This window comes from Hypanus sabinus, chromosome 14 (genome assembly GCF_030144855.1).
Source record: "Hypanus sabinus isolate sHypSab1 chromosome 14, sHypSab1.hap1, whole genome shotgun sequence".
Lineage (NCBI taxonomy): Eukaryota > Metazoa > Chordata > Chondrichthyes > Myliobatiformes > Dasyatidae > Hypanus > Hypanus sabinus.
The window spans coordinates 86,453,295-86,525,383 of record NC_082719.1 but is presented as its reverse complement, the minus strand read 5'-3'; positions in this window follow the sequence as shown (position 1 = coordinate 86,525,383).

The window sequence follows — 72,089 nt, the reverse complement described above, 5'->3', positions numbered from 1 at the left end:
TTAGTCTTGATAGATCATGGATTTGCACCTTGGAAAGTTTCCAGGGCGCAAGCCTGGGCAAAGTTTTTTTTATATGGAAGACTGGCAGTTGCCCATACTGCAAGTCTCCCCTCTCCACGTTGTCCAAGGGAAGTATATCTTCTGATATATTTTTGTGAAATTGATGTATTGGTCCTGTTTTGAACTCTGGGAGTAAGACTTAGGAACAGAATTAGGCCATTTGGCCTATTGAATCTGCTCCACCATTTCATCATGGCAGATCCAATTTCCCTCTCAGCCCCAGTCTCCTGCCTTCTCTCCGTATCCCTTCTTGCTCCAACCAATCAAAAATCTATCAACTTCTACCTTAAAAATACATGAAGACTTGGCCTCCACAGCTACCTGTGGCAAAGAATTCCACAGATTCACCACTCTCTGGCTGAAGAAATTCTCTTCATCTCCATTCTAAAAAGATGTCCTTTTATTGTGAGGCAATGTCCTCTGATCTGAGACTTTCCCATCATAGGAAATATCCTTTCCACATCCACTCTATCAAGACTTTTCACCATTTGATAGGTTTCAATAAGATCACCCTTCATTCTTCTGAATTCTAGTGAATACAGGCCCAGAGCCTTCAAACGCTCTTCATATGACAAGCCGTTCAATCTTGGAATCATCTTTGTGAACCTCCTTTGAACTCTCTCCAGTTTCAGCGTATCCTTTTTAAGATAAGGTGCCAAAACTGCTCACAATACTCCAAGCGAAGCCTCACTAGTGCTTCATAAAGTTTCAGCATTACATCTTTGCTTACACCTCCCCAAACTCGATGGTGTTATGCAGCGGACAATCAGGATACCAAAAGTAGAACAATTTTGCACACCTCTCAAAGTTCCAAGATTAAAGTAAATTATTTTTCTATGTATGTATGCTGTATGTCACTGTATGCAACCCTGATATTCATTTTCTTGCGGGCATTCTCAGTAAATACAAAGGAACACAATCGAATCAGTGAAAGACCTCAAATATCAAGATCGCCAAACAACCAATGTGCAAAAGACAACAAACTGTGCAAACATAAAAGGTGTTGTGTTTGTGATACTAGGAAGCCCAGTGACCATGATGATGAGAGACGGAAAGGTGAGGAACAAACGTGCTACTGTTTATTATACTTAGAATCAGACTTAGGTTCATTATCACCGGCATGTGTTATGAAATTTGTTAACTTACTTGTAAGTCATCTACCCAGAATGCCCACTCACATTACATTTTGTAAATAACATTCAAGGAAGATTGTCAGAAACCTGTAGGGATCAAAATATATAGGAATTCATAATATATCTCTCCCCTCTTATTTTAGAGTTTCTCCCCCTTCCTATACATGGACCAGCTGCTGAACTATGTAACATTCAATGAAGTAATCATCAAATTCAACCAATAACAATCAACATTTATTTATCTAAACTAGGGAAAGAGGGTAGACTGCCTCTATTCCCAAATATAACTCTGCAGATTATTCTGCCCTTAACATTCTTTTAATTGGTTCTAGTTTAGGGCTATAACCAACATTGTTCTATGGTTTCTGCGCCCACCCCCCAGCCTCGTGTCTTTGTTCCTTTCAACTCTGACTGGTTCAAATCAGCTGAATTAGGTGACTCAGACACTGAGTCTATTGAGATTAAAGATTGCTTCTCCAGTAAATCTGCCACTTTACACTATAAATAGCTACTTGCCTGAGAATGGTTAGCAGATCACTTGCTGAAGCTCCTTGTGTTCACATTCAATTGCTCTGATTAGATTATCGCAGAGGAAGAATCAGTTCAGAGTCCACAAATAAAAACACAAAATGCTGGAAAACTCAGCAGGCCAGACAGCATCTATGGGAGGAGGTAGTGATGATGTTTCGGGCCGAAACCCTTCATCAGGAGTGAAGTAACATGGGATGGCGGAGCGGGGATAAGAAGTGGGGGTAGGGATGAAATAGACAGCTGGAAAGTGATAGGCTGGAGGGAAATGGGCTAGGGGGGAAGGAGGAGAATTGTGGGAAATGAAAGAGAAAGAAAGGTAGGGCTGGGGGGAGATTATAGTGAAGGGAGAGAAAGAGAGAGAAAGAGAAGCAGACTAAAATAATAGATAGGGATCGGGGTAAGGGGGGGCAGGGGTATCAACGGAGGTCTGTGAGTTGGATGTTCATGCCGACAGGCAGGAGGCTACCTAGGCGGGAGATAAGGTATTGTTCCATTGACCTGCGTGTGGCCTCTTCTTGATGGTAGAGGAGGCCATGGACAGACATGTCATTGGTGTTCGGCGAAACGGTCTCCCAGGCTGCGGCAGGTCTCCCCAATGCCACATCGGGAGCACTGGATACAGTATATCACCCCGGTTGACTCACAGATGAAGTGATGCCTCACCTGAAAGGACTGTCTGGGGCCTGGGATGGTGGTGAGGGAAGAAGTGTGAGGGCAGGTGTAGCACTTCTTCAGTTTGCAGGGATGAGTGCCCAGAGGGAGGTCGGTGGGGAGGGATGGGGGGGGATGAATGGACAAGGGAGTTGCTTAGGGAGCGATCCCTGCAGAAAGCCGAGAGTGGGGAGGAGGGGAAGATGTGGCTGGTGGTGGGATCCCGTAGGAGGTGGCGGAAATTACGGAGGATTATACATTGGATCTGTAGGCTGGTAGGGTGATAGGTGAGGACCAGGGGGACTCTATCCCTGGTGGGCTGATGGGGGGATGGGGTGAGGGCAGAGGTGTATGAAATACGGGAGATGCGATGGAGGGCAGAGTTGAAAGTGGATGAAGGGGAGCCCCTTTCTTTAAAAAAGGAAGACATCTCCTTTGTCCTAGAATGAAAGGCCTCATCCTGAGAGCAGATGCGGCGGAGGCGGAGGAATTGAGAGAAAGGGATAGCATTTTTGCAGGAGACAGGGTGGGAGCAGGAATAGTCTAGGTAACTGTGGGAGTTAGTAGGTTTGTCGTAGACGTCGGTGGATAGGCTGTATCCAGAGATAGAAACAGAAAGATCTAGAAAGGGGAGGGAGGTGTTGGAAATAGACCACGTGAATTTGTGGGTGGGGTGAAAGTTGGAGGCGAAGTTAATGAAGTCGACGAGCTCAGCATGTGTGCAGGAAGCAGCGCTGATGCAGTCGTCGATATAACGCAAGAAAAGAGGAGGACAGATACTGGTGTAGGCTTGGAACATAGATTGCTCCGCATGGCCGAAGTGGGAGGAGCCAAAGGAGAGATTGTTAAGGGTGAGGACTAATTCCGCGAGGCGGAGAAGAGTTGTGGTAGAAGGTGACTGGCTGGGTCTGGGATCCAGGAAGAAACGGAGAGCTTGGAGACCTTCCTGGTAGGGGAGAGAGGTATATAGGGACTGGAAGTCCATGGTGAAAATGAGGCGGTGGGGGCCAGGGAACTTGAAATCTTTGAAGAGATGTAAAGCATTTTCTCCCCTCTCTGTATAATCTCCCCCCAGCCCTACCTTTCTTTCTCTTATTTCCCATAATTCTCCACCTTCCCCCTAGCCCATTTCCCTCCAGCCTATCACTTACCAGCTCTCTACTTTATCCCTCCCCCCATTTCTTATCCCCTCTCCACCATCCCATTTTACTTCACTCCTGATGAAGTGTTTCAGCCCGAAACGTCATCACTACTTCCTCCCATAGATGCTGCCTGGCCTGCTGAGTTTTCCAACCTTTTGTGTTTTTATTTATTTCCAGCATCTGCAGATTCACTCGTGTGCCTCAGAGTCCACAAAATTGGGGGGGGGAGGGGATTGTAAGGACAGTCTCACAAAATCAGCATCTCCATCTCCTTCAGGCACATGGCAAGAACAAAGAAAATTGTTCTTTACACTTCCACAGTCCTCGACTCATTTGATTTCAACGCTTTCTTCTATATCTTAAATCTGCCGCGAGCCAGCAGTTCCAACACGTTGCTCCGGAGTAGTCGGCCAATTCAGCCTCTACCTTTGTTTTAAGCATACAGAACAGGCCTGGCCTTCAGGCATTTGGGTTATGTCAGTCGTAACAGCCAGTTTAACAGTGAATTCTTTCATACTGCCCAGTTTTCCATTGTATACCTCTGCGTATTTCTTCAATACCTTTCATAGATCTGTTCTCCCACCAATCAAGTGCACTTTATGACAGCTGAGTTTGAGCTGATCCAACCACAAGTGGCGGAGAACCAATAGATAACTATCTGGAGCCATGTACAGTAGAAGTTACTTGCTCTGTTTGCTTATCTCCACTGTCATATGTACTTCTCCCCTCAAAGGAACAACCTCACCAGCGTAATTCAATGAGGTTAAAATTCTGGGATGAGAAGCTCCAATTTCTCCATTTAAACTGACTCTGACACCAGCAATACTGCAGAACCTGTGCCCACCTACATCCTCACAGTATCACCCAATAGCACCTTTGTGTCCTGAAACAGAGAAAACGTAAAGCTTCTTCAACCACAGAGTCGGAGCCTCTCAGTCCACCTTCAGTGTGTTCATTTTATTCACAATTCTTTTTGTTTATCCAAAAGTCATTTTCTTTTACTAAAGTGTTTTTGTTCAACAGCATCTTTTTACATTTACAGGTGCACTCAATGTCCCTTTTTGCCACAGTGTCAGCAATCTTGATCCTTATATCAGCATTCTGTTGTTGCATGCCCAGTTTTGCCACAATTGTAAGCAAACATTTTTGAATTGCTTCACTATACAATTCACATATGAAACTATATCGTAACATGTCATTCAGAGACTGCCTAAAATCACAGTATTCAGATAATTACTTCAGCACCGCCATCGACTGTGAACTTGCCTTCCTCCTGATTCCTTTTATGAAATCTAAATCTCTCAGCAACAGTCAAAGGTTTAGGTGACTGGTGGTCCTTTAAGACTTTAGCTGTGTCCTCATAAGGCTTCTTGCCAGGCTTAACAGGTTACACTCGACTACACAATAAATTAAATGCTTTTGCATCCATCGCAGTGAGAAAAATTGGAACACAAATAGCATCTGAGATTTGACTTGCCTGTGCAAAATATTAAAATCTTTCAGTACTTGAACCCTATTGCCCTGTCATTTTATCATACAGCCGAATACTTCCAAGCATTGTCACCATTTTCAAACACAATCACATTCCAGAAAAGTTTCATATATATATTTATCTCCTCCTCTCTTTAACCATCCTGTTCTCATTCTCTCCCCTCAGATTCTTCAGTCACCATGCTTCCTGTGGTGTTTTCTCGTGGCGTCTTCTTTCCACTCACCCACATTACACAGCAGTATACCACATTGTACAGAGACTGTACTTGCCAAAGGGAATAAAACAATAAATATCACATAGGGACTTGTCACTTCATCGCCTGTTGATATGTTTGTGGTACTAGGAAGCTGAGTGGCCATGAATAACACACATAAGAGACGGAGAAGTGAGGAACAAATGTGTAGCTGTTTATTTTGCTTGTAAGGCATTTACCCAGAATGGTCTTTCGCATTACGTTCAGTATGTAACACATATTGAAGCTTGACAGCAATCCATAAAGGTTAAAATATACATGAACACCTAACAAAAAATTTAAAATAATATTAATAAATAAATCAGCAGTAAATATCATGAACATGAGATGAAGAATCCTTGAAAGTGAGTTCATCAGTTGTAGGAATGGTTCACTGTTGAGGTAAGTGAAGTTGAGTGAAGTTATCCCCTTTGGTTCAAGAGCCTGAGGGTCGAGGGGTAATAGCTGTTCCTGAATTTGTTGCTGAGGCTCCTGTACCTCCTACCTGATGGCAACAGTGAGCAGCAAGCATAACCTGCATCACGGAGGTCCACGATGATGGTTGCTGCTTTCCTGCGACAGCGCATCTTGCATATGTCTCAACAGTGGGAGTGCTTTACTTGTGATGAACTGGGCTGTACCCACTACTTTTTATTGGCTTTTTCATTCAAGGGCATTGGAGTTTCCATACCAGGCTATGATGCAACCAGCCAATATTCTCCCCGCTGCATATCTTTAGAATTTGCCAAAGTTTAAGTGACATACCCAATCTTTACAAACTTCTCAGAAAGTAGAGGCACTGCCGTACGTTGTTTGTAATAGCATTTAAATGCTTGACCAGGACAGATCCTCCGATATTTTTTTTTTGAGATACAGCACAGAATAGGTCTTTCTGGCCCTTCAAGACAAGCCAGCCAGCAATCTTTCAGTTAACCTAAGCCTTTGATTCAGCCAATGACAGTGGTGTCATCACAAATTTAAATATGGCATTGGAGCTGTGCTTAGCCTCATAGTCATCAATATAAAGCAAGTAGATCAAAGGGTTAACCACACAGACAAAGTGCAGCTGTAGGAATGGAAATTGTGGAGGAGATGATGTTGCCAATCTGAACTGACAAGGGTCAGGAAGTGAGGAAATCAAAGATCTAATTGCACAAGGAGTTATTGAGGCCAAGGTCTTGAAGCCTATTGATTATTTTTGAGGGGATGATAGTTTTGAATGCCAAGCTGTAGTCAATGAGGAGCATCCCGATATGTGCACCTTCATTGTCCAAATGTCCAGGGCTGGAACATCCAACAGGAATAAAGTGGCAATCAATGCGTTCATGTGTACGTGGTGTTTTCTAAAATTTGTCATTTTAATACTCTTCTTTATAAAGTTTCTAGATCAGTTTTAGACCAAGGTATTATTAATGTTTTTGTTTTTTTGTTATTTTTTTCTCAGCTCAAATTGGTAAAAGCTGAGGTACAGTTTCATCTGTGTCTCCATCTGTATCCATTAATACATATAAACAATTTTCTTTAAAGTCCTGAAAATTCGCCCAAATTTTTGACAGAAGATGAAACACATCTCTTACCTAAAAGAGAAATGATACATAATTGTTATTATTTTTTTCTCAGCTCACACTGGTAAAACCAGAGTTACGGACATAGCCAAGTACAGTCATTTCTCAATTGCTAGAAACTTTTGGACTATTCTAGTGGTGTTTAATATTGTGGCTTTTCGTAGATTTACATACAGTAGATATTACTGTGGAACCCTTATTGTTTAATGCTATTGTATAGTGCCTTTGGGATGATACCAGTTGTAGATATAACTATCAGGACAATGTATGCATTGTTTATGTTCCAAGGTCTTTGAATTTCCTCTTATAATTCACCATATTTCTGTTATTTTCACTTTTTGATTTCTGTAAGTTATGTGTGTTTTGAATGGCTATATCTATTTGATAAATTGTCCTTGCTTGTTTATCCTGTATTATTATATCTGGAAATTTATTATGGATTGTCCTTTCTGTAATAAGTGATCGGATTCTGTAATAAAAGTTGCGGTATTCTGACTCTAAAACTGGATCAGGCTGTATTTATTGCAAGGTGTGATCTCTTTTATGAGTTTGTATTTTATAGCAAGATTTTGATGAATAATGCTTGCCACTTGATTGTACCTGTGGAAGTAATCAGATTGTGTTAAACTGCTGCAGGATCCTGTAAAGTGTTGGATTGTTTCTGTTTTTTTCTTGGCATTTTCTTCATTTATCATTTTGAATATGTTGATCTTCTATTATGTATTTTCATTTTGTTTTAGGTTAATCACTTTGTATTGTATTGCCACAAAGAACCCTTCTGCTTCAGGGAAGAAGTCTCCAACTCTGAGCCAGGCATTCAAGGCATCTAGTGTTGACATTGAGTCTGCTCATGTTGTGGGAATGTCTTCCATGGAGGGTCATGCTCTCCAGTGACTGGGGTTCAATCCCCACTGCAGAAGCTAAGGGGTTTGTACATTCTCCTTGCAACCGCATGGGTTTCCATGTAGTGCTCTATTATTATTAATTATTTTATTTTTGTATTTGCAGTTTGTTGCCTTTTGCACATTGACTGTTAGTCCATCCCTGTCATATGCAGTTTTTCATTGATTCTATTACGTTTCTTTGTATTTACTGTGGATGCCTACAAGAAAATGAATCTCAGGCTTGTATATGATGACATGCATGCACTTTGAAGCTTGTACACTCCTTGAAGCTAATTCTCACTCCTGTTGGCCACTCTACCTGTCTATTCACACTGGGTGAATGTAGATAGAATACAATTCCAACCAATTTCTAAACCTGCCTCATTCCTTTGGCATTTTAATTTATAAAATGAAACAAAATGACATTTAGGATAGTGCTGGATTCTACACGTTGAAGATCACACACTGATGCAGATCATATTTGTATAAGCACAAAATAACAACTTTCAAACATGGAAAAAACTGTTTGCTTTAGCAAGTTAGATTAATTTGCCATGCTCTTGCTGGCACTCTTGTAAGTTAAAAGCAAGCCTTCACACGCCGGTCATCCCAAGCCAAGCAAGTATCATCATCGTTCAAAACATGGTGTATCTGTGTGTATGTGTCTGTATCTGTATGTGTTTGCATTTGTGTCTGTGTATCTGTCTGCATGTATCTGTCTGAATGCACACGTGCATGCATCTGCCTGTTTTTCTGAGTGTCGATGTGCAAGTGTCTGTCTGCCTAAGTGTCTGTGTGCATGTGTCTGTTGTTTTATCTGAGTGTCTGTGTGTGTGCATCTGTCTGTGTCTGTGGGTGAATACTGCAGCCTTTTGCAGCAATAATGTGATAGTAGAATGGCGGTAGGTGTGGAAGTGCACACCTTGCTTCTTGTAGAACAAAATTTCCCTCATGACCAGTTTCTCACCATGCGAGTCTGTCAAAGAAATTAAAAATAACATTATGTTTTCAAATCAAAATTGTGGAGATATTATATGTAGCATTGTATAGATATAATATTAATACATATATATATAGAATAAAACACACGTACATCAAAACATATAACAGAGTGAAATGTGCCTTTTGTATCAATGACCAACACCATCTACAGTGTGCTGGGGGCAGCCTGCAAGTGACTTCCGGAGCTAACGTAGCATGAACATAACTTATTAATCTGTACATCTCTGGTTTGCGGGAGGAAACCAGAGCACCAGATGGAGCCCCACACAGTTGCAAGGAGAATGTACAGACTCCTTACATGCAGCATTGAGAATTGAACCCCAATCACTGCGGCTGTACAGTGTTAAGCCAGCTGATATGGCACCATGCTGTCAACACGGAAGCCTCGAATACCTGGCTCAGAATTGGTCACCTCTTCCCTGAAGCAGAAGGTTTCCTTGTGGTAGTATTAGCCATAGTCACCAAGATCATTTGTTAATTCAATTTTTCTCTGCACAAATCCTACCTGATCAGCTGTAGGATTGCAACAATTTTTCCCCCATTTGTTTTGTAAATCTATGGCTTAGACAGAGATCTATTTCCAAGTTAATGGCACGTGACCTAGAGGTGGCATTCCCATGTGCCTGCTCCCCTCTTTGTTCTCATTTGTTGAAGGATTGCTAAGTGTTGTGGAAGGTTTGGTGAATCACAGCAGTTCATTTTACAGATGGGCATTATTGCAGATAAGATGTACCAGAGGACAGAGTGAAGGACTGGGTGCTAGTCAAACTCACAACACCAGAAATGTGTGGTCACTCTTGCGGCTGCTCCCACTACACCCCCAGTTTTTATGGTTGTTAACACAAACACATTTTACTGTATGTTTCAATGTACACGTGATTCATAAACTTGAATCTTTATCTTGAACTACACATTCAATATTATCTGCTTTTTAAACACCATACCTTTAAAAACATTCAAAACAAACGTTTGTGATGAGAGCTTCAAACATGTCCACCTTTGTGAAGTTGTGTCAGATAAATTCAAATTACCAGTGCAGAACAAGGATGTCATTCATACCATCAAGTCTGCTTCTTCACAATTCCCAGTGTGTGCCTTTAGTGACCTTTATAAAATGCAGTTTGATACTTTGGCTTTAGGTAAGGACTTGGAAAATAAGAACCTAAATAACATAGAAGACCAAAGCAGTTTGGGAGAACAAATACACAGATCTCTAGATCATTTGTGGGTCCTGGTGTAAATCAGGGAACTGTTCTGATGAGCACCTTTGCTCTGACTGTCAAAAGCAGAACTTCCCGGTGGTCAAATATCTTAATTCTGATTCCCATTTAGACATGTCTGACTACTGGCTCCTTTTGTGCCAAGATGAAGCCAGCCTTGGGGTGGAAGAGCAACATCTTATATTCCATCTGGGTACCCTTCAAACTGATGGCATGAGTATTAATTTCTCCTGCGGTAAAAAAAATCCCTCCCCCTCCCCTCTTTTTCTATTCCCCACTCTAACACCTTACCTCTTCTCACTTGCCTATCATTTCCCTCTGGGTCCCTTCCTCCTACCCTTTCTCTCATGGTCCACTTCCCTCTCCTTTCAGTTTCCTTCTCCAGCCCTATAACTGTCCAACCTACCTGACTTCACCACTCTCTAGCTAGGCCAGACTCCACATGGAGTACTGTGCTCAGTTCTGGTCGACTCACTACAGGAAGGATGTGGAAACCATATAAAGGGTGCAGAGGAGATTTACAAAGATGCTGCCTGGATTGGGGAGCATGCCTTATGAGAATAGATTGAGTGAACTCGGCCTTTTCTCCCTGGAGCGACGGAGGATGAGAGATGACCTAATGGAGGTGTACAAGATGATCAGAGACTTTTTCCTCCAGGGCTGAAACGGTTGCCACAAGAGGACACAGGTTTAAGGTGCTGCAGAGTAGGTACAGAGGAGATGTCAGGGGTAAGTTTTTTTACTCAGAGAGTGGTGAGTGTGTGGAATGGGCTGCCGGCAATGGTGGTGGAGGTAGATACGATAGGGTCTTTTAAGAGACTTTTGGATAGGCACATGGAGCTTAGTAAAATAGAGGGCTACAGGTAAGCCTAGTAATTTCTAAGGTAGGGACATGTTCGGCACAACTTTGTGGGCCAAAGGGCCTGTATTGTGCTGTAGGTTTTCTATGTTTCTATTCTCCTTCACCCCCCCCCCCACCCCATCTTTCTATTCTGATATCTTCCTCCTTCCTTTCCAGGTCTGAAGTAGAGTCTCAGACCAAAACATTGACTGCTTGTTCATTTCCCTGGATGACTCCTGACCTGCTGAGTGTGCGTGCGTGATGTTAAGCATGGTTGAACTATTTCTGTCTCACCTTACCTCATCACTTGCCTATCACCTCGCTCTGGTGCTTCTCCCCCTTTGCTTTTTACCATGGTCCCCTGTCCTCGTCTATCAGATCCCTCCTCCTCCAGTCCGTCATCTTTCACCAATCAACTTCCCAGCTCTTTATCTCATCCCGCCCCCAGTGTCAACTATCACTAAAACCGTGTACGTCTTCCTCCCCTCCCCCCAACTCCTTACTCCAACTTCTTCCCCCTTCCTTTCCAATTCTGATGATGGGTCTCAGCCCAACATGGTCATTTCCCTCGCTGGATGATGCCGGACCTACTGAGCTCTACTAGCACTGAGTGTGTGCTTGTGCTAAGCGTGATTAAACTATGTTGTAGTTACACTGTTAGTAGGAATAAAGAAATATCAAACAGAAATAAATGCAGAAGTGTAAGATTACCGAAGGTCGGCTGAGTCTATTTTGTGAAAAGGATAGACTAAAAGAGGTCATTGAGATGATGAAGGATAGACTCAGAAAGAGCGTGCTGAACTCTATCTTCCCAATAGCTGGTAATGTGGCTGCCAGTGTGTCTCATACATGGAACTACCAAAGCTCATCTGTCATGCAGCCTCTTGTTTAAGCTACAATTAACAGGTTTCTCATTCTCAATTGGTTCAGCTGAATGGGCCAGCTGACAGAGTACAAATTCAGTCTTTCCATTTAATATAATAAAAATGATAAGCTTGCGTAGCCTAAAACCAAGTGGTAAAAAATATCCATTTTGGAAGTGAAAAATGCAGGTACCTTCAAGGACACGGAAATACAGAAAGGTGCCAGAACAGGTCCAGTTATGAAGGATCATACCCTGTTCATAGCCTGTTTGTTCCACTCCCATCAGGACCACCCAGACACAAAAACAGTTACTTTCCCCAAGCAGTAAGACTGATCAACACCTCCACCCACTGACCCACCCTTCCACACCTCCCACCACTACTGCTTTATCATTTCCTGTCAGAGCTACTTGATGTACAGACAATCCTATAACTAGAGTCACTTTATGCAAATACAATCAATGTGCAGTACTGTTCAAAAGTCATAGATACATATATAAAACTAGGGAATTTGCACAGTACAGTAGTAAATTTTATGCATTGCACTGTACTGACATGTGAGTGATGTTAAACCTGATTCTGACATGGGTCTCTATTGTGGACTGAGAGTGGGAAGGGGGCGGGGAGAGGGGAAGGGAGAGGGGAAGGAGCAGGAAGACCAGAGAGTCAATGTGTAAAGATGAATAAACCAATTGTTTGGAATTAAGTTACCTTGCCAGATGTCTCAGGGTTGGGTGTCTGCACTGCTTCCCTGCCACTTGTCCCACACCCCTCCTGCGGCACTCCATCCTCACCATTCCCAACCTCCTTTGCTCCCACCAGATTTACAAACACTCTGTTCCATGTTGACAAGTACAGTGCTGTGCAAGTCTTAGGCACCCCAGTTATATATAAGTGCCGAAGACCTTTGCACAGTACTGTACACAAGCTATCTTGCATATCTATTGTGATTTTTCTTACTGTCTTGTTTATCTTAGTGTTTTTTTTATATGTGCATCAGATCCGGAGCAAGAATTTTTTTGTTCTCCTCTACTGGAAATTACGTTAAACTATCTTGAATACTGAATCTTGATGCTTTCTTTGTACAATTCATACATACTAATTGACCCATCTTAACTGAGGGGTAATGAGTAATGAGTAATGAGTAATGGGTCTGATTCACTCATTGACATCATGACCATCTCCTCAGGCTCTTTGGCCTCACCAGGAATTGGAGTTGCCTGATGATTAGCATTGCTATCCATAATTTTGGTTCAAAGTTGGTGCACAGTCATCCAGTTTGCTGGCGGCAGCATTTGGAGTAGCCAATATCACGTGGATGTTTCTGTTTTATTTAGAGATGCAATGCAGTAACAGGCCCTTACTGCCTAGTAACATCCAAGTGACCAATTGCCCTACTAACCTATAGGTCTTTGAAGTGAGGGAGGAAACTCACACAGTGCAGAGAGAATGTGCAAATTCCTTATGAGCAGCAGCAAGAATGAAATTCTGATCGCTGGTGCTGTAATAATGTTACGCTAACCACTACGCTCCCATGCCGCCCCATCAATTTGTGATCAAAGGAAAAAGAAACTCCAAGAGGTGGTCCATTGTAAAGAACTTTGCCGTGGCTTTGTTTCTCTCAAATATATCAAAGCATAACAAATCAGATTCCTGGAGAGAATCCATCTTCAGTTGCATCCTATCAATTGGGCTGTCATTTCATCTACCTGTGTAATTACACTGGCCTGGCCTCATAATTAGATATATGAATATTAGCCTATTAATTTCACAGAATCCTGCCTATGCATGTCATATAGAATAAGTAATGAATCCCAGTCTAGAGCTTATAACATTTTGCATTGATGAAATACATTCTGAATTAGAGGCTGGAGTTACTCCCACTCTGACATTTCTACTTCACCAGCTAAAACCTTGAGTGGTTGGCTCTCCACAAAATCATTAGACAGGTGCAGGCCACTGTTTCAATTAATGTCAAGTGCTTCTAGCAAACTTTTTTGATAAAAAAAAATCTCATTGAGAGCAACATTATAAAACCTACCTTCTGATTCGTCCATTTGGAGTCCTCCTCTTCAGTAGAAAAGCCCCGCTTTCCTTTACCTTGGCAGAATATTCTTCCAATTACGATGGGCAATTACCTTTAGCGGTAAACATAATATGGGATCGTTTTCAGTGTCATTGAAATCTGTGGCATAAAATTCATTATCTGAGTCACTTTATTATTATACATCTGTTTTTTTCTCCCCACTGTTAGAGATGGCAGACCTATTTCATGATCTGAATGGGCTGTTCCTGGATTTTGTTACTATGTTAATCATTGTTCATCTCTTTTGCAAGTTCAAAGCTCAGGAGTTCTCAAAGAAAACTACTCCATGGTGTGTGATATGTCAAACTGCAGAAACCAGTCTCTTCTCCAGTTTATCTATATTCAGTGTTCACGTAGGAATCCAATTGCCCACTGTGAATCAGTATTTTTTGTTATCTCAGAATCACATTTAATGTCACCAGTATATGTTGAGAAATTTGTTGTATTTGTGGCAACAGTGCAATGCAATACATAATACGGTAATAGAAAAAAACACCTGTGAATTACAGTGAATATATACAAGCAGGAAGGTAGCTGTCATGGGTTCAATGTCCATTCATAAATTTGATGGCAGAGAGGAAGAAGCTGTTCCTGAATCATTGAATGGTTGCCTTCAAGCTCCTGTACCTCCTCCTTGATGGTAGCAATGAGAACAGGGCCTGTCCTCGATGCTGGGGGTCCTTAATGATGGATGCTTCCTTCTCTGAGGCAGCACTCCTTAGAGATGTCCTGAATGCCCATGATGGAGCTGACTAAGTTTACAGACTCTCTATAGCTTATTTCAATGGTGTGCAATAGCCTGATACACCCACTCCCCCATACCAGACAGAGATGCAGCCAGTTAGAATGCTCTCTACAGTATATCTGTTGAGATTTGTGGGTGTCTTTGGTGACATACCAAATCTCCTCAAGCTCCCAATGAAATATAGCTGCTGTTCTGCCTTCTTAGTAGCTGCATCAGCATGTTGGGCCCAGGATAGATCCTCAGAGATGTTGACACCCAGGAACCTGAAATTGCCAGCTTACTTAAGAATTGGTTATGCCCAATTAAGTCACAGGTTTTTGCACCAATAATAACTTCAGCCCTCAGTGACTGGTTAGACCTCACACCCGGTAATCATTTCGTTTGTTTCAGTCTATTTGTGTGGCAGAGTGGTACAGTAGTTAGTGCTGCTGACTCATGACTCCAGGATCCTGGGTTCAAATCAAGTTCAAGTTTTTTGCTATCTGACTGTACCTATATACAACAAAATGAGACAGCGTTCCTCCGGACAACAATGCACCCACAAAACATCATACACAACATATAAAACAAATATTACCTCAAATAAGGGATTAATTTGACTCAGAATTTGAAACTGTTACCCAGACTGGCAGTCCAAAGTCTAATGTTCCTGTACCTCCTTCCCGACGATAGTGAGACAGACATTGTGAGATAAATGGTAGGCATCCTCAAAGTACTTTGGGCCCTTCAACACTCCTGGTAAATGTCACACATAGGGGATCATAGGGAGACCCTGATGATCTTATCCGCAGTTTTTAAAACTATCTTCTCTAGGGTTTTGAGGTCCCATGCTTTGCAGCTTTCTTACTAGATAATTGATGCAATCAGAAGGAACACTCTAAATGGTGATCTTGTAGAAAGTTCTTAGAATGGGAACAGGAAGCCTTGCATATCACAGTCTCCTTAGAGTGTATGTGTTGCTGTTTCTTCTTGATTAATGAGATGCTGGGGCTCCAGGTCAGTTTATCTGTTATGTGCATACCAAGGAACTTTGTGCTCTTCACACTTTCCACCACAGAGCCATTGATATGCAATGGAGGGTGGTCGACCTGTGCCTTCATGAAGTCCACAATCATCTCTTTTGTCTTGTCCATGGTGAGACTCAGGTTGTTGTTCTCACACCATTTGCAATGCTTCTCAACCTCCACTATATACCAGCTCGTCATTGTTGCTGACGAGACCAACCACTGTTGTATCATCAGCAAACCTGACGTAGTTTCAGCTGAACCTGGCAGAGCAGTCTTGAGTCAGGAGCATGAACAGCAATGGGCTGAGGACACAGCTCTAGGGGGCATCAGTGCTCAGCATGACGGAGCTTGAGATGTTGCTGCCAACTCTGACTGTCTGGGCCAAGATCTGGTTACAGAGTGGCATTGAGTCCCAATGTGGATAGATTACCTACCAGCATCTGAGCGAAAATTGTGTTAAATGGTGAGCTGAAGTTGCTAAACAACATCCTAAGGTATGAGGCATTGGTGCCTTCTATGGGGCCAACCAAAGGTGTTACTGTTTTTTTTAAAAACATATTCGTTACAATCGCAATACCCTGTTGGACATTGGTAATGCTGCAAGTCTAATTCACTGTTTAATTGGCGAATAGCAAGTCAGCTGTGCAGCCTCAGTTGTAGCATAGACTAGGCCTCAAACCGTGGTGTTGCCTGTTTGCAGCCTCCCAGGAGGGAGGCGCTGGAGTCAGTGTGCACCACTGGAGTGCTCCAGTGTTTGCTTGCAGAAGACAAGATGTGTTTTGTTTGACCGCAGACAGCTGTAACATTCAAGGACTCAGGGAGCTGGACTATATATTTTTTGAGGTATGACTGTATTTTATTGCTGTCTTATGTGTGCCTTGTGCTGTTTATGACTATTGTTACTGTGTTTTATACCTTTGTTCCAGAGTAATGCTGTGTTCATAGGTACTCATGTACAAACGTTTGTATGATTGAATGACAATTAAACTTGAACTTGATCTTGTTTTCTAAGTGGGACAGGATGGAGTGGAGGATCGAGACTACAGCATTATTAGTGCACTGGTTTGAGCAGCGAGCAAACTGGAAAGATCTTATATAGTCCATTACCAGCCACTCAAAGCACTCTGTGATTGTTAAGGTCAGTGTCACCGGGCGGCAATCGTTTAGACCAGTTACTGGGCTCGCTTGGGCACCAGAATGATGGTCACTGTCTAGAAGCCCACACCAGAGACTAGACTGCTGCAGAGAGCTATTAAGATATCTATTAGCAGGACCACACAATCCCTCAGACCCAGACCAGGCGTGTTGTCCTGTTCTGCAGCTTTGCGTTGTTTTATCGTGGTTAGGATCTTCCTCACCTCAGCTGCAGCCGCACAGGGCTCCTGAACCATGTGGGGAGAGGGGACAGTCTTCAATGTCATTATTAATTGTGTCAAATCGTGCATAGAAGGAATTCAGCCCATCAGGAAGGGAGATGTCACTGTCATTGACACATGGGGTGGACTTGTAATTTGTTATGGTTTGTATGCCTTGCCACGTGTTCCTGCTGTCACAAAGGTGTTTTTGAATTTTCAGCAAGTACTCTCATTTTATCCTCCTGATGACAAGTGAGTGTATGGTTTTTACTGACCTTAGAGTCATTCTATCCCCCAATCTAAAGGCAGCATCCCAAACCCTAAGCAGTATTTGAACCTCTGCAGTCAGCCAAGGTTTTGGTTTACCCTGTCTGTTCAGTGTTTAATCACAGCAACATCTTCAATACGTTTTCCTATGTATCCAGTCACTGATCCCACATAATCAATGTTGAAATAATGATTGTAGGTAGCTGCCTTTCTGAATATGTTCCAGTCCTTGCTTTCAAAACAGTCCTCATCAAAAGGTGGCACCTTTTGGCCAGGTCCTGATCTCCTGTGAACTGGTTTGACTCCTAACCAGTATGTAGGAAAGAGCAAAATGGATGTGGTCTGAGTGTCCAAAGCTTTGAGGGGACAACCTTGTAGGCCCCATGAGTATTGGTATAGACCAGGTTTAATATATTCTCTCCTCTAGATGCGAAGTTGACATGCCAGTAAAAGTTTGGCAGGACTGCCTTTAAGTTAGCATAGTTGAAGTCACCAGCAGCAATGAATAAGCTATTCAGTGGCTTTGATATCGTATGGCTGTTGCAGCAGTTCCCCAGCACTAGCACAGGAAGGAGATGTAATCAGCATCAATCACAATGGCAGTGAAATTCAGTTACAGCATGCATAGATTTTCCAGATGCTTTGCATGATCCACCAGGTGCTCTGCTTTCTTCCCACATTCTCAAAGATACAACTTGACCACTGTAAATTTGATCTAGTGGAGGGAAGTGCCAAAATAATCAAAATGGAGTCAATGGCTGTCGGAGAGAGAAGTTGCAGGGGTATAACTAAATAAGGGAGTGGAATGAGATTAGTCGCATTTCTCTGTTAAGAGCAGACATGGTCTTAATTGGTTAAGTGCTTCCTTCCCCTCTGCACCTCAAACCATAAGGGCATCTTATCACCTTTCCTTCCAATTCCAAGCATAATTATCTGCCCCTCTACCATCTTTGCCACAAAGCAACATCATTGGTCAGACCACACGGACTATTGTGAGCAACTTTGTGCCCAAAATATCTGAGGAAGGATGTCACAATGAAGAGAAAATCTCCAGATGCTGGAAATCCAATCAACATGTACAAAATGCTGGAGGAACTCAGCAGGCCAGGCAGCATCTATGGAAAAGAATGTCCTGCCAAAGGGTTTCAGCCCAAAATGTTGACTGTACTCGTTTCCATAGATGCTGCCTGGCCTGCTGAGTTCCTTCAGCATTTTGTGCGTGTTGCTAACAATGGTTGTGCTGGCATTGGAGAGGCTCCAGAGAACGTTAACAAGAATGATCATGGGAATGAAAGGATTAACATTTGAGCAGCACTTTGTGGCTTTGGCCCTGTGTTCCGGATTACAGAAAAATGAAGGAGATCTCATTGAAACCTACTGAAGTCCTAGATTAGGAAATCCCAACCTAGCATCCATGGACCCGTCCATTAATGGTAGGAGTCCATGGCATAAAAAAATTTGGGAACATCGGGCTCAGATAGAGGGATGTGGAGGGGATGTTTCCAATAGTGGGAGAGTCTAACACTAAAGGACATAGCCTCAGATTAGAAAGATTTCCTATTAGAACAGATGAGGAAGAATTTCTTTAGCTAGTGGTGGTGAATTTGGATTTATCCCAGAAATTTATGAATGCCAAGTGATTGGGTATATTTAAAGCAGAGATTGATAGGTTCTTGATTAGTAGGGGTGTCAAAGGTTATGGAGAAAAAGGTAGGAGATTGGATTGGATACATCAGTTGTGATTGAATGGTGATAGGGTGATAGGGTGAATGGCCTAATTCTGCTCCCATGTCTCATCGTCCTCTATCAGCTTAAATGCTGGCACTTGCACAACTCCCTCCACCCTTCAAAAATGTGAGCAGAGCTATTTATGGACAGCAACAAATTGGTGGTGGTCAGATGAATGGAGGACGGATACTGCTAATATTGTAGCAGGTGTAAACACATGAAAGCTTTAACAAGTTTGCAGTGGAAGCAGATGAATCCCAAATTCAATTCAATATATTGAAGTATCAGGTGGCTCATTTTGACAGAGTGCATGAGGAGGCCTCTTATTATCTGGATGATGAAAAAATCTAAATGGGCACATGGAATAAATGGCTAAGGGATACAGATCTATAAATCATTAAAAAAATAGCAACACAAGTTGTAACAGTCATAAAGAGTGAAGAGTGCAGTGGTTCATATCTAGAGAAGTAAATATGAAAGCACTGAGATCATATAAAATTTATAAGAAACTTCAGTATGACCGCACATAGAGTACTGCATGCAGCCCAAGCCCTTTACTACAAAGGAGATATTGGAGCACTAGAACAAAAAAGGAAAAGTTTTACTTGAATTCAGGCAATGAATTCAAAGTACACTTAAAATCAAAATATACTGTACATACTATATAAACAATCTTGAGAGTCACCTCCTTACTAGCAGCCACAAAGTTGAATAGAACCCATTAAAAAAGGCCATCAAACACTCTAAGCGCAGAAAAAAAACAATTCATGCAAGCAATAAAAGTAAGCAAACAGCATTTAGAACTGAAGTTCACAAAAGTGAGTCTACAACCATGAAGCCAGTCACAGCCAATACAACAGCCCATTAGTTACAGGCCACAGCCTCAGTTGGGTGCAGAGATGAGTAAACCTCACTGACAGCGAGCTGAACACGTGCCCATCGCTCTCCTCCGGCCCTGACAAACTGACCTTTACAATCTGGACCAAAGCTTAAATCAGCCAAACAGCAGGTCGCTCCTCACTCTTGGACTTGGGCCCTGCCACTTTGATCTGCTCTTGGGCCTGGTACTGACCACCTTGATTCATCCTTTCCAATTTGGCCCAGCGCATAATCGGGCCAACATCGGTTTGTTCCTCCTTCTCTGTCCCAGGCCATGCCTCCTCAACTCTGCCTTGCCACACCTTGACTCTGCCACCTTGGATCAGCTCCAAGTCCACTCCAGCGATGGCCAAACATTGGCTTGGTTCCTGCACTCGGGCCTAGGTCCTGCCACCTCAATTCAGACTGTACATGCCACACAACAACATCCTGCACTGTCCAGATTGCAAAAATGGCCAGGTTGTACAGGTTCTTCAAAAGCTCAACTCTGAAAGAGAAGTTACAGGCTATTGATCACAGTGATCATTATTCAGAAAAAAGTGTGATTAATAAAGTAGTTAGTAGTTTTGCTCTCTGCCAGCAAGTCGTTGCTGTGCATCACCAGAACCATCTTATAAACTGAAAGTCTTTGAATGAGATATCAATGAATTGATAATCATGAAAAATTCACCTGCCTTTTAAGAAAAAAGGCAAGAAAATCTGCTGGATCTTTTAAAATTTCTGAACAAATTCATAAGAATCAGCACAAAAAAACCTCCCAACTCCTTCAGAAACAAAGGAGCATAAATATTAAAAAGTCACTAACAGATAAAATAAAGAATTCATGGGGGAAGTTCTTTACATAGGGAAAAGATTGTTGTACATATGTTCATATAAAATGGTTGAAGTCGATGTTGATGCATTTAAATGTAAGATTGATGCATACATGTGGGAAAAGGAGTTAGAGGGGTTTGGGACAGCCTTGTATTGAACAATTAGGAAAGGATGAGTCTTATGTGAAGTATCATTGCTGACAGAAGTTAGCTGGAACATGCTATGGATAATTGGTAACTCCACATGCTTGGCTTTACATTCTTCACTTCCTCCATCACCCAGTGCACCTACTCTGATGTATAAAGCTCAAGTGTTGCCATTTTTAATATGTATCATATCTGTAAGACAACAATGCAATGCAATGGATTAGGAAGACTGGGGTAAGAGGGGCTTATACTCACCCTGTAGCCCTCTCCCTCAGGGGTCAAGTCATGAACAGCAAAATTAAACCATAAATGATTTTCTTTTAATTCTCTTTATCCTACCAGTAGATTTCAATAACTTCAGAATCAGGTTTAATACTACTGGCTTATGGCATAAAATTTGTTTAGCTGCAGCAGTACATTAAAAAAGCTACAAATTACTATATATATAAATGTAACAAATATATATCACCTTAAATTAAATACAGATAAATTGCGCAAGAGAGCAAAAATGAAAAATTGAGGTACTGTACATGGGTTCATTGCCCATTCTGAAATCTGATATTGGAAGGGAAGAAGCTGTTTCTAAAGCATTGGGTGAGTCTTCTGGTTCTTGTACCTCCTCCTGGATGGTAGCAATGAGAAGAGTGTGTGTTCTGGATGATAGGGGTCCTCGGTGATGGATGCCACCTTTTTGAGGCATTGCCTTTTGAAACTCTTCTCAATGCTCAGGTGACTAGTGCCCATGACGGAGCTGGCCAGGTTTGCATCTTTCCACAGCATTTTCTGATCCTGTACAGCGGTCCATCAGTACCAGAGAGTGATGCAACCAATTAGAATGCTCTTCGCGGTACATCTGTAGAATTTTGCAAGAGCCCTTGATCACATACCGAGTCTTTCCAAACTCCTAGTGAAATATAGCCACTGCTCTGTCTTCTTTGTAAATGCATCAATATGTTGGGCCCAGGATACGGTACTGTGCAAAAGTCTTATTTATATACATATATAGTTAGAGTGCTTAAGACTTTCAAACTCTAGGAATTTTATGTATTTGACTGTATTGAATTTTATGTATTGCACTGTACTGCTGCCACAAAAAAATCATGTAATATAAGAGTGATGATAAATCTGATGATCCTAAGAATCATTCTTTCTTAATCATTCAACATAATCCCAAATCCCTCCAATCGTTTTTCCCACACCTATGCATCAGTCCTACATTTAAATGCATCAACTTCAACCATTTCATGTGGACACATGTTCAACAATTTTATCCCTCCCTTATGCATCTTTGGCTGAAATGAGAGCAGGAAAGGAAATGAGAGCAGGAAAGGGGAAATCCTCATGGGGAAAGGAGAGAAAGCACCAGAGAGACGTTCTGTAATGTTCAATAAACCAATTGTTTGCGATCAAATGACCTTACCTGGTGGTTCAGCATTGGGTGTGTCTATGATCGCATCATGCCATGCCCTGCCGAGATGATTTGATTCCCCTCTCCCTGTGCTCTTCCAACCCTGAGCCCACAATAGAGATCCATATCAGTATCTGGTCAATCATCACTCACACTTGGCTTTTCATTGCTCATATTGAATGAAATTTGTTTGTTGCAACAGCAGGATAGTACTATACATAAAATTCTACAGTGCTGTGCAAAATTCTTGGGCATCCTAGCTATATGTATGTGCCTAAGACTTTTGCACAGTATTGTGTGTTGATCTGCTTCCCTCTAGTTGCATTCCAATTGAGTCAATATCTGTGATGGAATCCAGACTGGTTTAGCAGCTATTAGGATTGAATGCATTTTCCCATTTGCTAGATTTCACCTATGGAAAAAAATATGTAATTTCTACCATCCATAGTGAGTAATGTGTAATATTTTCACTAGATATATTATTTCTGCAGATTTACTGCGTTACCATGATGAACTGGCCACTTTGGTATTTAGACTATTTAAACTGTTGTGAAACCCTCATAAATGGCATGCTCCAGGGCCCAGCCCACCCAGAGAAATGCAGATCAAATGTATATAACTGGTTTATTTATTGCCACACTCTAAAGGCAAATATTTAAAACATAAATGAGCCACAGTAATAATCAGGTATATACAATATATATAAACCTTTGCCTAAATTAATAACAGTTATTCCACAGATGTTAATACTCATTTCACATTCTCCTGTGTTAATATTTCATATGAGGGAAATTTTAAATTACACACAGGTGGCTACATCAAGTACCACATGCAAACTCCAGTGGCAAGACAGCTACTAATGAGATCGCATAGCCTTAGGCTGCATTTTCCACATTAGTCGAAGATGCAGGAATGAGAAGAGACATCAGTGATTGAGGAGATTTAAACTCATGCAGCCAAATGGCAGAAGTTCCTTTTCAGGATTATGGGATGGAGACAAGTAAAGGTTTCATGCTATATTAAAAAAAAAGAAATCTTCTGCGATATATCTGGCTACTTTAAAAAAAAATCATGATACAGTCATCGGAACGTGAGAGTGATCTTCTGAATTTTATGTTTTTCAGCATAGTCAAGCACCTTACCAGAAATATCTGAAGGAATAGATATCACATGCTTCTGAAAATTTAGCTTTTTAAAACAATACATTTGGTTGTTTGAACATTACAATGTTGATTCTTATAATGTCTAATTCAGGGGTTGCAACCTTTCATATGCTATGGAACACTACCATTAAATAAGGGGTTCCTACTCTAAATTTGTGAACATTTCTTTCTGAAAATTCATATAATTAAAACATTAATTCACCTTAATTATTTGCTGTGGTTGAACAATGCATTATATCTAATGTTTCCAAACACTTGATCTTATTGTAATTGGGATCAGTGAATCTTTTCTATTAATAGTCATCTATACACTCAATGGCCTCTTTATTGAGTCCAGGAGGAGCCTCCTAAAGGTGGCCACTGTGTGTACATCCCCTGCTGCTGTAGCCCATCCACTTCAATGTGCACTCAGATGCTTTTCCACACATCACTGTGGTAGTGCATGGTTATTTGAGTTACTCTCATCTCCGTCAGTTTGAACCAGTGTGGCCATTCTCCTTTTTCATTAAGAAGGCATTTCACCCACAGAAATGCTGTTCACTGAATGTTTATTTTTTTTCTTTTGAAAATCCCGGGAGATCAGCAGATTCTGAGATACTCAGACCACCCTGTCTGGCACCATTCCATGGTCAAAGTCACTTAGATCACATTTCTTCCCCATTCTGTTTGAGCTGAACCTCAACCGTATCCACATGCTTTTATGTACTGAGTCACTCCCACATGATTGTCTGATTAGATATGTGAATTAACAGGTAAAATGAATACCTAATAAAGTGCCACTGAGTGCACAATCCAGTGCTTCCAAACATTTGATTTTAATCGCCATTGGGATCAATGAACATTTTCTCTTAACACTGAATAATATATCAATGCTAGTTTTGATTCAGTTTTCATTTACAGTAGATAAGAAATAAGGAGTCCTGCTGTTGGTGTCTTTATAAATAAAAAACACTAAAATGAAAATATTTTAAATTTTTTACCTATCACGCCTCAGCTTCTTATTTCATCCTCCCTCACCCACTTGCACAACTTCACCTATCACCTTCTAGCTTGTCCTGTTTTCCCTCCCTCCGCCTTCTTATTGTGGTATCTTCCCCCTTCCTTTCCATTCCTGATGAACGGTTTCAGTGCAAAACATTCATTTCCATAGATGCTGCCTGACCCACTGAGTTCCTCCAGCATTTTGTGTGCTCAGGACTTCCAGCACCTGCAGAATCTCTTGAGTTTAGTTACTTAACAGTATATTTTTACAAGTTCTAACCTTGCTCCCAAAATACTTCAATAAAAAAGAATTCATGCACGAAAAGGCCAGATATGCCTTCTAACATTAACTATGTACTTCCATATAAAATTTATTTCCCCTGAAAATGTATCTTAAGCTGTTCCACAGGAATGTTTATTGCAATACAGGGAGGAATAGGCCCTTCTGGCCCAGTGAGCCACACTGCCCAGCAACCCCAGCCTAATCACATATTCACATGTTACAATGATCAATTAATCTGCCAACAGGTACTTTTGTGGTAGGAAACCTGTGGTGAACTACATATACCTGTCTGGACACACCCCTGCTGACTGCTCCTGTGGCTCCTCCCACAGACCCCGGTATAAAGGCGATCAAGGCCTGAGCCTGGCCTCTCAGTCTCCAGGATGTAGTATGGTGGTCACTCACTGCTTGTTCCTTCTTCCAGTCAATAAAAGCCGATATCTCGCCTTATGTCTCAGAGTGAGTTATTGATAGTACATCAAAACCAGAACATCAGACAGAAACCCACATCATCACAGAAAGAACATTCAAACTCCTTACAGGCAGCACTGGGAATTGAACCCATGTCGCTGCTACTGTTAAAGCACTGCACTACCATGCCATACTGCTACTGTTGTGAATGCTTTCAGACACAAATGACTTCTGAGAGACAGAAGTACGAACAAGCTGCTGGGGAAATTCAGCAGGCCGCATTGGGAGGAAGTAAATGTCAATATTAGTGTTGAGAGCCTGCATCAGAATTGCCAGTAGAGATGGAAGATAACAAAGATTCAGATACATTTATCCATCCCATGTACATCAAAATAAGTAGTGAAATGTATTGTGTTATCAACCAGTATAACTCAAGAATGTGCTGGGGACAGTCCACAAGTGTCACCACACATTCCAGCACAAACATAGCGTTTGCTTAAAGTTCAGTAATAACAAGTAAACAAAACAACAACAGTAAAATGTCAAGACATGTAAAGGAGGCCTGACCAAGTGCAAAGTGATGGAGACTGTCCTGCAGTGAAAGATCCTTTTAATAATAAACTGCAGAGTAATTAGCCATGATATGCCACAAAACTTGAGTGGATGGATAACTAAAACAAGGTAGTCAATGGATAGGGGCAGCTGGCTAGTTCAAATGAGTGAACAATGATTTTGGATGAGAGGTGAGTTTAAATAGGCTGCAGGTGATGATTGGAAATGAGTGGCAGGTGACTCCTGTTAGCTGGGTGAAGACTGGGACATTTCTACCTGTGCAGACCTGACAAAATAAGCCCCTTTTCCTCCTTCTCGACACTCACTTACACACACACACAGACAGGCCTCCGGCTCCAAGACAGGCCACTTCTGGAGTCCTTAGCCAGGGTCTCGGAGCCTGGGCTCAGTTGCAAAACATCATGCCTCTGTCTTCCAGACACACCAACCCGGAGTCTTGACTATCGGGCCTCAACGTTTGGATTCCCCAGCATCAGTCTTTGACCTTTGTGCCTCAGACTTGCTGACTTTGGTCTTTAACCTTTGGGCTACAACTTCCGGTATTGATCCTAAGAATCGCCAATCACAGGACATGGAACTCTGGGACTTGAACTGCAGACTTCCAAGGATTTTCATCCCTGGAATTCACTAACCTGTGAGTCACCGACCCTTATGTCACTTGCCAGAATACACCCCCAATCCCTGAATTGGTATAAAGAGGAGGAGGAGAAGAGCAGCCAGTAGATAAGTTGTCAGATTCTAGAACTTGCAATCCTGCTTGACACTCCCTCAGCCTCAGTCTCCACCTTCATCTCACCTACCCAACTCCTTTGTCAGACATCATTCAACGTTCCTTGGTCTAGCTTTCAGCTGTCAGCCCCTGAATCACTGCTCTTCCTCCTTGCTTTATACCAGCTATCTTCTTGGTCCTGGGTGTCACCCCACCCCAGCGTATTGATCCTTTTTAGCCCTTTAAGTTTCTACTGCAGTTTGTTTGTTTTCTTGCAACAGATTCCTGCAGTCTCTTGTGTCTACACTTTGATTCCTGCCTCCAAGGTGATATTAGGGAAGACTATTAAACATCCTTATCAAAGCAGCAGAGAAGGGAAGCAGAGGAGTAGAAAAGGAGAGCCGTTAAGGGATGGAGTACCAGAGAAAGATGGAAACTTAGAGAATAGTTGTTAATCAAGACATGATGAACTGGCGTCAGACAAGAGTCCAAACATCTCTGCTGTGATCCTGTGGATGTCCAACAGAGATCACACAGATGGTCAAATCTACCAGTGACAGAGGCATGGATGGTGAATTCGGCAGTAGGCGAGCCAAGTCAGGTCAACAGAGAATTAGAAGATTGTATTTTACTCAAAGACTGGTGAAACTATGGAATACAAAAAAAAAGGCCTCCATTGTAGGCTCCAATTCCTATTGGCGTTTTTCCACTTCTAACTCACAACAATATTAAAGTCACTGCAACAACTCTATTTTTTGCTGAATCAAAGGTGGTTGAAAACATTATCTTGTGCCATTCTAGCAAGCCAAATTATCATCCACAGGACTGTACAAAACTGACTTAGCAGTCATAGAAAATGCATTATGACAAAGTGTTTCCCTCCATCAATATACATTCAGGTTTATCTTCTCTAGGAGTATATTTGATTTAATTCCATATTGTGCCTTTTGAAATAATTCCAAATGGAACTGCCTAAAGGGAGTAATAGATACAGCTCTGTAGAGGGTACAGCTCCTATAAGGAGCACTGAAACAGGAAACCAGCATCTGTCATCAAGGACCCCCACCCTCGACGCCCTGCTCTCTTCTCGTTCCAGTCATCGAGAAGGAGGTGCATCAACCTTGGGTCCCACACCACCAGGTTCAGGAGAACCTATTACCCTTCAACAATTAGGTTCCTGAACCAGAGTGGATAACAATCTATGGACTCACTTTCAAGCTCCCTACAACTCGTGTTCTCAGTATTATTTATTTGCTCATTATATATTTTTTGTATTTTCACATTGGTTGTTTGTCAGTCTTTGTGTGTAGTTTTTTCCCCACTGATTCTATTATATGTCTTTACTCTACCATGCATGCATGCATGAAAATAACTGTCTGGGCAGTATATGGTGACATAAATGTTCTTTAAGAATAAATTAACTTTGAACTTTTTGTTACTTCATTTCCATTTCATCAACTACTTAGCTACCCTATTCTTAAAATATTTATTGTGGAATTTGCTTCAATCACTGCAGCCTTACCACCTCTGTGTAAAAATGATCCTTCTGTTCCATATCTTAAATCTCTTCTATTTAATCCTCATTCCAAGTTTCAAGTTCAATTCTTATTCAACCATAGATGAATACTCATGAATACAGCCAAACAATACAGCGTTCCTCTGGAGCCAAGGTGCAAAACATTGTACCAACCGTCATGCACAGCACAAGGCACATATACGTAGCACATAAAATTACAATAGCAGTAATCATACAGTCATAAATAATAACAATAGAGCCAGTCCCTGAGAGTCATGTCCTGTAGATTGATGGCTCATGGGACATTGATGGAAAGAACAAGCCCACACTGTCTGATCGTCACAATCCAGGGTGCGCCACAGACAAACACAATCCAGCTTGTCATCCACCAAACAAACGAAAGGGCAGCACCAACGGGAGGAGCCAGTGGCCAATCCAGCATGGGCATCCACTATGCCACTCTGCCTCAGGCTTCTCCTCTCTTGGGTGGCTGCAACAGGGGGGCAGCACAGTAACCAAGGTTTCCTCCATTAGTCTTGCCAATGAACCACCAAGCCAGACTTGCAGTGTTCTACATTACCAATGTCTAACAGGGTCTTATGATCACAAGAAAAACATCCAAGACAGTCACTTGCACCACTTGTTGGACTGCACACTGCCTCTGACACCTTCCTGTAGCAGGTGGTGACACAATCTGCAACAAGACCAGCTCCTCCGCTATCGAGAAACTCACTAGTAGGGTAGTCCTGCAGTGCTTGATGTTCTTAATATCCAGTAGTGTCCTGCAATTGTTAAAAAGACATAAAGGATGACCAACTGCACCTTTGTTTGGACCCAGAGAGGCAGCTGTAACCCAGCACAACACCATCTTAACAGACCTTGAGTTTTCAAGGAGCATTTCTCCTGTTACAGGAGAAAGGAAAAAGGGCAAAGTGTAAACTGAACAGCTGAAGGCACACTCAACAAAAATCAAGAGATTAGAGTAGGCATCCCACTGAGATCAATGGAAATATAGTGGCACAGAAACTTGCAGCAATTGGGAGACATCAGGCTTTGGAAGGGTTTCAAACAAGGCTGACATCTTTAAAATGGATTCTCCACACTGCTCCGCTGGGTGAGAAGCTGACAGTGATACAGGTGGTTGCTTCCCTGGTGTCATGGATTATTGATTACCTGACTGGCAGACCACAGTACTTGCAACACTGTGTGTCAGACAGAGTGGTCAGCAGCACTGGGGCTCCACAGGGGACTGTCCTGTCTCCCTTTCTCTTCACTATCTACACCTCGGACTTCAACTACTGCACAGAGTCTTGCCATCTTCAGAAGTTTTCTGATGACTCTGCCATAGTTGGATGCATCAGCAAGGGAGATGAGGCTGAGTACAGGGATAGGGTGGGAAATTTTGTCACATGGTGTGAGCAGAATCATCTGCAGTCTAATGTGAAAAAGACTAAGGAGCTGGTGGTGGACCTGAGGAGGGCTAAGGCACTGATGACCCCTGTTTCCAAGGGGTCAGTGTGGACATGGTGGAGGATTACAAATACCTGGGGATACGAATGGACAGTAAACTGGACTGGTCAAAGAACACTGAGGCTGTCTACAAGAAGGGTCAGAGCCGTCTCTATTTCCTGAGGAGACTGAGATCCTTTAACATCTGCCAGACGATGCTGAGGATGTTCTATGAGGCTGTGGTGGCCAGTGCTATCATGTTTGCTGTTGTGTGCTGGGGCAGCAGGCTGAGGGTAGCAGACACCAACAGAATCAACACACTCATTTGTAAGGCCAGTAATGTTGTGAGGGTGGAACTGGACTCTCTAACGGTGGTGGCTGAAAAGAGGACGCTGTCCAAGTTGCATGCCATCTTGGACAATGTCTTCCATCCATTCCATAATGTACTGGTTAGGCGCAGGAGTACATTCAGCCAGAGATTCATTCCACCGAGATGTAACACTGAGCATCATAGGAAGTCATTCCTATCTGTGGCCATCTGTGGTGAACTACATATACCTGTCTGGACACGCCCTCTGCTGACTGCTCCTGTGGCCCCTCCCACTGACCATGGCTCCTCCCACAGACCCCGGTATAAAGGCGATTGAGGCCTAAGCCCGGCCCTCAGTCTCCAGGATGTAGTATGGTGGTCAACTACTGCTTGTTCTTTCTTCCAGTAAATAAAAGCTGATATCTCACGTCTCAGAGAGTTATTGATGGTGTATCACCATCAAACTTTACAACTCCTCCCTCGGAGTGTCAGACTCACTGAGCCAATAGGCTGGTCCTGGACTTATTTTCACTTGGCATGATTAACTTACTATTATTTAATATTTTATGATTTTATACTGCTATATTTCTACACTATACTTGGTTGGTGCGACTATAACAAAACCCAATTTCCCTCGGGATCAATAAAGCATGTCTGTCTGTCTGTCTATAAATCTACACTCTGTAGCCACTTTATTATGTACCCCCTGGACCTAACATAGGGGCCACAAAGTATATGCTTGGGGTCCTCTGCTGCTGTAACCTTTCCACTTCAAGGTTTGACATTTTATACCATTCTCTGTAAACTCTAGTTACTGTTGCATGTGAAAATCCTAGGAGATCAGCAGCTTCTGAGCTCAAAGCACCCAGTCTGGCATAGCAAACATTCCACAGTCAAAGCTGTATCTCAGTAAATAAATAAACAAATAAATAAATAAAGTCACTTACATCACATTTCTTCACCATGCTGATGTTTAGTCTGAACAACAACGGATTCTCTTGACCATGCTTGCCTGCTTGATTTTATGCATTGAGTTGCTTCTATGTGATTGGCTGATTAGATATTTGCATTAACACGAAGGCGTATAGGTGTATCTAATAAAGCGGCCACTGAGTGATTGTGACCAGGCTATAGGAGGACAGACCAATAGAGTCAGGAATAGGCAAGGCTTCTTCTCATGGAGTTGATGATGGTTTGAGTAAGGGTCTATAATGGAAACAAAGTTTGATGGGAAATTAATGAAGAAAGACAAGACAAAATATGAAAGTAGACCTTCGATAAACTGACTTTAAGAACTTAAAAGGATACATTAAAAGGTAGAGATGAGTAAACATGAGTGAGGGCTTTGACAGATAGAACTTGTAATGAAATAAATGGCTGAACAATTAAAAATTATTTCACATTTGTCTTCACTGATAAAGACACATAAAAATTTCCAAGTATTTTAGAGGATCTAGCAAAAAGGGAAACTGAAGTAAGTATACATTAGACCAAAAATCAATACAGATGCAGTTGAAAATTCATGAATTTGAAAGCTGATGCATGACACTTTACATAGTTCTTATATTTTCATGAACTAACACCACTCTAATCATCTGGATCGCAGAGATCTTATTTTCCAGAGTTCTTAGAATCTGATAACGTTATCATCTTCCAAAGCTCATTGGATTTTGGAATTGTTCCTGTGGATTGAAGGTTAGCAAATGTTACCTAATTGAGGATTTAGAGAAGTTGGTGAGCTTTCTTTGCCATAGCATCAACATGATTGTACTAGGATCATCTAGTGATAACGTTTGCACCAAAGAACATGAATCTCTCACCTTCTCAACCTCAGTAACATTGAAGCAGACAGAAGCCTAAGCACTCCCTCCTCCTTTCGGAAGTCAAATGACTTAATAAAGGATGCTTCCAACAGTGGCAGAGTCTTAGGCAGCCTCAGAATAGAAAGCTGTCCCTTTAGAACAGAGATGAGGAGAAATTTCTTTGACCAGTGGGTGGTGAATCTGTGGAATTCATTTCAACAAATGGTTGTGAAGGCCATGTTATTGGATATATTTAACTTGGAGTTTGAAAGTTACTCAATTAGTAAGGAAGATCAAAGGGTATGGATAGAAGCCACGAGAAAAAGAAAATAAATCAGCAATGTTAGATTAATGAGGCAGACTTGATGGGCCGCATGCCTAATCTCTGCTCTTATACCCAGTTGTGTTACAGTATTAAATTCAAAATAGACAATATCTATTGCCCTGTTTTAATTATTTATTTTAATTTCCTCCAGAATCACAATTAGTGCAGCAGGATCTCTCTCACATGAAATCATATGATCTCTGGCCTACCCCAGCCTATCCAAACCTATTTGAATCCTATCCCTCACTTTCTTTAGTACCTGTAGTTACTAATTTAAGGCTTTCCAGCCTGTAGTTGCACAAAGACAAGAAAATCAGCAGATACTGGAAATCCACTCAACACACACAGAATACTGGAGGAAATCAGCAGGCCAGGCAGCATCTGTGGAAAAGAGTAAACAGTCGACCTTTCGGGCCGAGATTCCTTATCAGGCCGGAAGAGTCCTGCATCACATTGAACATTGGTATTCAAGATTCTGATTATCTTGGGTTAAAAAAAAAATGAAATATGGTTATGCGTTCCTCTTTTTATGTAACTTTGCTAAATGGCAAACCTAACGGCAATTCAAGGTTTTCAACACGGTATATAAGGCAGAAACCTGTACCTGTAAGTCTAATGAAAATTCATAAGCTTGTACTTGATTTTTACTGTTTGCCTGCCTGTTGGTGACTGACAGGCTTGATCCAATTCCAGAAGCTTGCATTAGGACAAATACAGTGTATTTATTGCACCCTCAGGTCTGTATTGTTCAATAGCCATATCCATGTATTACTGTTCAATTGGTATCTAAGGCACGGTGATTTTATCTGCATGCTTGTTCATTATTATAAATCATTGCTGTTTAATTATTTCTTTCTCTCAACCTGATTTTCTCACTAATTCTTCAAAGCAGTCCACATCAACATTTATATAGCTCCTGGTGATGCTATGCAATGTGATGGAATATGCAGTATTATTGATGTTATACTGCGGTAGTTTTCCTCACCTGCTGAGAGACTGATTGGCAATCTGGGTGGAAGCAACCCCAGCCTAAAATGAGTGAAGGAGCCAGTTTGGACTGGTTTAATTCCTCCTTTCCCATAGAGTACCCAACGAAAGATAGTGTGAGGGCAAGCTGTGAAGAATTTAATTAATGATAAAAAAACATTGCTTTTTTTTTAAACAAAGTATGTTTGCAATACCTAATTCTTCCTTTTAGAGAAGGCGAATAGCAGCCAATGCAACATGATTTTCCACTAAGAACAACAAGAAACTAATTCTAAATTAGACTTAGATTATTTTGTGTGTTTGTTTTTCTAGTCAAATTTCTTTGTTTCCCTGGTGGCCTAGTGGTTAGGATTCAGCACTTTCGCTGCCGAGACCTGGGTCTGATTCCTGGTCAGGGACAAATTGTTCGAAGATTTGCTGCAAACAGCAGAAATTCAAATGAGTACATGGACGGGTCGGATATGGAGGACTATGGTCAGGTTGACCAGCTGCAGTTGATGTGACAAGGCAGAATAATACTTCAGTGTGGTTTAGATTATTGGTTCTGTAAGGTTGTCATAGATGGGGTAGTAATAGGGTTAAGCTCCCACTACCTACTAAATGCTCCCAATGGTCTTCACCAAGTCCACCTTGTGGCCTTTATGTGTGCTTAGCTACTAAGCCCAGCCAAACCGTTTCTACTGACAATGTTACTAGAGCTAAAAACCAGTCGCTTCTGGTGGATGGGGCTCATCAGGCATGATCGACAGCTCACTTAGGAGAAGGAAATCTTTGATCTCAAACCTCCACTGACTTGCCCCTATACCCACTCATGGGGACGGCTTCAGGAGTAAGCCCTGAGGGAAAATCCAGAGCTGGAGTCCCTAAGGCAGTCTTGCATTGAGTTCTGTACTAACTGACAACTCCTGTGAAGCTGCTGGGGCCAAATTGTATCGGTCTCTGCCATTCCTTTAGATTCATCAAATGTGTGGAGATGGGAAGCTTGTTACATGGGCAATAGCTTTTTTTTCCATTTGTACTGCCTAGGCTTGAGTATCTAGACAGCTAGGATGCAAGATCCATGGTCAATCCTGACCAAAGGAGGCCTCAGAGATGGATCAGATAGACCCAAGGTCCTGTTTCACTGCTATAGTGCTCTATGACTCTATGACTATATGACTCCTGTTTCTTATATGGAATATACACTGCAGAAAGAGCTCATTCCAGATTTGCATTTGGTATCTTGCGCATACTACTGTTCTCTTCAAATTTCAAAGTTCAAAGTAAATTTATTATCGAAGTACATATATGTCCCCATATGCAACCCTGAGATTTTTTTTCTTGTGGGCATACTCAATAAATCCAGCAACCATAATAGATTCAAAGTTAGACCGCACCCAACAGGATGGACAACCTGTGTACAAAAGACAACAGACTGTAGGAATACAAATGAAAATAAAGGAAATAATAATAATTAAGAAATACACAATAAACATCAAGAACAAGAGCTGAAAAGTCCTTAAGAGTGAGTTCATGGGTTTTGGGAACAGTTCAGTGATGGATTAAGTTGAGTGATATTATCCCCTTTAGTTCAAGAGCCTGATGGTTGAGGGGTAATAAATGTTCCAGAACCTGGTGGTGTGAGTCCTGCTTTCTTTTTATTTTATAAAAGATATGGTAGCAATGGAGGCAGTCCAAAATAATCCACTAGTCTATTTCTTCAGGCAAAAGGTTTACCAGATCCTGAGACTCAGAAGAAAGTGGATCCATTTTCTTTCTAGTTTAGAAGAATGAGAGGTGATCTTCTTGAAACATATGACATCCTAACATATCATAACAGGGCAGATGCTGTGATATTTTGATTTGTGGGAGATTCCTGAACATGTAGCATAATTACTAGATTAAAACTAATGGGTGTGGATATGTCTTCAAGCAGAGGGTGGAAAACCTTTGGAATTCTCCACCTCAGAAGGCTGTGGAAACTAGATTACTGGGAGAATGGAAAGGGGCAATAGATATATTTTTGAAAGATTAAGCAATTGAGTGTCAAGAGAAACTGGTGGAAGAGGAAATGAGGCCTCAAGTAGACCACCCATGATCATTTTGAATATCTGGGTGGCCTTGAGGAAGCCGAGTGATCTACTATTTTCTTGTGTTCTTACATTGCTGGCATTCCCAGTGACACAAGAGCTTCTGCAGATGCTGGAAATCTTGGGCAAAACACACACAAAATGTTGAAGAAATTTAGAAGATCAGGCAGCATCTATGGCAGAAAATGAACAGTCAATGTTTCAGGTTGAAACCCTTACTCATTACTAGAAAGGAAGTGAACAGAGGCCAGAATAAAATGGTGGAGGGAGGGGAAGGAGTACAATTTGTATATGGCACATATTTCCATTTGCAAAACTATTTTGCTCCCATTTTATACTAATTATTTATTTTATGTGGAGCAATCTTATTATAACTTATAATAATATTTTATGTATTGCACTGAACTGCTGTTGCAAAACAACAAATTTCATAACATATGTCTGTGATGAAAAACGTGAATCTGATTCTGATTCATATTGCAGGATATCACCAATAAAGGGGGCTTAATGTTATGGTGATAGTAGGCAAGTATAGGGGGATGTCAGAATTAAGTTATTTACACAGAGCATGGTAGATGTGTGAAATGTACTGCCAGGTGTGGTGATAGAGGCAGATAAATTAAGGACATTGAAAAGACTCTTAGAGAGGCATGCAGATGAAAGACAAAACGCAGGGTTATGGGAGAGTGAAGGGTTAAATTGATCGTAGAACTGGTTACAAGTTTGGCCGAACAACATGGGTCAAAGGGCCTGTACTGTGCTGGACTTCTTTAGTTCTATTTGTGCGTAATTCACTCTCTCCTTGCCAGCTTAATTTCCTGCCGGAATCAATGGATTGTGTTCCCGAATATAAATGATGGTGGATACATCCCAAATGATGCATAGGCTCTAAGGCAAATATTAGCTGCCTTGGCTGAAGTTATTGGCCTTGGGTTCTCTCAGATATGTGTACATGGGGTTCCATCTGCATGACTGTCAAAGCTATAGAGAAGCAATGATAGAAAGAGGCCAGAGAGCTGCCCAGCCTCATCACTCGCCTGGTTTTGGATTGCACTCTTTCTTGCAGCATACCCTCAGTTGGGAGGCTAGCTCTCAACTGTTCAGAGAGAAGCAGCCCGGCTCCCAGAACAGTTCCATCCCCTGCCTCACCAACCTTCAAAGCTGTCACTTTGAACTGAACGTTTGTGAAATGTCTTTGGAATTTATATATACCCTCAGGTTCTGTCAGCTGTGTAAGTCTATGAAAGACAATCTCAACCTTGTCAAGCGGTTGAGATTGAGATGCGAGTCCACCCCAAATCGCCCCTGTTTTGTTGGATGCTGTGTGATTCGTTACCCTGTTAAAAATCAGTACCACAAAATAACAGACAGTACACTGCATACAATTAAATGATTTAGCTTTATAATTCTTAATTTGACCACAGGGTTAGTGAAGAAAGAGCCAAAAAAGAAAAGGGCCCACTTTAATGAAACAGTCTAATGTGCACAAGTTGGAGCTAGGGTTTCCCCTTCACCGATCCTCTTTCAATCTCCCTGGCCTTTATTGGATCATGGCTCCACTCCGGGTCGAGTCCTACAATCTCCTCCCTCCAGTGTCTACTCTCTTCATCTCCCACCGAACCAAATACCCAGATCACCCCAGTGTCAGGCACATGGCACGAAAACACCCTCCCATCATTGAATGACTCACATTCCAAAGCACCCATTATTTCTATCCATAACCCAAACACTGCTTCTACAGAAAGACCATTACCCCAGTGAAACCTTTCCCAGGCTGTTACATATGTTCAAATAAAAACTTCAGATCACAAATAAAACTAATTACAGAATGATTGCACCTCTACTTAGCTGACTGGAAGGCTAGACATGAGTGTGGGCTTAGAAGACATGGGATTCAGGTCAATTAAATGGGTAACAACCAGCAAATCTAGGCAAAAGCCAAAGACGTCTGTTTTATGTTTCACTGGAAGATCATAGCAAGTGATTGAAAAGGTCTTTTATTGGCCATGTGGCACAAACTGGGTACTGAGTGGATATCAAGCTGTAAAAATTATACAAGCATGCAGTAAAAGTAGAGTGATTTTATTACTGTTTAATTTCCTGAGCAACTTGCTTGCTGAGCCTGACTTGCTGAGGTCTTCCAGAATTTTGTATGTTTAGCCCAAGATTTCCAGCATCTGCAGAATCTCGGGTGTCTATACTTGTGTCCTTGCCTGTTTACAGGATAGTTGTATACAATTATAGTGCCTCCATTGGATGGGATCAACAAATAATGATGTGACTTAGTTGTCTACGTGATACGCAAACTGGTACACAAGCCATGACAGTACAATATGGAGGGCAAGCTGTTGCCCACGCAGCAGACTCCCCCTCTCCATGCAGCTGATGAATCCAAAGTAACAACAGAGACCAATACAGTTTGGCACCAGTGGTGTTCCAGGAGTTGCCAGTCAGCATTGATCTCAATATAGGACTGCCTTAGGGATGCCACCTCCATACTTTTTCTCGTGTTTGCTCCCGAAGCCCATGGATATAGCTACATGACAGCAGAGATTTGAGAGCAATGTTTTCCTTCTCCTAGATGAGCTGCAAACCATGGCTAATGAGTCTAATCTGCCTGAAACAGCTAGTTTTAGGGTGCCACTAACCCACATTTGCTCCTTCTCCTGGCAGTAGAAATGGTTCTTCCAAGCTCAGTATCCAAACCAGGAGCTGGATTTGGTTGTCAGAGGCTACTTGAGACACTTCCTCCAATTTGAGCTTATCCCCCCTTTCTATGACCACCTTAAGGGACCAGTTTTATAAAACACAAATACAAATCTTAAACAAAACTGCAAATGCAGGAAATCCAAAACAAAAACAGAAGCATCATCTGTTTCTCTTCCCACAAACGCTGCCTGATCTATTGAATTGTCCCTACATTTTCTGATATTTTTAGCTTCGCATAACATTCTGAACAGTATTCAGCAAGGAGTAAGCTCACATTCAATTTGCCAGCTGGAGAATGCTGAGCCTATATGCAGTAACAAAGAAAATATGAACAACTTCAATTTAATGTTTAAAACGAAGAAATATTGGATGCTATTAAAATTACGTAAGGCTGACTCCTTTATGATAAGTCAATATTTGTTAAAGGGAACTGGAGGATAAACTTTTATTTTGCTTTTATGGGTAAGTGAATAATAAAAAGAACACTAGAAAGTGTCACTAGTTAAATGGAACTATAAGTTATATTATGTTAAATGGAGTTAGGTCACATATTTAAATTGAACAAACTCTTGACCTCTTATTATACTCCTAAGTTAGTGCCACGTGCTATGAAGGGGTCAGTAAAGTACAGGTTTCTCAGCTCTGAGGATACTGATTTTGCCCAGGTATACAGTTGTTGTCATGTATTACACAGGAACTTACACAGTGCAATGGCACATGCTCCAAGCACACATGCCAAATGTATCAGAATCAGAATCAGGATTAATATCACTGGTATATGTTGTGAAATCTGTTGCTTTGTGGCAGCAGTACAATGCAATACATATTAATAAAAGCTACGCATTACAGTATATATATATATATATGTGTGTGTGTGTGTATATAGTTAAATAAATATTGCAAAACTTAGTGAGATAATGTTCATGGGTTCTGTGGTAAACTATGTGTATACCTGTCTGGACACACCCCCCCCCCCCCCACGCTGACTGCTCCTGTGGCTCCTCCCACAGACCCCTGTATAAAGGCGACTGGAGGCACTGCTCCTCCCTCAGTCTCCAAGATGTTGTGGTCACGTTTGCAGCTAATAAAAGCCTATCTTTTGCCTCCCATCTCCGAGAGTTATTGATGGTGCATCAGGTTCAATGTTCATTCAAAAATCAAATAGCAGAAGGAAAGAAGCTATTCCTGTATCATTGATCATTGAGTGTGAGCCTTCAGGCTCTTGTATCTCCTTCTTGATGGAAGCAACGAGAAGAAGGCATGTCTTGGGTGATGGTGGGGGGCGGATTATCCTTAATGATGGATGCTGCCTTCCTGAGGAACTTAAAGAAGTCCTGGATGCTGAATATACATCTGATAAAGTTTATGCTAAAGACATGTTAATTTGACACCATTCATGGCAAGAATTGGTTTCACCAGTTGAGTCAATGCATTGTGTGGGCAATGTAGATGAAATGCAATCAGCTAGAACTCTGTCCTTTCCATTCCCACCAGCACATCGTCCTCCACTCCAACACACTATTTAAGTAGGCCCTGATTCACTTGCAGACTGTGGGGTTTTGAGGGGAGTATTTGTTAGTAACATGTGATTTTTCCGAGTTGATAAAACTTTGGGAACATAAAGCTGCCCAAAAGAGGGAGCTGTATATGGGGCCCCTGGGATTAGACACAATTTTAGTAGCTAATACTCATAGCTAATCATCCCAAAGGCTTAGATTTTCCAAGGAGGTTGTATCTGAAATGTCACCTATTGTGGATGCAGTTCCAACTACTGAACAGTGTCCATCTGACCTCCCTAATGGACTGAAGGTCAGAGTAGCCTTCTGCTTATTTGTCTTTAATTCATCGTAGGAATCTGTAATGGCTTTCAGCCATTGTTCCCAGTATGCAGTACACTATTGTATTTTGAAGAGTCTGTAGTTCTCTGCTGAGGTAGAGAAGATTCACCTCCTTGATCTTTGATAAATGGTGCATACATACTGAGTAGGTACTGTACTGAGCTTACAGAATACAGGTCAATTAACAACATGCAAGTACAACTAAAGGCTCTAACCCAGAACCTTGTCTTAAATATGGGCTTTCATGAATTATTATTCCAAGATAGTGAACACAGTATGGCAGAGCATTGCATGGTCCATTGTGCATGAGAAATTGAGCAGACATTTCCCTTCCTCCAATACTTCAACAGTTTTCAAACACAACATCAAGGCTGTGAAAATGTGTGCCTGCCTTTTTTTAAAACACAACCTTAATATAATACAAATATTTATTTCTATTAAATTCCCTCTACAATTACAGCCAGTCCAGTTCAATTGTATCTATCCTGGGCTTTGTAAGTTTTGATTTTCTTTACTTAGTAAGATGTGGGCCTTCTGGCACTCAGCACTAAGTGGTATCTTTTATATCGAAATGTTAGGAATTATTTTGAACCAAGTCAGCATCATTCATAGAGCTGGTAACTTATTATTTAACCAGGTGTAGTTGTATCCTATGTTTGTGTCCAGAAAACATGGCAATAGTAGAACTCTCAAACTCCTCAGCCACAACTGGGATCCTCAAGAGAGTAGACGGCATCAAAAGATGAGCTGTTATTGGCAAGTTGGCTCTGTCAGCTCAGAACCAGAGAATGAGAATCAGAATCAGGTTTATTATCACCGACATGTGTCATGAAATTTGATAACTTAGCAGCAGCAGTCCAATGCAATACATAATCTAGCAGAGAGAAAAGATAATAATAAGTTAATAATAAATAAGTGAATCAATTACAATATATGTATATTCAATAGATTAAAATTCTGCACGAATTAATAATAATATATTTTTTAAAAAGTGAGGTAGTGTTCAAGGGTTCAATGTCCATTTAGGAATTGGATGGCAGAGGGGCTGAAACTGTTCCTGAATCGCTGAGTGTGTGCCTTCAGGCTTCTGTACCTCCTACCTGATGGTAACAGCGAGAAAAGGGCATCCCCTGGGTGCTGGAGGTTGTTAATAATGGACACTGCCTCTCTGCAACAGAGCTTCTTCCGGTCCTGTGCAATAGATCCCCCCAACCCCACCCATACCAGACAGTGATGCAGCCTGTCAGAATGCCCTCCACGGGACATCTACAGAAGTTTTTGAGTGTATTTGTTGACATGCCAAATCTCTTCAAACTAATGACGGAACAGAGAAAAAGCTTTACAATGTCAGCACCCTTCCGGTTTCCATTTTCACTTTTAACTCTTCCACAATCTTTGCAGCAATGCCCAGGAAGAGCTACACCAGTACCCTCATCAGTAGCATGTGCTGATCAGTTACTGATTAATAATGTTAGTTGTAGACTCTGCACTGTGCAGTCCAAAGCTGCATTAAGAACATTGGAAGTTTCAAGGATGAAAGTAGTTTAATAATATTAATTAGCTCAAATGTGGCACACAGCACGTTGTTCATTTTCGGAGCATGACATATAGGCCACTTGATTATCATGTTCGGCAATCTAATTGCAAGTTCATTACACTGAAATAAAGGAGAATTTTCTGCAAATGCACTGGTAATCCTGGATGAAATTCTGCATTTGAGAAGACAAGTAATATCCCAGAACATACACTGAGTGGCCACTTTATTAGCAAGAGCTATACACCTGCTCATTGATGCAAATATCAAATCAGTCCATCATGTTGCAGCAACTCAATACATAAGAGCATCCTCTAATGATCTGGTACCTTGCCCATTGCTAAAGATGTTTTAAATATCTCTACTAGAGCCCCTGTAAATTCTGCACTAGACTTCTACATGGTCAGAGGGAACATTATGTCAGACCCTGGGTATTTATATACACTAATTTGCCTTAACATAGCAAACTCCTGCTCTTCAATAATCCATATGTGGTCCATGACCTCACTGCTGTTTTCCCTCACTTCTATAGGCTCTGCATCTATCCCCCAAGTAAATACAGACACAAACAAATCCATTTAAGATCTCCTTCATTACTTTCAGCTCCATGCATATATAACCACTGTGATCTTCAAGAGGACCAATTTTGTCCTTGCTATCTGTGATGGAGAACACTTGGTAAATCCACGCCTTACACACGTGCATTCAACACACACAATCATTGCCTTGCTCTTCTGCTGTTGATGCACTAAGTGTACACGCTTCAATGTCTTCCCCAGTATATTCTCATAATGGGTCCTAAACCAAGCTCTTATGCTTGGGTTGGTTTTATGGTGCCCTTCCTGCCATATGCAATGAAATATTCCATTTCTTTAATAATGGAGATGTGTATGTATGTATATGTTGTTTGTAGATGGTATTTAAGGTAGATACTTCTGTTTATTTTGTAATATGATTATAATATTCTAATCTATGTGTAGTCTTAAGTTAACATAGGTGTTAATTAAAGATGATGTGTTGGCGCGTGGCCTAGTGGGCAAGGCATCAGACTAGTAACCTGAAGGTCACTGGTTCGAGCCTCAGCTGAGGCAGTGTGTTTGTGTCCTTGAGCCAGGCACTTAACCACACATTGCTCTGCAATGTCACCGGTGCCAAGCTGCATGGGCCCTAGTGCCCTTCCCTTGGACAACATCGGTGGTGTGGAGAGGGGAAGGCCTGCAGCTTGAGCAACTGCCGGTCTCCCATACAACCCTGCCCAGGCCTGCGTCCTGGAAACTCCAGGCGCAGATCCATGGTCTCTTGAGACCGACAGATGCCACCACCACCATTAAAGATGATACGTTCATAGTACCAAATAAAAAAGGAGCTTATTACCCTCAATGAGAGAGAGATAGGGGATGCTTGGAGTTCAAACGGGGCAAGTATAAGTACAAAGCTATTATTGTGTTTTCTGGCAGATATCTTTTTGTAAATATTGGCATTTTTTCACATCTTTTGCTAATTTTTGTAAGTTGATTCCAGTCATTGCTTCCTCTCGACATAACCCACGTAGATAAAATTATCCTTTTGCTATTCATGACTAGATGATTGTTTCTATATATTTGTTAGGAGAATATAGGATTAGTAAAAGAAAGGGGTGTTAAGGTAAAAAATTATCTAAATTTGTACTGAATATTAAAGTAGGCACAAGGGGCTAAAATGCCTGTTACTGATTTTAAACTCTCACATTGTCTCTATAATTATGGACAAAAGACAATAACATTTGCCACTTTTTATTGAGCAAATTTATAAGCCCAGAAAATCTCCTGTGCATCAGATCAGAAAGTGGAGGGACAGACAGGAAGGTAGATGTCATGGCCAGTGAAAATAGGCAAGGGCAAAGTAATAGAATATTGATAATGTCCAACAAAACTTAAATGAATAAGGTGAATAATTACTATTATACATCTCTATATGTGTCATTAGTAAAGATGGGCATCTGATGTGAGAAATTCAATATCCCCGGTACTATTTTCTTGAGTGCTGCTTAACTAACTTACATCAATGATAGAGTAACACACAACATTTGTTTCTGGAAGATTTTTATTCAGATTGGCCTGTATCATGACTGACAGAGTTCTCTTAAAGAACAGATGAAACAATGATACCAAAAATGGAAACTGAATGTTCTTAGAAAGATCTGACCCTTCACTTCTGCACAAATGGGGAAGATGTTGCCAGACCTCTGTTAAAGTGTCACCAAGTAGACTGAGGCAACTGAGAACCTCGTCATCACAGCACCTAATGGTTTCAGCAAGGTTTCCCCTAAAATTCAGTGCTAGAAGAAAATATATCCATCTTCATCAAATTAAAAGTGATAAAAAATGTAGAGAAAGACATCTGACAAAAGAGGTGACACTCATAGTAGGAGGTTTCAGAAAATTGCCTGTAGGGACTTGCACTCCCTTTATGATTGTATTTTTGGGAGCCTTGCATTGCAGCCAAATACTTCAGCCAGGTCTGAATACGCAGAACATATTTCCAAAACTTGAATATTCCCTTCTTTACTGCAGCAATGAGCAGCCAAGTGTCACAGGCAGCATTTGTCAGCCAAGACAGCCTGCAAAAATTAATAAATTTACAGATGGCGTGAAAGTTAGTAGTGTTGTTGATAGTGAGGAAGGTAGTCTTTGGTTGTAGAAATATGTTGATGAATTGGTAAGATGAGCAGAGGGAAGTTAATCCTGAAGTAAGTGAGATGATGTAATTTGGGACAATGAATAGTCGTGCCCCAGGAACGACTGAAGAAGAGAAGGATATTGGTTTTGATGTCCAAATATCCCTGAAGACAGTACAGTAGATAAGGTGGAAAATGAGATATTTGATTTCATTAACCAGGATATAGAATATACGAGCAGACAGATTGTGATATCACTATAGAAAATGGTCCGTGAACCCATAAACAATCCTACACTATTTTCCTTTCTTTTTGTGCTGTTTATTTTTTTTAAATATTTATTCTTTATTGTAAGTTACGGTATTTTTAATGTTTTGCACTGTACTGCTCCCACAAAACAACAAGTTCCACGACATATGTCAATGATAATCAACCTGATTCTGAATTCTGAAACAATAGTTATGTTACAGATGGAGAGCAATGTGCTTCTCTGGTCACTATTCCACAGGGAGGGTGTGTTGCATTGGAGAGGCTGCAGACTTGATTCACTTGGATGTAACCTTGAGTGGAGCATTTCATGTGGCAGGAGAGACAGAATGAACCGCCTTGTTTTCTTTGGAATGTGGAAGATTAATGAGACTCGACTAAAGATTGGAAAATTATGAGGTTAGACAGCTCTCCTTAATAAAGTTACATATAACTAGAAGGGAATGCTTTAAGATAAGGGATGAAAAAGCTAGAGTGGGCCTCTGATCTTTTTTAAACTCAGAATACAGTGAAATTGGTGATTACTGGTACACTAGGAACATCTAAAAACTACTTAGAAACAACATAGCATAAATGTTATAGGTTAAGTGTTGGAGAGCTGGAAAATGGTATTATATAACCTGATAACCATATAACAATTACAGCACGGAAACAGGCCAAGTCAGCCCTTCTAGTCTGTGCCGAACACTTACTCTCACCTAGTCCCACCGACCTGCATTCAGCCCATAATCCTCCATTCCTTTCCTGTCCATATACCTATCCAGTTTTTTTGTAAATGACAATATCGAACCTGCCTCTACCACTTCTACTGGAGGCTCATTCCACACAGCTACTACTCTCTGAGTAAAGAACTTCTAGACCATGATGCATAAAAAGACAGCTCATCAGGGCATTCAGTACACTGATTACCTTAGCAATTGAACAGTTTGCTGCTATTGAAAGGATATGCAGGTGCATATCCAATCAGTTAAATGTAAGGGAATGATTTGCATTACGCATTGTATGACTAATATCAATAAGTAAAAAGGTTTATGAGAAAAATTATATCTGTTGAAAGTCATTACTGCAGTCAATATATAAAGACTAAAAAGGAAGTGAATAAATTTACACAGTAATATTAAAAGGGCCTTTCCTAAAGTGATAACTAATTGAAAAGGAAATAAATCCAAAGATGTACCACATCAGGCACATTGAGCAGAAATGTAATAAACAGAATTGAAAGGGTTCAAAAGGGAAGGTGGGAGATAATTTAACTTCTGGTTTAAGATGGCGCTGGTGAAGCACAATGACTAAACAAAACAAACAAAACTACGAATTACTGCATTAATCACACATATTCCCAGATATGATCTCTGCAATCAATAGCCTACAACTTCTCTTTCAGAGTTGAGCTTTTTAAACCGCCTGTATGGCTTAGCATTGTTACTGTGTGAACTGAAGTCTCAAAGGTGTATGACGGGTACAGGCTGAATCCAAGTGGTGGGGCCTGGGCATAAGAGTGAGGAATCAGCCGCTGTTTGGCCACTGCTGGAGTAGACCTGGAGGTGATTCAATGTGACACAAGCAAGGTGAGGCAAATTTAAGACAGCGGGGCCCGGGCCTGGGCCCAGGCTCAAGAGTGAGGAAAAAAGAAAGATTTAATCAATTTAAGTGCCATGCTGAATTGGAAAGATCAGGTATGGGCCGAATTGAGGTGGTGGGGCCCAAGCCCGGGCCTGAGAGCAAATTGAAGCAGCAGGGCCCGGGTCCAAAATCAAGGAACGGCACCAGGTTTGGAAAACTTAAGCGCCAGGCTAGATCGAAAAGGTCAGGGTGTTGAGGTTAAAGGCGAGAGCCAGGCTGGTTCAGTACACTGCCTGGCCATGGACACACTTTCATGAACTTCAGTTCTAAATGTTATTTGCTTACTTTTATTGTTTGTATGATTTTTTTTTCTGCCCATTGCATGTTCAACATTTTTTTATGATGGGCTGTATTGAATTTCTTTGTTTTGTGGATGCCTGTAAGGAGATGAATCTCAAGGTTGTATGCACGTGTAATCCTCAGGTTCTGTCAGTTGCATAAGTCTAAGGAAGACAATCTCTGGCCCCACCAAATGTATGAGATTGAGGTGCAAAACCTGTTTGGGTGGATGCTGCGTGATGTGTTACCTGTAACAAATCAGTACCATGAAAGAACCAACAGTACACCATATGCAATTAAATGATTTAGCTTTATAATTCTTAATTTGATGAAAGGGGTAGTAAAGTGAAACAAAAAGAAAAGGGCCCATTTTAATGAAATAGTCTAATGTGCACATTGGAGCTCATGCTTCCCTTCCACTAGTCCTCCATCAATTTCCCCGGGCTCCATTGACTCCCAGCCCCACTCCTTTCTGGTGCATATGACCTCTCCATTTTGGCATCTTCTCTCTCCATCTTTCACCAAACAAAAGACCCAGATCACCTCGGTCTTAGACACACAACAAGAAAAAAATACTCCCTTCATTGGACGGCACACATTCCAAAGGCCCCGTTACCTCCAGCCATAACTCAAACACTTCTGCTACAGAAAGACTATTACATTAGCAGTAAAACCTTTCCCAGGGTGTTACATGTGCTTTCTTAATAAATGTACTCTGAACTTTGAAGTAAATCAAAGATATATTAAAATGGAATTGAATCAAAAATTACCAATATGTTAATTGCCTTCAGTTCCGGAGACAAATTGAGCCCAAATAAATGTTGTTGGATCAGGTTAAAGGTTAAGACCATGCTGGCCAGAAGTGCTAAATAGATGCTTCACATCTATTCTCATGACTGAAGAAGTGCCGAAAATACCAGAAAATGCATCCCTATAAATAATTCAACAGAAATATACTGTTGGATTCTGATGCTTTTAATCCAAGGCTCAAGAAGGAGTCACAAAACATGTTGTTTCATGATCATTTCATTAAGTGCAAAGAGAACAGAGGTAAAAATGGACAGTAACAGAGGTCTAGTATGGGAAGGGGTAGCTGAAGCAATGATGGTGACGCCACATGTTCAGCTCTTTTATTACATAGATAGGAAACAGTCCATTCAAATTTGCAGATAAGAATCTACCAATCAAATAGCTTCTATTCAACTAATGCAATACAAAGAAATGAGTGGGGAATGGAGTTACGTCTCTACCAAAGGAGATGTGAGGTGCCTCTTTCCTCTGCTGGTCTGCAGGTCACCCTTGGGCCGACTGTAGCACCTGCTTACTCCTTGATCAGGGTCACGTGAAGCCCTGGGAGCAGGAGGTGGATGGTCATATGAGAAGCTGCTGCTTATCACAAGTCTGGTTATTCGACCATTGGTGCCAGGCAATCTCTGAAGAGTATCGATAGTGGCTAGGGTCACCTATCTTGTAAAGACACTGCCCAGAAGAAGGCAATGGCAAACTACTTTTGTAGAAAATTTGCCAAGAGCAATCATGGTCAAGAAACAATAATCACATACTCATATAACACAGCACATAATGATGATGATACTATGTGAAGATTAGGGGCCATACTGAACAATTGCATATGCATAATGTGATCACTAGAAACATACTAAACAGTGGCATGTATATAAGTAGTATACAAGCAGGTAATTAATTGTTAAGCTTCAACAAAAACAACAATTAACCAATCTAAACCATTAGTCCTTCCCATTGATTCTAAACCACACATTTAGAATCATTACATCTGAAATTTCAGAGACAAAAAACCCACTGGCATCTACATAAAGTATGAAATATTCAAAAACTACTCAAGTTATGGAAGTATTAAAGGCTGTATATTATTCAAAGTATTCATATGAATGGTTAAGTAGATTCGTAGGCATACATACATGAGTTTGAATTATTCTATTAATGATCAGCCTTATAAAAAGATGTAAATATGGTAAAGCATATGTATTAATACAAATATTTATGCTCATTGTAAGTAGAGGAAATTGTCAAAAATATAACAACAATGAATATTTGAGTAAACTTCAAATTGACCAGTAGTTGTCAACTCTGTTCAAAGTCTTCTGGCTGGCTGGTGATTTGTTTACTGTAGCTCAGCGCTGTAAGCACTGGGTCAACAACTTACGAGCAAATGTTGTCACAACGCTTGTAGTTCATTAAAAGAGGCTGTTGTGTATCCACTTACTTTCACCATCAAGATGGTGATGCACCATCAATAACTCACACCGAGACGTAAGGTGAGATATCGGCTTTTATTGACTGGAAGAAGGAACCAGGAGTGAGTGTCCATCATACTATGTCCTGGAGACTGAGGCCGAGCGTCAGGCCTCAGATCGCCTTTATACAGGGGCCTGTGGGAGGAGCCACAGGAGCAGTCAGCAGGGGGCGTGTCCAGACATGCACACATAGTTCACCACATTCAACCCCCCTTTGTCTGAAAGAGTCCCCATGTGGCGAAGTTTCTTACAAGTCAAGTCTATTTGGTGGTCGAATCTGTCGCTGCGATCTACGTAGCACCGGCTGTGATCGCATGGATGCCGACGACATTGGTGATTGCACAGGGGACGGAGGTTGCGCTTGTTCCTGCCCACTAGGCGCCGGTGATCCCTCACGCATGTGCGAGGCGCCTGATATAAATGCGTACGAAACGCCCGGTATACAAGTGTCGTGAGGAGTCTGTGTAGGGCCTGATGAGCACGGTGTCACCTCGGGTACAGGGTTCATAGTTACTGGAGAGTCTTCAGGGTAGTGGTCTGCTGCACCTGCGGGTGCCAGGTCGCGGATGGAGACCGTGTCCTCCCGCCCATCAGGTAAGACCATGTAAGCATACTGGGGGTTCGCATGTAGAAGGTGAACCCTCTCTACCAGCGGGGAGTATTTATTGCTCCTCACATGTCTCTGGAGCAGCACTGGCCCCGGGGACGTCAGCCAAACTGGTAGGGTGGTCCCAGTGACAGACTTCCTGGGAAAAGAGAATAGGCGTTCGTGAGGGGTGGCATTGGTGGACGTACATAACAGAGAGCGGATAGAGTGCAGTGCCTCAGGGAGGACCTCCTGCCATCGAGAGACCGGCAACTCTTTTGACTTAAGGGCTAAAAGTGTGGCCTTCCACACTGTGGCATTCTCCCGCTCCACCTGGCCATTACCCCGGGGATTATAACTCGTGGTCCGACTGGTAGCAATGCCCCTAGCTAGCAAGTACTGGCACAGCTCCTCACTCATAAAGGAGGATCCTCTATCGCTGTGGATATAGCAAGGATACCCGAACAGAGTGAAGAGCTGGCGCAGGGCTTTTATGACGGACATGGCAGTGGTGTTGGGGCAGGGGATGGCAAAGGGGAACCGTGAGTACTCGTCGATAAAGATGGCCGCTCACATCCGGGGTACCCGATAAGCATCGGAGGGTCGGGGGCGAGGCATGCTGACGCTGACAAAGATGGCCGCCCACATCCGGGCATGCAAGATGGCGGCCCCCACATTTCACCCGCAGCGCTGCACTCCGCTCGAGGTTGAGACTTACAGACCTTGGCGAAGTGGCCCCGCTTTCCGCAGCTGGAGCAGGTCGCTTCTCGCACTGGACAGCGTTGTCGAGGGTGTTTTTTATGGCCACAGAAATAACAAAGCACAGGCATCCGACAGGCTGCCGCTGTGGTCGGGTTCGGGGAGCTCATGGAATCACGAACGGCAGTGGCGTTGGCGATTTCGCTCCTGGGAGCCGGCGGTGACGGGGTCTGAGGTGTCCACGGAACCAGCGGGGAATCGTGCGACTGGACAGCGTCAGCATTATGCAAAGCAGCTTCCAAAGCGTTGGCCTTCTCGACCGCCGAGCGTAAGGTAAGATCGGAGTGTTCCAGCAGTCGCTGGCACATGTACACTGACCTCAGTCCCGTCACAAAAGCGTCTCGCACTAGCAGCTCCACATGCTGTTCTGCCGTGAGCGTCTTGCAGTCACAAGCTCGGACGAGTGTCTGTAGTGCTCGGAGAAACCCAGCGCACGATTCGCCAGGCCGCTGTTGCCGGGTAGCTAAACGATGTCTTGTGTAGACGGTGTTCACCAGCCGCAGGTACTGTCTTTTGAGGGCGTCCAGTGCCCCATCGTAGGTCGGCAGGTCCCGGATAATGGAGTAAACTTTGGGGGTGACCCTCGAGAGTAGAATTCTGTGCATAACGGCGGGTTCAGTTGCACGAACCTCCTCCAAGTACGATTGGAAGCATGCAAGCCAGTGTTCAAAAGCGAGAGCTGCGTCAGGGTCTTGAGGATCCAAATCCAACCTTTCCGGGCGCAAAACGGTTTCCATGTTTTAAAACTTCCAGTCAATAAAATTGATGCACCATCAATAACTCACACCGAGACGTAAGGCGAGATATCGGCTTTTATTGACTGGAAGAAGGAACCAGGAGTGTGTCCATCATACTATGTCCTGGAGACTGAGGCCGAGCGTCAGGCCTCAGATCGCCTTTATACAGGGGCCTGTGGGAGGAGCCACAGGAGCAGTCAGCAGGGGGCATGTCCAGGCAGGCACATAGTTCACCACAGATGGTAATTAACAGTACTTGATAAGGTCCTTCCCATTGACATCCCAGTGGTTCCTTATGCAGTTTCTTACAAGGACCTACTCACAAGGAATCAGGGCATATCCTCCTTCTGTTGCATCACTCCTAGTGGCAGAATCCTTTTGAGAAGCAGACAGAACAGATCCAGTTACTTTCACATAATATTTAACTAAACTGTCTATCAAAGTGTGCATATCAGCCACTCTGAGATTGAAAGCTACTTGTAGTGACAAAAAAGGCCCTATTACAACCTCTAATGGACTTAATTTAGTTTTCCTGGTTGGGGTTGCTCTGATGCTCTGTAAAGAAAGGACAAGCTATAGGCCATGTTATGCCCTCCTCATGATATTTAGTCAGTCATTGTTTGATGGTTCCATTCATTTGTTTGTCTTGTCCTGTTGATTGTGGGTGATGTGGATAATGAAAATATCATTCAAACCATTGAATATTCACCTGTTGACACAATTCCTGACAAACACTCGCAGTGAAATCTGTCCTTGGTCAAAGCCAATGTGACATGCCAATCCTCATCTAGGAATATAGTCCTTGATTAGAGTTTTTTCTGTATGTGTGGCAGAGGCTTTCCTTGCTTCAACAGCTTCCACCCACCCTGAGAACTTATCCTCTAACACCAGTACATCTGAGTATCCTTAACACTTTGGCAAAGAATGGTGTGAAAAACAAAAAGAAAGCATCCAGTAAGAGGCAATTTTGTGGGCAAAAATGCCTTGTTAATGAGAGAGGTGGGAGGCCAGACTGATTAAAGCTGACAGGTAGGTGACAGTAACTCAAGTAGCAATGTGTTACAACAGTGGTGTGCAGAAGAGCATCTCTAAATGCGCAATACACTGAACCTTGAAGTGGATGGGCTACAGCAGCAGAAGATCACAAGCATACACTCAGTGGCCATTTTATTACCTAATAAAGCGGCCACTGGGTGTATGTGAGAATTGTCCAAAATGAAATCGAGCCATTTAGTCGATGATTGGACTGCTGGATATTGATGTTACTTGGAGGGTAATTGAAGGAAATGGGAAGGCTTTGTGCAAACATTGCACAAGTGTATGAATACCTTTAGATCCAGGACTGTTCAATTCATAGCTGCAGGCAGATATATTTGGGTCATTTAAGAGACTCATAGAATGGCATATGGATGAATGAACAGTAAAGGGCTATGTGAGCAGGAAGGGTTAGTTGACTTGGAGTAAGCTAGAGGGTTAGTACAACATCACGGGCCAAAGGTCTTGTACAGTGCTGTACTATTCTTTCTTCTTGTTCTATAGATTTTGCCTGACCTGCTGATTTCCCCCAATATATTTTGTGTATTGCTTTCTGATATATAACTTTCTTTCCAAATAACTTTAGATAAAATGCAGCTCAGCAGCATGACCTTAACTGTGGAGTAATGGTGATCATTGTTATCCTGAACAGAGTTGTAATCTAATACTTGGAGCCATAGTTGGAAATAGACCTGCAGGAAACTTTATGAAGGTTTGTGTTGACTAATATTATTCAACTCTTGATCCATCTTAACAAATATTTGAATGAAAACATTAATGCTATTTAAAGTTTATGTGTTTACAAATATTCATTATGAATTTGAATGGCATAAATTGCATCTGACCATTTTGACTAAATTGGAGGAATGGGCCAAAGTGTGACAGATTGAATTCTAATTAACATGGAGAACTAATTCCAAAAAACAAACAGGAGGATGTGAAGAAGAGTAGATCTGGAAAGCATTGGCTTAAAGGGTATTGGAAACAAATACAACTGTAATTTTCACAAAGGAATTGCATTCCTTCTTAACAGAGAAAATGTCGCAAAGTTGCAGGAATAAAGCAGGAAATGCATTTTTTTTCCCCAAAGAATCAGATCAGTCACATAGAGCTGAGATAGTGGGACATATAACTTCAAGGAGGTACAGAAAGGCAGAAGTGGAACATGTCATATTTGCATGAACAGCATGAAGAAATTTTGCAAAGAAGGCTCAAGGATCTCAAACTTTAACTGCCACTCAAATAGGAGACAGACTTGGTAATTGGTTTATTATTGTCATTTCAGAATCAGAATCAAGTTTAATCTCACTGGTACATGCAGCAGCAGAATAGTGCAAAACAGGAGGGAAAAATTAGTGAGGTAATGTACATTTGTTGATTGTCCATTCAGAATCTGATGTTGGAGGGCTAAAGCTGTTCCTAAATGCAAAGTGTATATCTTCACATTTGTACACTTCTTTGTTGATGGTAGCAATGAGAACAGCGAACGTCCTGCATGGAGGTGATCCTTTGTGATGGATGCTGCCTTTTTGAGGCATCACCTTTTCAAGATTACCTTGACGCGGGAGAGGTCAGTGCCCATGATGGAGCTGACTGAGTTTGCAACTTTTGCAACTTATTTCCATCCTCTGCAGTACATATCAGAGATTATGTACTTAGACTTAAAGCTTTTGTTACATGCACTCTATTCAATCTATACATGAAGGTAGAGCAAAATGAAAAAAAAAGGCTAAATGCTGAATAGAGTGTTGTTGTTACAGAGAAAGTATAGTGCATGTAGACAAAGAAAGAACTTGGGCCTTGACACAGTAGATCAAGAGATCAAGAGTTCATCTTTTTGTGTAAGAGGTTCATTCAAGAGTCTTGTAACAGTAGGACAGAAGCTATCTTTGAGCCAAGTGGTGTGTTTTTTCAAGCTTTCTTACCTCCTGCCTGCTGGTAGAGTGGAAACTGAAGAATAAAGTGGGAGGCATCCTTAATGGGGTTGGCTGCTTCCCGAGGCAGCAGGAAGTGAAGACGGAGTCAGTGGAGAGGTGGCTTATTTCCGTAATAGACCGGGCTGCATTCACAAATCTCTGGAATTTCTTGCTAAGCAATTGAACCTGGTGTGACTTAGGACAGGAAAGACAGAATTTCTTTCTTTCTTTCTTTTTCAATCTTTTAATTGAGTTTCATATAAATATAAAAAAACATAACATAATAATGAATAGGTTATGAATACAATAGACTTAAGATTACATTGATAATAGGATAATAATATCCTATTAAACATCAACAAAAAAAGTACATTAATCAATCGAGTCTATATAATTATATATGAAAAAACAAAAATAATCATCAAAAGAAAAAGAAAAAAAATTAAAAATGTGTGAAAGAAAATATATATATGAAACAAACACTAAACTAAAACTAACATGGGCAATAATAACAGTTTATAAGTATATGATAGTGTCAAAGAACTCCGGAACTCCATACCTGAACAAGAATAAACAGAGAGAAGGTCTGGGAAAGGCCAAATTAATTCATATGAAAATGTCGAATGAACGGTCCCCAAGTTTCTTCAAATTTAATTGACGGGTCAAAAATAGTGCTTCTAATTTTTTCCAAACTCAGATAAGAAATAGTTTGAAAAAGCCACTGAGACGTGGTAGGAGGATTTACTTCTTTCCAATTTTGTAATAATAGACCTTCTGGCCATTAATGTTACAAAAGCAATCATTCGTCTGATTGAAAGAGAAAACTGATTACCATCCTCATTTGGTATACCAAAAATTGCAGTAATAAAGTGAGGTTGTAAATCGATGTTCCAAATTGAGGAAATGGTATCGAATATGTCCTTCCAATAGTTATGTAAAGTGGGACATGACCAAAACATGTGGGTCAGTGAAGCCACTTCTGAATGACATCTGTCACATTGAGGGTTAATATGAGAATAAAATCGAGCAAGTTTATCTTTAGACATATAAGCTCTATGTACAATTTTAAATTGTATTAGAGCATGTTTAGCACATATAGAAGAAGAATTAACCATTTGTAAAATTTTTTCCCATTTATCTGTTGGTATATTGTATCGAAGTTCTTTTTCCCATTGTTGTTTAATTCTATCAGACATCTCTGGTTGTATCTTCATAATCATGTTGTAAATAAAAGCAACTAATCCCTTCTGACAAGGAAAGACAGAATTTTGTAAAGTTTCCAGACCAGGAATAATTTGGAACAATTGAGTCATGAGGGAACAATGATATGAGCTTCAAAGTGAATGAGTATTAATACTGCCTTCCCTCTTTTTTGTTTTACGGAAACAATAAAGCAGAGGGAACAAAGGGATAGGTTGAATAACAGCACCTTTACAATTAAGCATACTCTTACATACTTTTAAAATAGTGCACTGAATTGTGAATGTGGACTGTTGAACCAAATGTGCTATTCCTTGCATTAGCTTCTAAACAATTCTCTTTAAAGATAATTAGTATTTAAACATTAAACATCGTCAAGCTGCTTACTAGAACCAGTCCCCTTCATTAGTTTAGTGAGGTAACCAAATCCGTATGTAAGGTGGCAGAACAGTTGAAAAGTTTGGAAGATAAGATGAGGTGAGTCGATAAATAGGTGACAGTAAACGTGGGCCTCAAAAGCTCAGAAGTTATAGGATGAAGGAAACAGGTTATAAAGCACTGTTGTTTATTATCCTTCCAAATTCCCTTTGGGCGAGACTGGTACCAGCTTTTGTTTCTTCTGCTGTCCAAGGCATTATGATATTTCTGTCTATCGGACACAATCATGTGGATATGTTGTCTGGATAAGAAGCCCCAGGGTAGTTACAGAGGTGATTGACTGTCAATCATGCCTGACAATAAGTCTGACCACTGCGTGACCTTAGATTGCAGGAAGAATGTCGAGAGAGATGGAATTGATTTTATCTTACTCTGGATGCACTCTACCAAATTGTATTTTTGAGTAAAAGAGAGTTTTTGGATTTCTAGAGAATTTTTTGTTGCAAATTTCAGCATTTTTATCAAGAAATGTTCATTTAATTGCTATCCTCCTGGGGCTAAGTTGGTGGACAGTTCAAAGAGGTTTCGTGTTAGGAAGTTCTGCAAGCAACAAAATTGCTGACCAGAAAGTAAAAAAAAGGAGGGAAATAATGACCACAGTGTCAGAGAAGATTGAAAGGTTGAGGATTGTTTCATTCAATAGCCGGCAAAAGAGTCCATTCAGTCCTGGACCTGAAATAAATTTTCATGGATGCATCTGCAGTTAGATTCAAAGCTGCCTACAGAAAAACAATTCAATATATTGTCACATTCTGCCTTGTACTGAAAAATGATCGTGAACAAGAGCAAAATAACTAGTATTCCAAAGAATGCCAGTATATAAAGGGCAACTATATTACTGGAATAAAAGGGCACAGCCTCAAAATATAAGGACGTCTCCTTAGAGTTATGGTTTGCAATAAACCACACCAGCCTCCTGGATTTAGATGCGCCGATTATCCAGACTATGGGTAACTGGCACGCTTAAATATTCTGCCCACTTCACTAATTGGTGGCTTTCTTTTTGGCAACAAAAAGTTTAAAGAGCACCTAAACTCAGATTTGTTGCTCAGTCGTCAACTCAATTTTGGCTCGGTCTCCGATTGCGTTTAGGCTTTTGGACACATTTTGTATCTCGTTTAGTCTCGTCAGGTTCTTGTCCAGCACCTAGACAAGAACCCCGTTCTGATCTCAGTTGTGAAATCGTGTCTCGATTCCAGTGTCAGGTATTCCAGCATTTGGGTCCTTACCATCCTCGCCTAGGCCTCTCGTCACATTTAGAGCAGAGATGAGGCGGGATTTCATTAGTCAGCGAGGGATGAATCTGTGGGATTCATTGTCACAAGAGCTGGGGAGGCCAAGTTATTTAAAGCAGAGGTTGATAGGTTTTTGATTAGTAAGGATGTAACAGGTTACGGTGAGAAGTCAGGAAAATGGATAATAAATCAACCATGATAGAAGGGTTGAGCAAGCTCAATGCGTCAAATGGGCTAGTTCTGCCCCTGTGTCATGTGGTCTTTATGGAAAAGTTTGTATACAGTACTTGTATTGTCATGTGATTTTAAAGTAGCCGTCTTTCTTTCTTCACTTTTATTTCACGTCATAAATTGAGGAAAATATAATAGCATAAAAATTTAACGAAGTAGTGTGAAATTACTGGGATGGCATGGCTTTTTGCAAGCTCAGACATTCTTGATGAAGAACAATGTAGAGATTCTTTGAGAAAAAAAGCTGTGAAAATCCAGTTCATTTTCATTAAGTGCCAAAGAATTAGTTCTCACTTAATTGGTGCTCATGTCATAGATGGATTCAGAATGGAATTGCGGCATCTATTCCAAGAGTTTTAAACTCTGAATGACTGAGCTTAGAAACAGCTCCTTCACCACTGCTATCAAAGTTCTAAGCTAATCAGCTTTTCCCCATCCTTTATGTATTGAGATGTAGTGCAGAATAGGCCCTCCCAGTCCTTCAGGGTGCCCTGCCCAGCAAAACCCCGGTTTAACCCTAGCCTACTCATGGGACAATTAACCTATCAACCAGTAGCCTTTGGATTGAGGGAGCAAATGGGAACACCTGAAGGAAACCCATGGAGTCATGGGGAGAATGTACAAACACCTTACAAAGAATCAGCTTCTGGAGCAGGCATATTGCCTCCAACAGACAAATTAACATTTATTTTCACTATCTCCAATTGCTCTGCTATCTTTGTACCATTATATTGTACTTTGCACTATTCTGTGTTTTTGTGCTTGTGGCTGTATTTATTGTTACCTGTGAGCTTCACGCAAAGAAGGAATTTCATTGCTAGCTTTTTTCACTTTCTTCATTATCTGTCATGACGTATGATGTGGACGATCATGGTTTTTGACCATAATTGTCCTTACAAATTCTTCTACAAAAGTGGTTTGCCATCACCTTCTTCTGGGCAATGTCATTTCAGTACTCTTCAGAAATTGTCTGCCTGGTGTCTGTGGTCACAGAACCAGGGCTTGTGATACGCACCAACTGTTCATGCAACCATCCACCACCTTTTCCCATGGCTTCACATGACCCTGACCGGGGGGGGGGGGCGCTGTTACACCTTGCCCAAATGTGACCTGCAGGCTAGCAGAGGCAGAGGGAAGGAGCACCTTACACCTCCTTTTGTAGAGACCTATCTCCACCTGCCACCTATTGCGTGCTTGTATATAATTATCAGAATCTTAACAGCTTTCTTCTGTTGAGTGTCTCTTTAAAAAATTGCACACAGAAATTCACAAAATGGTAAAATTTCACAGTGAAGTCTTTCAGCCTCATATGCACATGCCAGTTTCTTTTTTGAAAGCTCCCCAAAAAAATTAAAATCAATAATTCTAATCCCAATCTTCAATCGGTGGTACCTCAAGAACGCAGCATCGATCATTAAGGACCCTCACCATCTGGGACATGTCCTGTTCTTATTACCACCATTAGAGAGGAGATACAGGAGCCTGAAGTTCAACACTCAATGATTTAAGAAAGCTTCTTCCCCTCCGCCACCAGATTTCTGAATGGTCCATGAACACTACCTCAATAATCCTCATTTGCACTATTTATCTGATAGTAACTTTTACAACACACACAAAATGCTGGAGCAACTCAGCAGGTCGGGAGCATATAGAGAAATGAATGGACAGTTGGCATTTCAGGCCAAAACCCTATTTCAGGACTGGAATGGAAGGGCAACGACACCTTCTTCAATGGGATCCTACCATGAGCCACATCTTTACCTCCCCTCCATACTCCACTTTCTGCAGGGTTTGCTCCCTCTGTGATTCACTTGTCCGTTCATGTCTCCGCATTAATCTCCCTCCTGTCATGTATCCCTGCATGTGAACAGGTAGGTTACACCTGCCCACTCCCCTCCTCTCTTACCTCCATTCTGGGCCCCTGAGAGTCCTTTCTGGTGAAGCAACACTTCACCTGTGAATCTCTTAGAGTTGTCCTGTGCTCCAGCTGTACCCTCCTGTACATTGGTGAGACCCGACGTAAATTGAGGAAGCGTCTCCGTTCCATCCACCAAAAGCGGAATTTTTCAGTGCCGACCATGTCAATCCCTATCCCCATTCCCATTCTGACGTGTTTGTCCATAGCGTCCACTTTTGCCACGATCAGGCCACTCTCAGGATGGAGGAGCAACACGTCATGTTCCATCTCAGAATCCTATGATCTGATGACATGAACATCGATTTCTCCATCCAGTAAAAATGTTTTCCCTCCCTCTTCCCCCGTCTTCTATTCCCCACTCTGACCCCTTCTCTCTTCCTCTCCCCTGGTGCCCCTCCTTCATCTCTTTCTCCCACTGTCCATTCTCCTCTCCAGTTTTTTTTTTTCTAGCCCTTTAGCTTACTCTCCCACCTAGCTTCACCTATCATCTTTCAGCCGGTCTCCTTCCCCTCACCCCCCCCCAACCTTTTATTCTGGCATCTTCCCCCTTCCTTTCCAATCCTGATGAAAGATCTTGGACCGAAATATTGACTGCTTATTCACTTCCATAGATTCTTACCTGACCTGCTGAGTTCCTTCAGCATTTTGTGTGTGTTGCTCTACATTTCCAGCATCTGCAGAATCTCTTGGGTTCATAGTAACTTCTTATGCCTTGCAGTATCCTGCTGCCACAAAACAGCAAAATTCTTCACAACTGTCACTGAAAGTGAACCTGATTCTGACTCTGAAAATTTGATCCTTTCAAATCAGTGCCACGAACTATAATAAGCTAGAAGGAAAATAAATTAATGACTTCACAGATGAGTTGACAACTTCTGTTCTCTAAAATATGAATGGCATTTTTGGTGATGAGGAAAAATATATCTAATCATCCAATGCATCATATAAAGTGGTAAACGATACAAACATTCAGAGCTAGGATGAATGTTTAATTTATGTATAAAGTGTATTTCTACCCCACCAAATATGTAACAGTAACAATGCAATACAAGCATCCCATAATACTCTTTTGGTGAGATCCCCAGAAAGACCCCAATGGCTGTTTCCATGATAACTAGGAATCAAAATTCGAACAATGTTAAAAGAGGTCCTTGACAAAAGATGTTTGTGGACAAAATATATAGAGGAACAATATATTGGAAAGAGATGCATCAAGCAAATCCAAGTGATAGAAACAGTTAATCAACAGAGCATGTTTTAAGATATATGCTAGGCTCCTGAAAGAGTGCAGATGGGGGTTACATGCTTTCTCCAAGTACCACTGCCATGACCTCTAAGGTTTTAACTGAACAAAGAGATGCTTTCAACATGAGACCTCCAGACCTCAGCAACCCCAAGAACTGTATGCCTTATGATGAGTCACACTTCTTGCCTTGGGCTGATCAAAGACTGATAAGTAAATGTCCATACCTTATCTCCAGGCTTATGCTCATTTTCTACAATCAAAGAAAGTGTGTGTGTGTGTGTGTGTGTGTGTGTGTGTGTGTGTGTGTGTGTGTGTGTGTGTGTGTGTGTGTGTGTGTGTGTGTGTGTGTGTGTGTGTGTGTGGACTTTACCAGTAAAGTGACTGTATTTCTCTCTCCTCTTAAGGTAAACAGTTGACTGAATAAATACTGTACAATTTCTGTTGGACCAAAGGACAGACAATGTAGGTATAGGTCACCGTTCTCTTCAAGCTAGCCCTCTGGGCCCAAAACATTGTCTGTACCTTTTTTCCATAGATACTGCCTGGGCTGCTGAGTTCCTCCAGTAGCTTTTGTGTGTTGCTGCCTGCTGTCTTGCTGTGATTCATGCCGTGTCACATGGATTATTCTATACTTCATTTACCTAATTAGAAGTAATTAATTAATCAATTTATCAATTTTTATCTATTAATTTATCAGTTCACTTAATTGTTTTGTTGCATTTATTTATTAAGAATTATTTATTCATTAACACTTCATTTAATATCTGCTTTTTAACTTCTCATACCAAAGTACACAACCTTACACTTCCCCAATTAACCTCCATTTGAGGACTTTTGACCATTCTCTCAATCTATCTATATCCTATTCCAAAATTCCAATATTATACTGCACATTTCCACATATTTTCATATTGTTTATCAATTATTATTTATTCCAGACATTCCACTTGACTGCTCACATTTGTCATTGGACCTGATGTGACAGGAGATCTCATGTAATATATTCTGTCCCCATGTGGTGAACTACATATACCTGTGTGGACACGCCCCCCCCCCCCCCCCGCTGACTGCTCCTGTGGCTCCTCCCACAGACCCCTGTATAAAGGCAATTGGAGGCACTGCTCCTCCCTCAGTCTCCAGGATGTTGTGTGATGGTCTCTTGCTGCTGATAGTGCGCTCTTCCAGCTAATAAAAGCCTATCTCTCACCTCACATCTCCGAGAGTTATTGATGGTGCATCACCCCATTCTGTAAATAAACCAGACCTCCCAGTATTGCTAATTGCAGATGCAAGATGCTAGAATCTTGAGCAACAAGAACTCTGTCAGAAAAATTGATTCACCAGGACAAAGCAGCATCTGTGTGAGGAAAGAAAATGTTGATATCTCAAGTCAAAACCCAACATCAGGACTGGACAGGCTTTGTTGCGAAAGTGTGACACATCAGTATCAATGGAACCAAGTTGGGGGCTTTGATAATTCGGATTTGGCCCATTATTGTTCACCACTGGAACTGTGTATACATGGACTTACTGTGGAGTGGAGGAACATCTGAAGAATGGGTAAATAATCCTTGAATGCAAACCAGATAATTTTTCTGTGGAGATAGCAAGATATTTACAGTGGTCCTTTGTGAATGAATAGAACACAAGTTTAGAAGAATTTAAATGTTTAGAACTAATAAAATTGAGTTTATCTTTAACAAGTTTAGTTTTAATGGCATTGGAACCTATTGAAGATTGAATGGCCAAGACAGTGTGAATGTGGAGGGGATGTTTCCAATAGTGGGGAAATCTAGGACCGGGGGCACAGTGTCAGAAAAGAGAGGTGTCCATTCAGAACAGAGAAGACGCTAGGGAATTTTTATAATACATCGCCACAGACAACTGTGGTGTCAAATCATTGGATATATTTAAAGCAGAGTTTAATAGATCCTTGATTAGTGAGGGCATCAAAAGTTACAGGGAGAATATAGGAGAATGAGGTAAGAAGGATAATAAATCAGCCATGATGGAATGGTAGAGCAGACTCAATGGGCTGAATGGCCTCATGGTCTTATGGAAAGGTGACAATTCTTGGGAGTTTTGTGATGACACTGAATATCTTTTCACTTGTTATTATGTTCGACAGACCAAGAAGGCTGGATTCACTTGGTTAGCTCCTTCCAGACATGCAGCTGCTACCTGAAACTTAACAGGCAAATAGCCCTCATTACCACTTATTTCCCTCAATAACACTTTCAGAATTGTGTGTAAATGGAGGCTTGCAGTTCAGATGATTTCTTCTGTCTCTGGAACAATTTGTGTCAACTCACCCTTAACCACACACAGCAGGCCTTGGAGCTTGCCACATTCTGTGGTTTGCAGACAACTGGCTTTCAAGACAAAAATCCAAGCTTACGTTATCTATGCACAACACCTGCTGACAACATACACCAAGGCCTCTGTGCTTTGGAAAACTAAGCACTGATTTAGCCTGCCATTAAAGCTAAACTTGTTAAACGTAAATTCAATTTTATCAGTTCTGCAACATTTAAATTATAGCACTTTCTGCAGTTCTTGGAAGACCCAGGTAGCTATTATTGTTTGCATCTCTCCTTGTGTCAATAGCTTTCAATACTTACGGCTGTGGACAGAGGTAAAACTTCCAATTCAAGGATTTCCTCCCAGGGTCCATGGACATCTTGTTTAATGGTATTGGTCCATGGCATTAAAAAAAGGTTGGAATGCCCTGTTCTAATGGAATATGTGTGTTTTTATAAAATATCTAAGCTCTGTTTTACAAAATTGCACTTAGTCAATTTATAAATTTATTAACATCATAAAATGCATATTTGCACTTGTTCATATTTCAAACAGATTCCACAATGCATAGAAAATTCTGGGAAACCTCATAGCTCAAGCAGTCAAGAAACAGGAGACTGCAAAATCTAGTATCTGGGGCAATGAAAAACCTGTTGGAGGAATTCATTGAAAATGCAGTATCTCAAACCAAACTGTTAGCAGTTCCGCACACAAAATACTGGTGGAATGCATCAGGCCAGGCAGCATCTATAGGAAGAAGTACAGTCGACGTTTTGGGCCGAGACCCTTCGTCAGGACTAACTGAAAGAAGAGATACTAAGAGATTTGAAAGTGGGAGGGGGAGGGGGAGATCTGAAATGATAGGCGAAGACAGGAGGGGAAGGGATGAAGCTAAGAGCTGGAAAGGTGATTGGCAAAAGGGATACAGAGCTGGAGAAGGGAGAGCTTCATGGGATGGGAGGCCGAGGGAGAAAGAAAGGGGGAGGGGAGCACCAGAGGGAGATAGGGAACAGGCAAAGAGTGATGGTGAGAGGGGCAGAGAGACAAAAAAGAAAGAGAAGAAAAAAAGGGGAAATATAATAAACAAACAAACAAATAAATAAATAAAGGATGGGGTAAGAAGGGGACGAGGGGCATTAATGGAATTTAGAGAAATCAACGTTCATGCCATCAGGTTGGAGGCTACCCAGCCAGTATATAAGGTGTTGTTTCTCCAACCTGAGTGGGGCTTCTTCTTGACAGTAGAGGGGGCCATGGATAGACATATCCGAATGGGAATGGGACGTGGAATTAAAATGTGTGGCCACTGGGAGATCCTGCTTTGTCTGGCGGACAGAGCATAGGTGTTCAGCAAAATGGTCTCCCAGTCTGTATCGGGTCTCACCAATATATAGAAGGCCACACTAGGATGATATGTCTATCCGTGGCCTCCTCTACTGTCAAGATGAAGCCACACTCAGGTTGGCAGAACAACACCTTATATTCCATCTAGGTAAGCCTCCAACCTGATGGCATGAACATTAATTTCTCTAACCTCCGTCGATGCCCCCCTCCCCTTCTTACCCCATCCCTTATTTATCCATTTATCTATCTATTTATCTATCTATCTATCTATCTATTCCCTTTTTTTCTTCTTTTTTATCTCTCTGTCCCTTTCACAATCACTCCTTGCCTGCTCTCCATCTCCCTCTGGTGCTCCCCTCCCCCTTTCTTTCTCCCTAGGCCTCCCATCCCATGATCCTTTTCCTTCTCCAGCTCTGTATCCCTTTTGCCAATCACCTTTCAAGCTCTTAGCTTCATCCCTCCCCCTCCTGTCCTCTCTTATCATTTTGGATTTCCCCCTCCCCCTCCCACTTTCAAATCTCTTACTATCTCTTCTTTCAGTTAGTCCTGACGAAGGGTCTCAGCCCGAAGCGTCGAGAATGCTTCTCCCTATAGATGCTGCCTGGCCTGCTGCGTTCCACCAGCATTTCGTGTGTGTTGCTTGAATTTCCAGCAGCTGCAGATTTCCTCATGTTTGCTGTTAACATTTCCTTTCCCTCCATAGTTCTGCTTGGCCTGCTGAGCTCCTTTCGCAGTTTGCACTTTAAGCAGTATCTGGACTGATCTGCAGTCTTTTTCAGCATTTTGTGCTTTCATCCCTGTCCTTGATCTACAATAGTTTAGTAATCCAGTGTGAAACCATCATAATAAATAAATAAATAATTATAATTAAGTTGATAACTAATAATGGTACCATGCCAGGTGATTCATTTATTATATTCATATCAACCATTATCTCAAATGAAACAGCTACAATTTTCTTCAGAAAGGTTATGTTATTGCAACAAAAGCCACAATTTATAATGTTGTTTATGCCTTCACAAATCCTTTCTCTGTGCTAACATGGCCAACAAAATCAGAACAGAGCCTGCTTTAGGCTAATACACAAATATGTGAGGTCTAACTAAGTGAAAGTGGGCCACCAAAGGGATGGTCTTGCTGATAGGAATAATGTGAAATCAATGGCCTGAATCTCACAGTAAGTGGTAGTGCTATTCTTTTTCTCTAGAGGAGAGCAAGTCGAGTTTCTTGTCATATGCCCATGTATATGTATCACACAGGAATTCACCAGACACTGATTCCATACACCCTGATTGTGGTCATCGCTGGAGGCTACTGTCAGGTATATTCCAAGCATAACTGTTGCAATAGCTACCACCGTTTACCTGTGTTTCAACTTTACTGATATATGAAGATAGCAAACTGTTAAACAGAGTAGTAAACTCATTATGCAATTTGAAGCATATTCTGTAAGAATTCAAAATAAGAACGGCACATAATACATTTCAAACCAAGAACAATGAATAATGAGGACACAGGAACAGAAATTTTTGATCATTTCTGAAATTATTTCAGTATAGTTAAGGTCAGAATATTATTGAAACACAGTTCAAAAATCTGTCCTAGAGCTGTAATAAGTTACATGTGAAAATTAGTCAGAGTAGGGAAATGATGACTAGAGGGCAGCCAAGGACATTGTTAAAAGAGCATAAAATACATTACATAATGTAATTTAGGTTGACAGTATGCTGATGGAAGACAATTTTTCCTGCTTTCATTTATATGATTAAAAATAATAAACGTATAGGAAAAGATTTTTCCTAACTACAAGATAAAATTTTCTGCAAAAATGCCTACTTTCCCTCAGTAAATTAATGACCCACTAACATTCACTGAAATAAGAAATTTCAAGGCTGTGTCTTCAACTTCATTAGTAGATCATCAATTAGTGCTGCAAAGTAGAATGACAGGGTCAGCATTAAGCACACCCGAGGCAAGTATTTCACATTACAGTAAAGCTCTTTCTTTTCTGCAGCAAGCATCTACCTTAGCCCCCAACTATTATACCGATCTTTCTTTTTAGTTAAAAATGTTAGTGATTGTTATGTGCAATATTCATACCAATGCCTTTGTTTCAAAAGAAGCCCTGTTCCACTCTAGTAAACATTAAACCAACATCAATAAAGCATTCATGGGTTTCTCTGTGTGTCTTTACCCAGTAATTCTGCAGCTGTTCAGAGTGAAAACCAGGGCAGGTTTGTACCGCAGGCTATGCCCAGCGGAGATTGGTATTAGATCCCCAAATGTAATTTGCATTAGACCTTTATAGCTGGCAGATTGAGGAGACGTTCATGTCTTCAGTTTGGATTAGATTCAAATCCTGGGTCCCGGAGGTAAGAGATGAGCAGTCATCCTAACGCATCACCCATTTCCCTAATGTTCTAGGTGATAATGGAGCTTTGTTGCACCTTGTTATCACTTAGATAAGTGTAGATTACCTAGCTTTCCTCCACGGAAATGTACGAAGCCTCATTTTCACAGCCAAACTGCTTCATGAATGATTCTACAAGCCTCCGGGAAGATGTTTCTTCATATGCCCCCGGATGCACCACATCTGTAAACCATAGCAAATGTCAGAAAATGAGGACACTTAAAGTGAAATCGCCATGAAGGTTCTCAGGATTTAAGACACCCAGGAGACTGAGCTCTCTTTGGACCAAAGCCATAAAACATTGGGCTAGATCCCTCTGAGAGTTGGATAGCTGTAGTTCTACAGCTAAAGTATCTGTATTTGCACATTTTCATCTATTCCAGTTCGAAAAGGACAAAAGAAGTATGTGAGTGATTCCTCGTATGGCTTTGCTGAGTCATTACGGCTCTTTAAATGTTTATTGAAACCGGAATCAGAATCAGAATCACATTGAATATCATTGGCAAATGTCATGAAATTTGTTAATATTATGGCAGAAGTACAATGAAATACAAATAGAGAAAACTGATACAGTAAATATATATATATATATTAAATAGTTAAGTAAAAATAAATAGTGCAAGATAACAGAAACTACACTTTGTAAAAAATAATAGTGAGGTAGTGTTCATGGGTTCAATGACCATTCAGAAATCACATGACAGAGGGGAAGAGCTGCTCCTGAGTCGCTGAGTATGTGCAGTCAGCTTCTGAATCTCCTTCCAGACGGTAACAGTGTGAAGAGGGCATGTCCTTGGTGGTGGGGTCCTTAATGATGGACGCTGCCTTCCTAAGGCACCGCTCCTTGAAGATGTCTTGAAAACTACAGAGGCTGGTACCCATGATAGAGCTGACTAACTTTACAAGTTTCTGCAACTTACTGTACTTCAATCTTGTGCCCACCCCACCCCCGCCTACCAGACAGTGACGCAGCCAGTCAGAATGCTCTCCACAGTACACTTGTAGAAGTTTTGAGTGTATTAGTTAACAAGCCAAATTTCCTCAAACTTCAAATGAAGTATAGTCACTGCCTTGCCTTCTTTATTGCTGCATCAATATGCTGCATCCAGGGTAAGTCCTCAGAGAATTTGACAGCAAGGAACTTGAAACTGCTCACTCTCTCCACTCCGGATTGGAGAGGATTGGTATGTGTTCCTTCGTCTTACCCTTCTTGAAATCCACAATCAGCTCTTTGGACTTGCTGATGTTGAGGGCAAGGTTGTTGCTGTGACACCACTCGAATAATTGCTATATCTTGCTCCTGTATGCCCTTTCTTCACCAAATGAAATTCTGCCAACAATGGTTGTATTTTCAGCAAATTTATAGATGGTGCTTGAGCTATGCCTAGCCACACAACCATAGGTGTAGAAAGAATAGAGCAGTAGCCTAAGCACACATCCCTGTGGAGTGCTAGTGTTAATTGTCAGCGAGGTGGAGATGTTATTTCCGATCCACACATTGTGGTCTTCCCGTTAGGAAGTCAAAGATCCAGTTGCAGTGGGAGGTACAGAGGCCTAGGTTCTATATCTTTTCGATCAGGACTGCAGGAAAGATGGTGTTAAATGCTGAGCTATAGTTAATAAACTGCATCCTGACAGAGGTATTTGCATTGTCCAGGTGATCCAAGGCTGCATGGAGAGACATTGAGATCATGTCTGCAGCAGACCTATTGTGATGATAGGCAAATTGTAGTGGCTCCAGGTCCCTCCTGAGACTGGTGTTGATCTTAGCCATGACAAACCTCTCAAAGCATTTCGTCACCATGGATGTGAGTGCTCCTGGGCGATAGTCTTTAAGGCACTTCACACTACTCTTCTTGGGCACTGGTATAATTGTTGCCCTTTTGAATCAGGTGGGAACTTGCGACTGTAGCAGTGAGAGATTGAAATGTCTTTGAATACCCCTGCCAGTTGGTTGGCACAGGTTTTCAGAGCCTTACCAGGTACTCCATCAGACCCTGCTGCCTGCAAGGGTTCACCCTTTTGAAAGACTGTGTGAATTGGCCTCCGAGACAGAGGGGTCATCAGATGCTGCAGGGATCCTCATAGCTATGGTTTTATTCTTCCTTTCAAAGCGAGCTTAAAAGGCCTTGAGTTCTTCTAGCAGTGAAGCACCACTGCCACTCATAATGTTGGGTTTTTCTTTTTAAGGATCATCTGTATATAGAAAGAAAGAAAGAGTAGTTTTATCTGTTGTACATACATCAAAGCATTCAGTGAAATATTTCATCCGTATTAACAACTAATATAGTCTGAGGCTGCGCTGTTGGCAGCCTGTAAGTGTGGCCGTACTCTAGTACCAACATAGGATGCCTAAAACTTCCTAACATTAAGTCATATGTCTTTGTAATGTGGGAAGAAACTGGAGCACCCAGAGGAAAGACACATGGTCACAGACAGGATGCGAATTCCCTCCTTATAGAGAGTGGTGGGAATTGAACCCTGATCAAGGGTGCTGTAAAACGTTATGCTAACTGCTATGCTACAATGCTACCCTATATTTTATGTTCTCATTTATTTGGAGATATACAGTAGTGCAGTAACAAGCCACTAACCCTTATGTCTATGAAAAGTGGGAGGGAAGAACCCCATATTAAGAATGTAAAAACTCCTTACAGACGGTGACAAGATTGGACCAGAGCTATGGGTGCGGTAAAGCAGTATGCTAACTGCTAGACTACAGCACCGCCTCAAATTTGATTGTGAATATGTTTTCATTTCTGACTTCAGCTGTTGCACATGCAGTAACATCATCTCTTACTGAGTCTGGTTATAAATTAAATTGGTAAGTTGTTTTATTATTAACTAAGGTGAAGAGGGTCAGCAACATTAAATTTCTTGGCATCAACAATTCAGAGGACCCGCCCTGGGATCCTCAGTACCATCACAAAGAAGGCATGATAGAGCTTCTAATTTCTTAGACGCTGGTGTATGGTAGATTTGGCATGTTACCAGAAACGTTGACAAACTTGTATAAATGTACGGTGGAGTGTATCAGAGTGTGTAAGTGGATGCATCAGAGCCTGGTTTGGAAGCACTAATGTGAATGAGTGGTAAAGGCCACCGAGATTAATGGATACAGCCATCTATCACAGGAAAAACCCTCTCCACCATTGAGCAGAGCTACAAGGAGAGCTGCCACAAAAAAAGCAGCAACGATCATCAAAGACCCCCATGATTCAGACCATGCTGTTTTCACGCTGCTGCCACTGGGAAAGAGATATTGGACTCTTATGCACGCTTTGAAAGGGAGAACTCAACTACAGCTGTGAAGATCCCTGCTGCACCTGATGACCCTGTGATCTCCATCTCAGAGGCCGATGTTAAGTTATCTTTAAAGAGTGAGCCCTCGCAAGGCAGAAGGTCCCGATGGAGTACATGGTAATGCTCTGAAAACCTGTGTCAACCAACTAGTAAGAGTATTCAAGGACATTTTCAACCTCTCACTGTTACAGGCAGAAGTTCCCACTTGCTTGAAAACGTCAACGATTATACCAGTGCCTTAGAAGAATAATGTGGGCTGCCTTAATGACTATCACCCAGTAGCTATCACATTGACAGTGTTGAAATGCTTTAAGAGGTTGGTCATGAATAGACTGAACTCCTCCCTCAGCAAGGACCTGGACCCATTGCAATTTGCCGATTGCCACAATAGGTTAATGGCAGATGCAATCTCAATGGCTCTCCACAAAGCTTTAGACCACCTGGACAACACAAACACCTATGTCAGACTGCTGTTCATCAACTATAGCTCAGCTTTTAATACCATTATTCCCATAATCCTGATTGAGAAGTTGCAGAACCTGGGCCTCAGTACCTCCCTCTACAATTGGATCCTTGACTTCCTAACCGGAAGACCACAGTCTGTGCGGATTGGTGATAACATATCCTCCTCCTGACAATCACTGGCGCACCTCAGGGGTGTGTGCTTAGCCCACTGCTCTACTCTCTATACACCCATGATCGTGTGGCTAGGATTAGCTCAAATACCATCTATAAATTTACTGATGATACAACCATTCTTGGTAGAATCTCAGGTGGTGACGAGAGGGCAAACAGAAATGAGATATGTCAACTAGTGGAATGGTGCTGCAGTAACAACCTGGCACTCAACATCAGTAAGATGAAACAGCTGATTGTAGACTTCTGGAAGGGTAAGACGAAGGAACACATACCAATCCTCATAGAGGGATCAGAAGTGGACTGTGTGAGCAGCTTCAAGTTCCTGGGTGTCCAGATCTCTTAGGATCTAACCTAATCACAACAGATCAATGTAGTTATAAAGAGGGCAAGACAGCGACTATACTTTATTAGGAGTTTGAAGAGGTTTGGCATGTCAACAAATATACATAAAACCTTGTACAGTTGTATTGTAGAGAGCATTCTGACAGGCTGTATTACTGTCTGGTATGGAGGGGCAACTGCACAGGACTGAAGGAAGCTGCAGAAGGTTGTAAATCTAGTCAGCTCCATCTTGGGCACTAGCCTACAAAGTAACTAGGACACCTTTAGGGAGCAGTGTCTCAGAAAGGCAGCGTCCATTATTAAGGACTTCTAGCACCCAGGGCATGCCCTTTTCTCACTGTTACCATCAGGTAGGAGACACAGAAGCCTGAAGGCACACACTCAGCGATTCAGGAACAGTTTCTTCTCCTCTGCATCCAATTCCTGAGTGGACACTGAAGCTTTGGCCACTAGCTCACTTTTTTCTTAATATACAGTATTTCTATTTTTGCACATTTTTAAAAAATCTATTCAATATATGTAATTGATTTACTTGTTTATTTTTTTCTCTCTGCTAGATTATGTATTGCATTGAACTGCTGCTGCTAAGTGAACAAATTTCATGTCACATGCCGGTGATAATAAACCTGATTCTGATTCTCATTCTGATTCTCAGGTCCCACACCATCAGCACAGGAACAGTTATTACCCTTCAACCATCAGGCTCCTGAGCCAGTGAGGATAACTTTACTCAGTTCAACACTGAATTGAAACCAAAACCCACAGACTCACTTTCAAAGACTCTATAGCTCATGCTCTCTGTGGTATTTAGTTATTTGTCTGTTTGCTTATTTTTGTATTTTCACAGTGTGACTTATTTTGTACATTGGTTGTTTGTCAGGCTTTGTTTGTAGTTTTTCATTGACTCTTTTATATTTCTTTGTTCTACTCTGACTGCCTGAAAGAAAATTAATCTCAGGGTCGTACATGTTGAGAGGAAGTTCATGAAAATGACTCTGAGATTGAAAGGCTTATCATATGAGGAGCGATTCATGGCTCTAGGCCTTTACTTGCTGGAATTTGGTAAAATGAGGAGCGATTTCCTTGAAACCTATTGAATGTTGAAAGGATTAGATAGAGTGGATGTGAAAGGATGCTTCCTCTGGTGGGACAGTCTAGGACCAGAGGCCACAGCCTCAGGATAGAGGAGTGTCCATTTAGAAGGCAGATGAAGAGGAACTTCTTTTGCCAGAGGGTGGTGAATGTGTGGAGTTCATTGCCATAGGCAGCTGGATCATTGGGTATATTTAAGGCAGGGATTAATAGATCTTGATTATTCAGGGCATGAAGGGTTACAGGGAGAATGCAGGAGAATGGGTTTAAGGGGAAAATGGCAGAGAAGATTCAATGGGCTGAATGGCTTAATCCTGCTCCAATGTCTTATGGACATATACACACTTTGATAATAAATTTATTTTGAACTTTGAACTTCAGTTCCCCATCCCTCACCCATACTGACCTCAATCTTTCTACTCTTACATAATTCCAGAGAAGCCCAACATAGTTTGGAGAAGCAGATCTTATCTTCAGCTCTGACACATTACATGCCCCAAGATTTAACATGAAATTCAGCATCAACCTTTCTAAGTATGTATTTCATCTAGTCAATGTGGGTGAAAATCCATAAATGTGAAATATTAACTCTGTTTCTTTATCCACAAATACTGGACTTTTCCAGCATTTTAATTTCAATTTTCAAACACTTGCAGTGTTTTGTTTTTCAAGTTTCTATCTCAAAGACACAGCTTTCCCTATGCCTCCCCATACATTCAATGTTTTTGTTTGTCCTATCGTGCACACATATACTCACTCCAGATATATCAGTTCAGATCATTAAATTTTCTCCACTGTCCTTCAGCTAGACAATGTCATTCAATTTCTTTAATTTATTTAGGGACACAGTGGGTAACAGGCTTTTGTAGCCCAACAAGCTGCAATGCCAACATCCCATCTATTTAAACCCAGCCTAATCATACAACGATTTACAGTCACCAATTAACCTACCAGCTGGTGCATTTTGAGACTATGGGAGAAAAATCACAGCACCCGAAAGAATTGAACTCTGAACTCTGACACCCCAGGCTGTAATAGTGTCACACTGATCACTATGGTACCATGGCGCCCAATTTGGTGATCACTATCCTAACTCAGAAAATGGTTTTCTCCTCAATGCCTATCATTATACTCTATGAAAAGAAAGAATTCAGAATCTGGTTTATTATCACTAACACATGCCATGAAATTTGTTGTTTTGTGGTGGCAGTACAGTGCAAATCGGAACAAGTATAACTTACGATAAATATATTTAAAAAACTGTAGTGCAAAAGGAGCGCGAAATAGTCATGGGTCAGAGAGAAATCTGACTGACAGCAGAGGGGAAGAAACTGTTCCTAAAACATAGATTGTGTGTCTTCAGACTCCTGTACCTTCTCCTTGATGGCAGTAATGAGAAGAGGGCATGTCTTAATGATGATTGCCACCTTCTTGAGGGGTCACCTTTTGAAGACATCCTTGATGGTGAGGAGACTAGTACCCTTGACAGAGCCGGCTGAGTCTCCAACTTCCTGCAGTTCTTTCTGATCCTGTGTATTGGAGCCTCCATA